The 72,089-nt window shown below is 40.0% G+C and overlaps 1 protein-coding gene and 1 pseudogene across 1 annotated transcript; both read right to left on the bottom strand.

Moving 5' to 3' along the window:
* Nucleotides 1-19,654: 19,654 nt before the first annotated feature.
* LOC136885817 (5S ribosomal RNA) lies at nt 19,655-19,773 on the bottom strand (annotated as a pseudogene).
* Nucleotides 19,774-23,956: 4,183 nt separating this feature from the next.
* On the bottom strand, nt 23,957-24,265 carry LOC136885418 (histone H2B-like). The gene has a single exon (XM_067157943.2). It carries the CDS (start codon nt 24,263-24,265, stop codon nt 23,957-23,959), a length of 309 nt encoding a protein of 102 aa, XP_067014044.2.
* Nucleotides 24,266-72,089: the final 47,824 nt, after the last annotated feature.

A 72,089-nucleotide genomic window follows, 5' to 3' on the forward strand; every position in this document is an offset into this window, starting at 1 on the left:
CTAATTAAATAGCAGGAGCATACATATAAATGGATGACACCACAAATCCAATGAAGTGGTGAAATAAGGTAAGAGCACTTCAAGTCAAGCAGAAGTAACTGCATAATTCAATAATTTGCCAATTAAACCGCAGGAGAATAAGACCGGATTACACATTAAATAATCCGATGAGGTGGTGGAATTAAAGAAAGACCAGTAATAATCACCGCTAAATTCGCAAGATCAAGCTCAATTCAAATCAATTCCCAACGTTCACCCGATCTCGTTTCAAACCAACTCAACCGTCACCTTCTCAAAAAAAACAAATTTGGTCCCAAAAATGTCACCAAGACGACGACCAAATTAAACAAATACAGTATCAGACAGTCAAGCGTGTGACAAAACACCGTTGAATGGATTGGCTTTGTTTTTCCTCAACTGCCTAATTAACAATTTACCACCACATGGTGAATTATGATTAAATGTTAACCTACAGGACGGTTAGGCATATTTAAGTTATCGCCCCGGGTTAAATGACAGAATTTAAGGAAATGGCCATAAACGTCGTATTTGAGATAATATACTGTGTTGTCATACACTTTAGGTAGAATAACGTACATCATAAAGAAATCAGACGTTGAAAATTTTCAATGGATACAGAATTACAGTTTGAATCGAGCAAGTTTGATAGTCTCTATAACAGAAGGTCTGGAATTAACATAACTGACAATCAAGAAATGTAAACCAGGAACCAGAAGAAAATAGGTTTAGGAAAAGAGGTCAGTAATGAACTAATGATAAAATCAGCTCCCAGTACTAACAAGAATATCAGGTCGGAGAGGAGAATCCCAGATCAGAGATAATAGAAATACAAGGTCAAATTACGATATATAACACCCCCAATAGGTAGAAGCAAACAAATTAAGCATGACTTACAAAGTTTCCCACCCAAAGAATGGAAACCAGGGTAAACCCCGGAAAAATATCGAAGCCTACATGGCACGTCTATCTGGTACAGAGACAGAAAGATGGCTCCTCCAACACAGGTCAAGGCCCCAGCCTTCCGGTTAGTAGTAGGAAGCGAGGGGAAGAGGGAGATACAAAATGAGCGCAGCATAACACAGATCTACACAGTCAAGGATCTGTATAGCTCTGCTAACATCTTAAGGAGGACGTGGTTTAAGGAAATTGTAACTTAAGTTATCCTTACAACTCTTCCCTCCACAAAACCCCCACTGGGGACTGATAAGAGAAACTACAATCATAATGTTAATAATAATAGTGTAACATGAGTAGTGAATCCCATATATTCAGGGCAGGTATTCGTTAATGAAAACTATAGTCCAATGGCTTTCAAAAACAGTACACAATGTGGCCCAATATTTCAATCTCGGATAGCCATACAGATGAAGAAGCGAGGAAGAAGTCTACTTCCACCAGAACTGAGGTATAGTGTACCGTGGTCAAAGTGTCTTAGTGTGGCTAATGTAGAGCTTCAGAGCAAACTCTGAAACAAAAGAGGGAAGGTCACAGCACCACCAGAACAACCATAATGCAACTACAGTACAGTTATCTTGAAGTACAATACGCCATTACAGGAGGTATCATGTTACAAAATATTTGCATGGGTTAAATTCAGAAAGAGCAAGAAATAGATTTTCATAAATTAGTACATTCCTACAAATGAAAGAAATTTTTTCACCTTTCAGAATTTAAAGCAAAGGTTACACGCTTGAGACATTAATTCTTTACATTCAATAAGAATCTCCTCCATGTTCCAAATGGTGAAAATAAATAATAACTAACGTGATACAATTTGATCATTACCATAAGACCTTTTAAATAACACAAGGAAACGTAAACCCACATGAAGTTCATCTCCTTGAACAGTGAGCCACACCCACCCCATCTATCACTACATAAATCAGTGATCCAAGCAACACCGTTGTTAAATATTCATGAGGAACAATATTTGAGGCTCGGATCGTGTCGACTGGGCAAGGCACATACATAACCCTGAGCAGATAACCCCCTTGTAATTAGGTAACAAGGGCAAGATTACATCTATTAGCAATAAAGGAAGAAGTGGTTTAAACCAGGGGATTTATTAAATAAATATGAGAAAAACACTCAAATCAAGAGAAGAAAAAATCACACCAAACAATCAGGGAAAATGGTCGTAATAAACATGGACATGCCTTATTCATGTTCACATAGTTCTAACATGGCGTGAGCTCAAGGCTAATTCTCATCAAATGTATCGATACGTAATTTAAAATGCTCATTGCCCCTCAACACATCACTATTACATTACCAGCAGCTTCATTTCCATCATTAACAATTCAACCAGGTCACCCGTTTTGCCAGGATTCACATATCCAAGACACTGCACCACATATTACACGGGCAACTAACAATAGGAAGCCTCAGCACAACAATAAGCCGTGCCGGAGAACAAAAGGCAGATAAGAATAACGACAGATGAGACTGAGCACAGCCTCCATGGACCAATCAAACCCAAGACAGATCCAAAGAACACAATAGTTACACCCATGTCCGAATATGAAACCAACATGGGGGCTACTCAAGCTGAGCGTCAGCCACGGATAAGAAATAAAATATATAGCTCTGCGCTGAGAAAAAAATAAGGCGCAGAATTAGAAAGACAAACGCAACAGGTCGATCGACATACCATACTTTTCTCCCCCACACATCCCAACTCACATGCATACCACATTCACACGCACACAATGAGGGTATCAGGAAAATAAAACACGAACGGCCGTTCAGATTACGTAGTCAAATACAAACCATAAATTATGACTCCACGGTCATTACCAGCGGGTCTCACGTACTCAAATGTTTGGATGAGGCGTGCAATTACACATAATGTCAGAATTGAACATTACTTTATTCACATCAATGGCATGTTGCGCCTCGTACAACTTGGATTGTACCTCCTGTGGTCGAGACGAGGGGCACATCGTGAGGATCACGCAGTATTAAGGCACGCAGTGCACCAAATCATAACCACAGAGTCCCTTGTTCAATTGCCACCACAAGACCACAAACACATTCATTCAGAGCACAACGTACGACGGAGCAGAAAGATGTATGTCATCGACTGTAACATTCGGGAATGACTCGCCATCACATTTAAATATAAACAAAACTACCACATACCTGTGAATATCAATGGTAAAATAGAATAGCAATTAGCGTGAAAGGTCCAGGCTTGAACACATTAAGTGAATATTTAAAGCACAAAAATGCCACACCAAACATAGCGGCAGCCATTGTTAGTATCCGCCACACATAGAACAGAAGAAGAACTTCACAGAGTAAAAATTATCGCTCTAGCAAAACGAACGACCTCACAGATAAAAACATAGCGTGTGCTGCTCCCTGCTGGACGTCATTAGACTGACATATGTAAACATGGAAAGACAAAGCTGAGGGAAGCCATTTGCATAAAGAAATGTCAAATAATGGAACATGCGACGAGCATGGTTCAAGAGAACAGTCTCAAAATAAAATGTATAATAATTTTCCCAGAGGTTTTCATATATAAAGGTCAGTCAATTAAACAGTACATTCCGCTTAGAAGGTGCATTCTATAATAAGATTAACCAAGCGTAAACCCTGGATGAAACAATTTAAATCAGTCCCACGACAGCATGGTTAAAACACAATTTCACAACAAAAGATGTGACTCGTAGGACACTGAAAATGGCATATCTAGCGTAATACATCAGGTTTCAAGGACAACATTTACAAGGAAATAATTTGATATTTACCAAAACGGAATAAGCAGAGATCATAGTGCTGAAACAAATGACATTGTAAATAAAATTAGTTAAGGCATCTCATCATAAATTCAGGCAGCTGCTAAAGAAACTTAATATGAGTTTAGGCCTAGATAATGAAAACACTATGATATACTTCAATAAGAGGCATATCTCCAAGATGTTCACCAGACTGCATAGATGGCATTACTCATCAAGCAGGTTAAATAGAGGTATAACATGTTTTATATCCACATAGTGCTTCAATAAGAAAAGCACGTAAAGGTGGCTGAAAGAACAATGGGTCAAAAGAAACACAAGTTACAATTTTCTAATACCGCTAATAAATTAAAATTAAAGACCACAGACTTACTTAGCAGGCCAGGAAGAATCACATTTAAATAGCAAACCCTTTAAAAATGGTGATGTCCACCAAACCAACTCCAGAAGATCAATCAAGATTGTTGCAAGAGATGAAAATCCAAACTCCATGCAAATATGTTAGTAGGTGGAGAAGCCAGAATACAACATAAAAATAAAACAAGTAGCTTTAATAGAATGCACCAATCAGGACAACAAATAAGACAAATACATAAACAGAGTAAAGAATTTAGAAATTATAATACACCCATAGGTGTTTTAATAAAATATTACAATCTTTTTAAAAGAACGAGATACTTTAATGATAACATTTACAATCATACAATTTGTTGTGGGTAAGGACATGATTGCAATTTTCTGCTACCACTGGGCAAGTTAACATAAATCACTGTAACGTGTAACATGTAGGTGGAAACAATTGAACACAATTGATACTCAAGACTCAATAACGAACTGGGTGACAGACTCAAGTCAAGAAGAAATAAGGATCACAGTGCACAGAGATCATCCCAGACCCAAATAACACACACTGTGGGAATACGCTGACACCCAGAAAAAAGCAATAAATTACCACAAAGTGTCACCACACCAGAGCAATACACCAAGGAAATGAAATCAATTAGGTAATACAAGTAAAAGGAAAGTCAACTTACCTCAAGGGAGTAAATGTGAAGAGAGTTCCCTTATAGTGGATCATTGCAATCATGACCGTATTTTATAAACTCAATATAGTAGACTTTAGATATTAGTACACAACCTCCATTATGAAAGTATAAGGCATAGATTTTTAGAAATAGTTGAATTTAATAACAACAGTATATGAGTGTTACACCACTCCTTCAGAGAATCAATAAATCAATTAATCATGAAGTGATTTAGAATTAATAGCCATTAATTAAATAATTTCACAAGCATAAATGGAGAGAAACGAAACCTATTCCTTTAGTATGGTGTTAACACAGAACAGGGTATATAAGTTATCAGGGACATAAAACCAAGCAAATACCCACCAATATAACAATTCATATGGGAACTCACCATACAAGGGACACAACTGTGTCAATTCCAAATCAATTAACAGAGAGAATTTAAAATCAGTAGAATGAAATCCAGAGGGCAACGTTAGATAAAATTTCCCACTAAGGTAAGTAGAAGAAATGCCCACAACTCTACGTGAAGCGAAGGTGGACTAAGGTCAAGTCACGGAGAAATCGCTCAAGAATCCAAAACCTTTGTAATTAAATACAGGGGAGCATAACAAATGGATGACACCACAAATCCAATGAAGAGGTGAGATAATGTCAGTAAATATCACCATCAACTCTTTAAGAGCACTTCAAGTCAAGTTGAAGTAATTGCTTAATTCAATAATTTACGAATAAAATTGTAGAAGAGTAAGTCGTGAATCACACCACAAATGCAACGAAGTGCTAAACATAACGTGAGATCAGTAAATGTCACAATCAACTCTTTAAGAGCACTTCAAATCAAGCAGAAATAACTGCTTAATTCAACAATTTATCAATTAAAGCGCAGGAGAATAAGAACGGATCACACATTAAATAATCTGATAAAGTGGTGAAATTATAGTAAGATCAGTAATGATCACCACCAAATTTGCAATCTCCAGTCAAATCAATCAAATCAATTCTCAACGTTCACCCGATCTCGTTTCAATCCAACTCAATAGTCATCTCCTAAAAAAACATAGTACCAAAAAGTCACCAAGACGACGACCAAGTAAAATTCATATCAGACAGTCAAACGTGTGACAAAACACCGTTAAATGGATTGATTTTGCTTTTTCTCTACTGCTTAATTAACAATTAATTAATAATTTACGACCACATGGTGGATTATGATTAAATGTTATCCTGCAGAACGGTTAGGCATATTTAAGTTATCGCCCCGGGTTAAATAACAGAATGTAAGGAAATGGCCATAAGCGACCTATTTAAGGTACAATAAGGTACATCATAAGGAAATCAGACGTTGAAAAATTTCAATGGATACAGAATTACAGTTTCAATCGAGGAAGTTTGATAACAGAAGATCTGAAATTACCGTAAATGACCATCAGAAAAATTAAACCAGGAACCAGAAGAAAATGGGTTTTAGGAAAAGGGGTCAGTAATCAACTAATGATAAAATCAGCTCCCAACACTTAGGAGAATGTCAGGTCGGGGAGGAGAATCCCAGATCAGAGATAAAAATTCAAGGTGAAGTTACGATATAAAACACCCGCAATGGGTAGAAGAAAACAAATTGAACATGACTGACAAGGTTTCTCATCCAAAAGATTGGAAACCAGGGTAAACCCTGGAAAAATATCGGAGCCCACATGGCACGTCTATCTGGTGCAGAGACAGAAGTAAAACTAACAAGATGGCTCCTCCAACACAGGTCAAGGCCCCAGCCTTCCGGTTAGTAGTAGGAAGCGAGGGGAAGAGGGAGATACAAAATGAGCGCAGCATAACACAGATCTACACAGTCAATGATCTGTATAGCTCTGCTAATATCTTAAGGAGGACGTGGTTTAAGGAAATTGTAACTTAAGTTATCCTTACAACTCTTCCCTCCACAAAACCCCCACTGGGGACTGATAAGAGAAACTACAATCATAATGTTAACAATAATAGTGTAACATGAGTAGTGAATCCCATATTATATTCAGGGCAGGTATTCGTTAATGAAAACTATAGTCCAATGACTTTCAAAAACAGTACACAATGTGGCCCAATATTTCAATCTCGGATAGCCACACAGATGAAGAAGCGAGGAAGAAGTCTACTTCCACCAGAACTGAGGTATAGTGTACCGTGGTCAAAGTGTCTTAGTATGGCTAATGTAGAGCTTCAGAGCAAACTCTGAAACAAAAGAGGGAAGGCCACAGCACCATCAGAACAACCATAATGCAACTACAGTACAGTTATCTTGAAGTACAATACGCCATTACAGGAGGTATCATGTTACAAAATATTTGCATGGGTTAATTCAGAAAGAGCTTGCTTACAGTATTTGAGAACTTGTAATTATGATTACTGAAACTCTCTTCCGCAATCTGATCAATTAACGTACTTTCAATATAGTCATGAATGTCGTCTACTGAATAACTGCCTGAGGGTAGCGTTAGCACATACTCATCGTAATATAACATACTCATCGGGCAATCACGCACATTATAGATTGTACTGTAGCTTTCAAACGATACTAGTTCAAGACTATGTAGCTTATATCCAAGTTCGATCGGTGGATTAAAATAGACAGTTGTTTCAGGTCCTTCTCCACGTACAGCAAAAGTTATTTCACTCTTAGTCATCACGTGCACCCTAATGCTCTTTCTCTACTGTCTGGGTTTGGTAAAAGAACATAAGACATAATCATCCGCACGTGCGTGTATTATTTTTTAGCACGGTTTTTATTGTAAACAATGTCTGCACTGCTTCCGAAATACCATACTTTAGATTTACGTTTTACACGGGCAATGTAATGAGTCTCAGGTCCGCGACTGCTGTCTAAGTTAATTATGGCACTCTCACGTTCACGTGGGCGCGCTGGTAGTTGATCGCGCACATACACACCTCGATAATAAGGAATTCCTAGTTATTTAGCAAATGTAGAAACTTCTTCATACGTCAGAGCTCGATGTGGCAGTGCATTCAGTAGACGTTTTTTGGAGAAATATAGATGCCAAGCCCTTTTTATATGGTGCTAGCTTCATGCGTACGCCTTTGCCTCGTAATGTAATTGCCTCCTTTCACTCTCTTTCAACTATTGTTTCGCATCTTCTAAGCCTTAACAGTTCTTGCTACTGCACTAGCACTACCCAGCAATGACCCTAAAGCTGCTAGGGTAGCAAATAACGTAGGAAGAAATCCTCCTCGTTTTGGTACAGAAATAATTCGTGAACGTGTACTAAACATTGCTCTGCACTTTGGAGAAATTCTCGCTCTTACTGCGCGTAATACCTTAGTAATAGCTACATGTGGATTGTATTTCCCTCGAATAGCTCTTTGCGCAGCCTTTATAACATCTTTCCATCCGACAGGTTTTGCTTTCTTCTTCTTCATGTCATTTGGATATCGTTGTTCCACCATTCTGTACACGACTTTACTCGTCAAGAGCAAATTACAATCTAACCGTTACCTCATGTTCCGTTTAATATATATATTACTATTACCTACTTTATGATTCAGTTATCATGAAGATTATAAAGAGCAAGACACACTACCTGTTAGTGACATTGTGCCACATCTCCTACCTAATTCTAGTACAACTACAAAAAACGTGATGGAACGTTGTTTCCTTTTACTGTTCGATGTATTACACTGACTGACAGAGCAAATGCAACACCAAGAAGGAGTGGTCAGAACTTTATGCCAATTGCAGGGTAGACTGACGTCCCTGAGGTATGCTCATGATGTGAAATGCGCCGCTGTGCTGCGCACGTAGCGAATGATAAATGGGACACAGCATTGGCGAATGGCCCACTTCGTACCGTGATTTCTCAGCCGACAGTCATTGTAGAACGTGTTGTCGTGTGCCACAGGACACGTGTATAGCTAAGAATGCCAGGCCGCCGTCAACGGAGGCATTTCCAGCAGACAGACGACTTTACGAGGGGTATGGTGATCGGGCTGAGAAGGGCAGGTTGGTCGCTTCGTCAAATCGCAGCCGATACCCATAGGGATGTGTCCACGATGCAGCGCCTGTGGCGAAGATGGTTGGCGGAGGGACATGTGGCACGTGCGAGGGGTCCAGGCGCAGCCCGAGTGACGTCAGCACGCGAGGATCGGCGCATCCGCCGCCAAGCGGTGGCAGCCCCGCACGCCACGTCAACCGCCATTCTTCAGTATGTGCAAGACACCCTGGCTGTTCCAATATCGACCAGAACAATTTCCCGTCGATTGGTTGAAGGAGGCCTGCACTCCCGGCGTCCGCTCAGAAGACTACCATTGACTCCACAGCATAGACGTGCACGCCTGGCATGGTGCCGGGCTTGAGCGACTTGGATGAGGGAATGGCGGAACGTCGTGTTCTCCGATGAGTCACGCTTCTGTTGTGTCAATGATAGTCACCGCAGACGAGTGTGGCGTCGGCGTGGAGAAAGGTCAAATCCGGCAGTAACTGTGGAGCGCCCTACCGCTAGACAACGCGGCATCATGGTTTGGGGCACTATTGCGTATGATTCCACGTCACCTCTAGTACGTATTCAAGGCACTTTAAATGCCCACCGCTACGTGCAGCATGTGCTGCGGCCGGTGGCACTCCCGTACCTGCAGGGGCTGCCCAATGCTCTGTTTCAGCAGGATAATGCCCGCCCACACACTGCTCGCATCTCCCAACAGGCTCTACGAGGTGTACAGATGCTTCCGTGGCCAGCGTACTCTCCGGATCTCTCACCAATCGAGCACGTGTGGGATCTCATTGGACGCCGTTTGCAAACTCTGCCCCAGCCTCGTACGGACGACCAACTGTGGCAAATGGTTGACAGAGAATGGAGAACCATCCCTCAGGACACCATCCGCCCTCTTATTGACTCTGTACCTCGACGTGTTTCTGTGTGCATCGCCGCTCGCGGTGGTCCTACATCCTACTGAGTCAATGCCGTGCGCATTGTGTAACCTGCATATCGGTTTGAAATAAACATCAATTATTCATCCGTGCCGTCTCTGTTTTTCCCCAACTTTCATCCCTTTCGAACCACTCCTCCTTGGTGTTGCATTGTCACTGTAAGTCAGTGTATATCAGGCCCATCGAGATGCGGAAAAACAAATCTTTTACTTACAAGAATTATTTCTTTAAATGGTATAAGCTAGGAGAATATTTATGTTTTCGCAAAGTCACTCTATCAACCGCTATTTACTATTCTACAAACAGTAATTCACGATCTGGTTAAAGATGGAATAAAGTATTTTGAATTTAATTTACATGAGCAAGTACCATCGCCAGACGATGTGCTTTCTAATTCTCTTATTATCTTTGACGATGTCGCAACCGAACAGCAAAACGGTATTCATGCATTCTGTTGTACGGGACGACATAAATATGTTGACTGCATCTATTTATGCCAAACCTATTCTCGAGTGCCTAAGCAGTTGATACGCGACAACGCAAATATTATTGTGCTTTTCGGCAAGATGAGCGCAACATGCGACACGTGAATGACGATCATGTTAACACTGATATGACATTCAATGTATTTAAACGTATGTGTGCTACATGTTGGTCATCACATCGTTACAGCTTTTTAGTTATTGATAAGAAAAGTAATGTTCGACATGGACGATACCGCATGGGGTTCGATCATTTTATATGCACTAACAGAATTACAGTGGCTACTTGATCGAAAACCATCATCATGTTAACATCTAGCAAGGAGATTACAAAACATATCATCCATGCACGAAACAATATTCGACGGAAATTTAAAGAGCTTAAACGTATTCAAGCAGACACGGATTTCTTTTTAAAAACACAACTAAGTACACCACTCAAATAAATGTTTAATTCTACTTCATTGCCGCAATCTACTTCAAGTTTTGCTTCTATGCAAACATCATATGATAAATCGAAGCAAGAAGAAGAACAGAAGCATAAACAAGAACATCATAAGGAAGAAGGAAAGCAAGATGAGGAAGAGAAGCAAGATATAGATCAAGAAGAGGATACCGAAGATCTTAACGATACTTCACCATCTAAGCGTGTTGAGTTTTTAACTACAGATGTTATTGCTGAAACACCTACTACATCGACACAAGATCTACCTTCTTTCTCTGAGGATATGATTACGCCAGATTGTTGTTATCAGTTCAGAACTTTTATTCAAGATACCTATGGATCTTTCTTTGCACCTTATGTAGAAAAACTCCTTACAGGACAAACAGACACTACCTACGGTATTCCCTATGAAGACGACTGTCTCTGAACAGGACATTCAACTGTTATATTTAATAGCAACAAATTTATTGTAAAAGGTGTTACTTATAAATCTACGAAAGGACTCTTAGAATTTATTTCGTCACGAATTCCTGACAAGGATATAATTTTACATGATGATAATAAAAAATATAGAGCGATACATTTTCTACTGACGCAACACGACGTAATTACAAGAGAACAGAATATGTAAATGCAAATAAGAGTTACAAGTATCGTGAGTTTATTTCTAAGCTGTTTCCGACTGCACGTGGTCTTGATGTTATTTACAAGCCTTTGTTGCCGTATGTACACGTAAGAAGCTGGAATGACCCAAACTTACTCGTTGAACGATTACAACTTCTAAGAGCATCGCAAGATGCTGGTCACACAGGTCACGAATCAGAAATTCTAGAAATAGGGAGAGAATTAAAACATGCCGGTATTATTTTGTAATGGCCCGTCATTAGAAGATCTCACCTGTAAAGGTAAACATCGCACATGAGTTACATAAACCAGTACGTCGCACCTACTGTCGCAGACGCGTTATTACACGAGGAAAAGATGATCTCTGGCAAGCAGACTTAGTAGAAATGATTCCATATGCCTCTAGGAATAAGGGGTATAATTATCTACTTACTGTTATCGATGTGTACTCGAAATTTGCTTTTGAATACAACCTGTGCGTCTTAAGACAAGTCCAAGAAGCATTTAAACATATTGTTGAAGAATCCAAACACTGCCCAAGACTTCTTCAAACCGATCAAGGTAAAGAGATTTTCAACAAGGATTTTTCTTCTTACCTCAAGTTACTTGGCATTCAACACTACTCTGCGTTCAACAATCTCAAGGCAAGTGTTGTAGAACGCTTTAATCGTACACTGAAAACAATTATGTGGCGGGAATTTATAGTATGAGGTTCTTATCGTTGGATTGATCTGCTACCTAGACTCGTATCTACCTACAACGATACACCTCATCGCACTATCGGTACAAAGCCACATCTTGTTAGAAGGAATACACCTCGCCTAGATGCTACTCATCTTGTAATTAAAACAGCTGGTCCGCGCCGCTATCGCTTTATCGTTTGCATCAGCAAACACAAGTCGATCTTTGGAAAAAATACACTCACAACTGGAGCACTGAATTTTTCAAATCAGGAGTGTTAAGCTTACAAATCCAGTTACGTATTTACTTCGCGATCTCAAAGGACAGCGTACTGAAGGAGGATTCTACATCGAAGAACTGCAAAAATCAAAATATCCTAATCACTCTTTAATTGAACGTATTATTCGACGTCACGGGAATAGATTGTACGTTAAATTATTGGTTTTAATAACAGCTTTAATTCATGGATTAATAAAGAGGATGTACTTTAAATCTTGTGTGTGTTTTTAAATCTCGATCCGTTACCTCCTTTCTTCTAAGTTAACATTATTACTAGGACATGCTGTAGGATTAATATTAAACAACGCCAGTATATTACACTGGTTTAGGGAGTGGACCGATGTACTGTACTTGTGTCCCTTAGTCATATAGCTAGGCTTACAAGATATGTTAATGATATACAATCTTAATACATTTACTGAACTCTCTGTTTGTTAAAACTATTTCTTAGGTGTAAGTAATAGAACAACAGTAATATGTTCTCATGTGTTTGGTAAAAGTAGAATGATCACATAGAAGTCATAAAGGTCAAGTGAAAATATATTAAAATTTTGAAGATCATTGTCAAAGCATGATGGATGAATGAGGGACCAGTGAGACTCTGGTTTTATACAACATGATGGTAGTCTTACATTTGTATATATACATTGAAGAAATCTCCTCCTTCAGTTACGAGTTACCACGATTGAAAAAGTATAGCTCATTACGAACTCTCCACTTCATAGCCGTATCGATGTTATAATCTAATGGTTTCGTAAGAAAATATTTTCCGCCTAATCCATACCTTTCCTTATTTTGCGTTTGGCATTTATAATATAATTAATAACAGGACATTCTATCGCTTTGCGACAATCATACACAGAACCTTACATAAAAAGCATAAACCAAGCACATAGTTGAATCTTCCTAAAGGACGTGTGGTTCGGTGTGTGGAGGGAGGGGTAGCGTGCGACGGGAGGTACGGTTGTTACAGGGAAGTTAAATTTAAAATAAATAAAACTACTACCTTAGAGCTAAAATGTCTTTGGTATCATTTTGAGTCTCGAAGGCTTAATAAATTGACTCATTGTTTAAATACTAATAACTGGTGTTGTTATCTTGAAGAAAACTAGAAGTCGAGTAAAGAAGAAGCACATTTCAGTAAAAAACATTTCTACAAGATTATATCTCCAGTTCCTAGTGTTTGAACAATAGTGATTTTATTTAGCCTTCGGGATTCAAAATGATTCCAAAGACATTTTAGCTCATAATGTATTAGTTTTTAATTTATTTTAAATTTAACTTCCCTGTAACAACCGTCCCTCCCGTCGCACACTAACCCTCCAGCCCATACGTCCTTTACTGACATTAGTTTTAAATTCACAAAAATTTAACTATGAGCTTGCTTTATGTTTTTTATTTAAGCTTTTGTGTATGCAGCTGTTGATGATCACAAAGCGATCGAAACATGTCGTGTTATTCTTAATGATATTGTAAATTGCCAAAGGTAAAATAAAGAAAGGTGTTGATTAGTTGGAAAATATTTTCTTACGAAACCACTGAAGTACAGCTTATCAGGAATATATTTCTTATAGGAATAAAACGGTGGAAAGTTTTTTAAACCATAGATGTCTATAAACATTTGAGATATCGAAAATGTTTGCAGATCCACGTATGGTGGTGGTAACAACTGTGCTGTATCTGCTGTCCATGGGCAGTCCGAACATTTTGAGGAATTCCATGAACAAAGTAGGTACGGTGCCACGAGCCCCAGCAGTCTGTTGCTTCTCCTTCCGTCTCTGATCTGTTATTGGGTTCATTATTTCAAGTACCGAGACATATTTTTCCATTAATCTGTAGTAAAATGAATTAAATGGAAGGAATAATTTTAAACTTTAATAATATAGAGTATTTTGACTATTATTTAAATTACAGCATCACTTTCAATCTTTTTTCAGTTATGTGTAGGCTGTTATGTACCGTAAATACAGTATTGCTGTTATTATCATTATTACTGCATTTGTTGCCAGAGTATTTCAATGCACTGGAACATACAGGGTGGCACATAAGTCACTAAACAATTGGTTAAGGGGGAGACCTAGCTTAACACGGGGAAAATAGGCCAATATTCATTCGATTGTTATATATGCTACAAACGTTTATGACAAATGCTGCACATATCCCAGTATTGGCATGCTTCAGAGCAATCAGAAGCAACTTCAATAATGTCAAAATTCTAATTAAAACATTTTCAAATAAAATGTTCAAAATTTACCGCCTTTTTAACAATATATCACGGTTTCCTTCATAACCCTCTTACTGATTCACGGAAAATTATTAATTTTTCAGAGTTTCCTCCCATAGTGTTGTACTACAATCTGTACCTCGTTCAGATCAATAAGATTTTAATTAGATTTTATATAACATTTGTTTTTAAAAAACTATAAATATTTTCTGGTGCTCGGAATAAAAACGCGACAAAAATCCAAATCACAGTCTATGTTAATGATTGAGGTTCATTTTGTAGCTGGAGTTTTGATACACACTTTAAAAAAGGGAAAAGTACGAAAATTCTTATAAATTTGGAATTTATAAGGGAAACAATGATATATTGTTAAAAAGGCGGGAAATTTTGAACATTTTATTTTAAAATATTAAAATTATTAAAATTCTGACATTATTAAAGTTGCTTCTGGTTGCCAGGAAGCATGCCAATACTGGGATATGTGCAGCAATTGTCAACAACAATTGTATAATATTTAACAATCGAATGAATATTAACCTTTTTTTCCTTTGTTAAGCTGGGTCTCCCCCTTAAAATAAAACGAAAGTAACAGCAAGACGTAGTACAGTAGGAAGTTTTAACCCGTTAAGTAGTTATTACCAAATGGCGATGGTTACACTTTGTAAAGTTGGAATACAATGCTGTGACAAACAAAGCAAATTCGATGATCAAACTAGTGCATTGTTGAAAGCGTGACCTCTGAGACGTGTTCACTGCTGTAGCTTTCTGAACTCTCACGATGTTAAAGAAAGAAGAAAGCTTTTTTGCTTTAAAACATGTTATAAGAGTGGTGCTACTGCAGTTGTTAATGAATGGGGACAACACTTTAGATCAAAACCACCGCCCATACAAACACTGCACGACATACAGAATAGATTTGAAGAACATGGATCTGTCATGGATGCACCAAGATCTGGCCGCCCAAGAACAGTCACAACTGAGGAAAACAAATTGAGCTGTGACCCAAAGTCCTCGAAAATCAACCAGACGATTAGCAACTGAGTCAGATTTATCACGAAGGTCAGTGCAAAGTATGTTGCACAAACAGAAGTTTAAAGTTTACGACACTTGAAGACAATCCAGATCGACGTCTTCAGTTTTGTGAATTGATGCTCGACCAAGAAACCTGATCCTAACTTATTCAATAAAGTTCTGTGGTCTGTCTCAGCCAAGCGGACAAGTTACCAGACATATGTGCACTTAATGGTATATTGAGAATTAACAACTTTTGTTAGAAGAAGAAATAAATCAATCTGGATATGTATTAAATATGATTCAGAATTACGTGGTAGCAGGACTTACAACGTGTGCTGAAAACTTTCAAGAGATTTACTTTCAACACGATGGGGCACAATCACATTATGCCACTGCCGTCAGCGATTATTTAAACGAAACTTTCCAAAGAAAAGTGATTGGTCGAAGGGCAGATGCCTCCACGTTCACCAGATATCACGCCCATGGATTTTTCCTATGGGATGTCGTCAAGGACTCTGCTTATTCCAGAAAGCCTCGGTCCAATTCTGAAATAAAATTCTATATCCACGGCGCATTTCATGATTTGGACAGTGATATCACGCTATGCCGTAGCGTATGTAAGTGCTCCAAAAAGACTTGAGACGTGTATTCATGCAGATGGAAGGCAGTTTGAACATAAAATATAATTGTCAGCTTTGTTTGTACTTGTAATTCAATCTTTTTTATCAGTGTCCAGAGAATTTTGCGCCACCCTCTATAGGGTATTTCTTTAAAACTCTTCAGAATCGAATGAGGAATAGTACTTTGTGTGAATCTCAAAAATATACCTATTTTAGTAATGGTGTTTAATTAGCATTTACAATTTCTTTTTAGTAGGGATAAACTTACCAAAGGTTAGTCACAATGGAGGTCAGGATTTAAATTCTGAGCTATGTATGTTACTTTTTAAAATAAAAAATATTTTCTCAAGAAAGAAGAATTTTCACAGCTTATGGAACAAGATGTGTTATGCTTTCTGCAATCAACTTCTAAGGTCTTGGTTGTTTTGTGATATAGAAATCATCTAAGTTTGTGCTAATCTTAGTTCATTTTGTATTTTAGTGATGTCATGAATATAATTTTTCTTAGGCCTATACTTATTGTATATTTTTCAATTTAATGGTAATAAAGATGAACTGAGTGAGAGTTATTGACTAAATCACAAAGGGTATGAGCCATTTTCCCTTCTCAGTCCTGGCCAAACCCTCTTTGCTTTTCAGATCAACGTCTGTGATTTTGCATTCTTCTGCACGGATATCGCTGGTGATCAACATATTCATGTTAGTTGAGAGGACTGTGTTCAAATGGATTTAATATTTCTACTTTGTTCTGGGAATACCACAAATATCTACTTTCTCGTCAAACAGCTCTTACTCTTGGAGGTTCACCTTTCCAATGTGAACTAAAACCCTTGATGTTCCATATGCTGGTTGCAGTCAACAGTGGCACATGTCAGGCCTGTACTTCCATATCCAGACCTCGTCAACACCAAGTGAAACCTCTATCAAATCCAAAATTTTGATAACTCACCTGCCCTTATGGCCCTTATCATCCAAGACCAATATCTTTCTAATCTGTACAGGGGAGTGTCCCGTCACAAGCCAATTAAAGTGAAGATTACCCAATGGTGTAAAACGTTGAATGCAGGTCAGTGCTCACCCAGTTCTCAAGGGAGACGTTTCCCTTAAGCCGGTATTGAATAGCTCTCGTTCCATGCTCTGTCACTGCGCACAAAGGATGGGAAATAAGAGGGCATCGCTCAAGAATCGCGAGAATTTCTCAATGCATTTCTCACGAAAGCATGCCTCATGAGACTCTCGAGAGCATAAGCACGCTCCTTACATCACAGTTACGTGGCTCACTGAGAAAAACAGGCTTTGACATCTTGCCCAAAGGGACAATAGGTTGTGTAATGAACGGAAATATTTGGCCTTCTATTCGCAGAGAATGATAAATGGGGGATCTACACTAGCTCCACCACCACCACTGCTCAAGCTATATTCGAGCATCGGGCTGGGTGATGTGGTCTGCTTAGAAGTTTGTGCTAGACAATACCCCTAGGAAAGCAGGTGGTTTAAGACAGGCAATAAAATATTAAGTTTTACTCCTCTTCCCTCAAATATGAAGAGAAGTACACAATACTGAGGGGTACTCAGCCATTTAAATTCATGACAGACACCTGATGATCCTTAGCCTAGCTGGTTTAGGATGACACTTCACATAACAAGGCCAGACCCAGTTCCTGAAGATTTTTAGGTTATCCAAGCCAACACTGGGTTATATATTACCCGAAATATCTAGCATCAACCCTGTAATGAGCAGATCCAGCTGTGATTTCAAGACTGGTGATGACAAAACCGTGCACAATTTAGCATGTTAAGTATTAGTAGATCCACGATCAGCCCTAACCGTGTTTGACGCAGAAATGACCTGTGAAGTACGGTAACTTCTTTCTTTCATTCTTTCTTTCTTTCTTTCTTTGAACGCTAGCCAGTAGTGGTAAGGCAAGAGGCAGTGTTCATGTGCTCAGCAAATGGACCTATTATTGCTTTAGTTGGAAGTTGTCTACTGGCATTAGTAGTAGTCGTATTAATAGTAGTAATAGTGGTGGAGGTAGTAGTAGTGAGGTGACGTTATTTAGTTCACGTCCCTGTAACTACCATCATATACCTTTCGGAGATACCGAGGTGCCGGAAGTTTGTCCAGAGGAGTTGTTTTTACGTACCCGTATCTACAGACATGGGACTGACGTAAACGTCCATCGAAATATCACGGGAGTGAGCCGGGTTCGAACCTGTCAAGTTGGGCTCAGAATGGACTAATTTTAATTCTAGGACGGTAGCCGTAACTACAGAGAGTTCTGATTCGTTCTATTGAATTTATCACTTGCCGAAATGTCAGTCAGCTGACATAGAAGCAACAAAATCGAGTGCTTTCCTCACAACACCTAACCTAGAACGTCACGACTCTTTGAACTAACCCTTGTCGTCAAAAGTTTACTTTCTCCCCCTTATTTGGAAGCCGTCTCACCTTTGGAAGAAATGAAAGGGCTTTACAAGTTCCTAGGCTTCAAAATTACGTTACATCGGAACACACACACTTCGAAACTAACGGGCTGTGTGTAGGCACAGTACTGAAATTTTGCCCTACCGTTCGTAAGGAAGCCTAGGAGAGACAACAGCGTACAACAAACTTGTAACTTATTAACGAACCTTGTCGTAATTTGAATAGCGACTTACCGGAAAGCACATAAAACGAAATTGTTCGACTCCTTGAGGGGCTGCTAAATGCGGCGTTCGGTTGCTAGGACATGGCTTTCATTGTAATCACGACAGTGTCGATGACGTTGCGTAGAAACCACCTTCCTCGCGATTTTCATGGTGGACGGGAAGTTTAGAAACCTCGTTCCGCCCTTTTAACGTTAATCATAGGAGAAATAGGACGTAGAATGATGTTATATGCCATAAGAGGCCGGCAGGAAAGGCTACACTAAATTAAAAGAATAAGAATAGCAAGTTTAGACGTAGGGACGTACGATAGGAGGGATGAAAGTTAACATCCCGACATGAGTAATTAGAAGTGGTGCTCGGCTCAGCAAGGGTCCCCAAGATCGCCACACACACACACACAGTCCGGCTCCATGGCTAAATGGTTAGCGTTCTGGCCTTTGGTCACAGAGGTCCCGGGTTCGATTTTCCGTAGGGTCGGGAATTTAACTTAAATTGGTTAATTTCGCCGGCACGGGGGATGGATGTAGGTGTGGTCTTCATCATCATTTCATCCTCATCACGACGCCCAGGTCACCTACGGGTGTCAAATCAAGAGACCTGCACCTGGCGAGCCAAACTTGTCCTCGGACACTCCCGGCACTAAAAGCCATACGCCATTTCACACACACACACACACACACACACACAGCGAGAGAGAGAGACGTCGACGAATGCCAGGTTAGGCTGGTCATCTTAGAGGAAATAAAATACTACGGTAAGCTTCGTTCCTGAATAGCTACGGGGTTGGAGAGCTGAAAAGTTCTAGTTAGTTTCAGATGTAACAAAAAACGTGATTTAAGAAATTTCTGCTGGCCTGAGGCAAAAGTTGATTGCAAGTTGTCATACTGAGACTAGGAATCTTGGTATAAAGGAAACTGAGCCAACGGCACGTGGTGTTCCCAAGCGGTCACCCATCCCAGTATTGACCACTCCCAGTGTTAATTAACTGCGGTGATAGGACGAGAACCGGTGTATTCAACATGGTATGGTCGCTGGCGTCGTGGAGGTCTTTGTGGCACGGGGGCGTCGGCAATCGTGCATAGGAGTTCTCGGAGGTCACCTTCGCTTAGAGGGCGCAAGTGTTTGTCGCGTTCCGCGGCGAAACCTAACCTAACTCGACTTAACCCCACTTCTCTTAACCTAACCTCAAATGGACGCACGCACACACCCGGGGACGTGTCGAGAGTTGCTGTAATAATTTATATATTTATTTATATCGTGTCAGAAGCGTACATAAGTTTAAAATTAAAGATAAGGAAAACACATAAAACATAATATAAATACTTCTTTGGCGAAGATCCACATTAAACTATGTGCAACATCAAGTGCATTTGGCTTCGCTTTAACCAGGTCTTCTGTTGTGCAGCTGAATGGGCACGAACTACATTGCAGCAAATGGGCTGGGGTCTGCTCTTCTCCACATACACACAAGGTACACGCGAGCACAAAAATGGTGTCCCGGTATAAAAAAGCATGGTATACCCCCACCTCCACGCTTAACGCATTGTTGCAGATAGACAGCCTGCTACAAGACTGTTGTGATTGAAATGGGCTCAGTGGTGGATAAATAGCAATACACACACTGTGCCTTTAGCACAACCCGTTCACTCCCTCCCTCCTTTTTGGTACTGGAGTGGCCTTCGACACTACCCCTTCACTCTCTCTCCTCCTTTTCTGTACTGGAGTGGGGCAGTGTTGATTGTTTACGTCGGGACACCATATCTGTGCTTGCATGTACTGTCCACTTCGAAACCCCATTTCTTCTGGTTTATCCCGCACCGCGTAACACCAGAGCGCAGTCTATTCAGTGCTCTCCAATTCACCCAATCTGTGACATGCCCAGGAGGGAGTTCCTCTTTTGGGGTCATCCATTGACTGATCCTCGTATGTTGACTCATGACGCGCCATTCTTGAATTCTTGCTTGCTGCGCTGTTCCTGCAAGTGTTTCGGTTACTCTCAAGAAGCTTTTCCTAGACTTAAGCCGCTGGCGTGGTGACTCATATCCAAACAAAGGGTGGGCTTCCGATGTCAACACCGTTCTCTATCGCTTTCTTGGCTGCCACTTCACGGCGAATATCGGGAAGTGCTATCCCTGCAAGGCAATACACTTTCTCCAAAGGTGTAGGTCTAAAATATCCAGTAATAATGCGGCAGGTTTCGTTGAGTGCTACATCAACTACTTTGGCATGGCAAGATTTGTACCACACCGGGCATGCGTATTCAGCTGCGGAATAGCAGAGCGAAAGGGCAGATGTCCTCACTGTGTCTGGTTGTGCTCTCCAAGATGTTCCAGTTAGTTCCGCACAATATTGTTTCTAGCAGCCACTTTCTGCTTGATGTTCAAACAATGTTTTCTGTAGGTTAAGGCACCATCCAGAGTGACTCCGAGGTACTTCGGGGTAGGATTGTGTTGTAATAGTATGCCCTGCCAAGTGACCTTCAGAGTTCGGGAAGCTTCTCTGTTGTTTAGATGGAAAACACAGGTTTGCGTCTTAGTTGGGTTTGGTGTTAGTTGATTCTTCTTGTAATAGCCAGCAAGAGTGTCTAGAGCTTTGGACAATGTTTGTTCAATCGCCTCGAAGTTATCCCCCTGAGACGTCATGACACAATCATCAGCGTAGATGAAACTATTCGTCCCGGCAGGAAGAGGCTGATCATTTGTGTAAATATTGAAAAGCATTGGTCCCAACACACTTCCCTGAGGTAGTCCGTTCTTCTGTATCCTCCACATGCTTCTTTTTCCCTGGAACTCAACGCAGAAACTTCGATTTTGAAGAAGGTTTATATTGACACAAGTCAGATGGAAGTCCTTTGTCATGCTGTATACCTTTCCTGGGAGAATTCGGTGATTAACAGTATCATATGCTGCTGCAAGATCTATAAATGCAGCTCCTGTGATTTTCCGGCTTTGAAAACCATCTTCTATGTGTTGACTTAATTTCAACACCTGCGATGTGCAGCTTTTCTCTCTCCTGAAACCAGCTTGCTGTGAAATCAGAAGTGGCTGGATTTTATCAGTCAAACTATTGAGGATTAGTCTCTCCAGAATCTTAAAAAGATGGCATAATAAGGAGATTAGTCTGTAGCTCCTAGGGTCATTTTTATCTTTGCCTGGTTTTAGATTGGCTATGACCCTAGCCTTCCTCCATATTTTAAGTATCATGGAAGACTGAACGCAGTTATTTATGAGTTCTACCAACCAGCACTTCGCAGTAGGACCAAAGTTCTTAATTTGTTCCATTCGAAGGTCATCGAGTCCTACTGACTTTCCTATCTTACACTTACTGAGAGCTAATTCCAGTTCAGTTAGTGTGAAATGCTTAGATAACTCATTGCTCTCGTCTGGTTGTCTGACTATAGGATTCTTCCCTACTTTCATGGAAAGTTTTGGTTTTCCGTTAAGCAAAAGTTGGTGTTCTATTTGATCTGCACTCACATTGGCATGTGTGCTAGCTTGCGTAGGATCATTGCTCAAGCGTTTTAAAAGTCTCCAAGCTTCTTGACTGCTCCTACCCATATCGACTTCAGACATCAACTTCATCCATGTCTCCTTTGCCTGGGAGATAGAGGAAAGAACACTTTGTGCTGCTTGAATCGTTTGCTCACTAAATGGGTCTCCTTCATGAAGCCTGTAGTAATCGTGCAGCAGAGCAGTTGTTTCACGAGTTATACCTTGAAGGTAGCGTGTCCTGCAGCCTCTGGCAATTGATGCCCGTGAACAGAATTTCACGATATCAATGAATTTGTCATAATCTTGGGGTATAGGAGAGACAGTTTTCATCCTCTCATTCAACATACTGGAAAACCTTTTCCAGTCAGCCTTTCGAAAGTTATATTTCCGTCTGAACCGAACTTCTTGTGGTCTTATGGATGAAGAGAGGTGACATATTAGTGGCCGGTGTTGTGTTCTTGGGATTGGGGAACCCATTTCTTTAGAACATTGCTGCACAAAGCAGTTGCTCACAAAGAGAAGATGTGGGTTATACCTTCGGTGCCATCTTCCACTGTTTCAGGAGGGAAGCTTACTGTCGTGAATAAGGGAAAGGTCCTGAGTTTCAGCCCATGAAATGAAGATCTCTCCATTCTCATCTTCTTGAGCATATCCCCAGACGTGACTACGGCTGTTAAAGTCACCGATTACTATTGACTTTGTTTGATTACCAAAATTTGCAGGTGGTGAGAAAGAGATCTCTTCATTTGGGGGCTTGTACATAGATGTAATGGTCATGTTGCTTAGTTCCACGGTGATTATTTCGATGTCGTTATCTTCAGTATGATGAGTATTGCTGATCTGGAGATCTGGCTTTACGAATACAGCACTACCATATTTCGCATGTGGCCTTTCTGCAACTAAAATCATTCCTGAAACCTTTGGACGTTTCTGATGTTCATACCTATGCGTTTCCTGAATGCACAAGACGTCACATTTCTGGTCTTGGCATCGTTTTTGCAATAGTTCCTCTTTGGCAGCTGACAAGCCTTCAATATTTATGGATATTATTGTCATGGATGGCTCTGAAAAGAGGAATTTCTTAAAATACATTTTAAGATTGACTGGTTCTGCTTCTGGTGTGAATGAATCAGCCGTCTGTGAAGAATCCTAGTCCGTTGCCCAGGAGACACCCGGATGTATAACAACATCACATGAAAATACACCCTACTGGGAGGTTTCTCTCGTGTCCCCCGCTGTAATAATAATAATAATTACTGAAGGTAGTTATGAAGGGGCCGGCCCTGTATTGTAGGGGCAGCGTGCCTGTCTCGTAGCCGGATGCCCCGGGTTCGATTCTTGGCCAGGCAAAGGAATTTTACCTCGATCTAAAGGCCGGTTCGAGGTCCACTCAGCCTACTTGATTACAGTCGAGGAGCTTAGGGGCTCTAGTGCCATGGGGCTTGGCCTGGTTTTAATTGTAAGGGGCAACGCAGGAGGATTTTTGGCATAATGATAATTTGGTAGTAGTAGTTGTTGTTGTTCTTCCCTCCTTAGCTTATGATTTTAATGTTTTACATTATATTTTCATTTATTTGAAGTTTGACTGTTAGAGAAATTTATAGTGGAGTTGATAGCAGAGCTAAAGGTGTAGTGGCCCTGAAAACGGACGGTTGTTAAGAATGCAGCAAGGCAGAAAACCTGGTTCCTTACTTGGAGCTGGTGTATTTAGTAACTGCCTTGGTGCCCTCACTCACCGGGCAACAGGAGGCGGACGGCTGTCTGGATCTCCCGATTGGTGACGGTGGAGCGCTTACTGTAGTGGGCGAGACGGGAAGCCTCGGCGGCGATGCGCTCGAGGATGTCGTTGACAAAGCTGTTCATGATGCTCATCACCTTGCTGGAGATGCCAGTATCAGGATGTACCTGTTTAAACACCTTGTAGATGTAGATGGTGTAGCTTCCCTTCCTCTTGCGCTTCTTCTCCTTGTCTCCCTTGGAGATGTTCTGGGCCTTGCCGGCTTTCTTGGCTGACTTTCCGCTTGTCTTGTGTGGCATGGTTGTTTCGGATGTCTCCTTGAAAGTAAATGAAGCCACAATTCTCGTTGGTGTCGGGAGGTCCGGTACCAGTGGAAATATATAGCCCATCGACCTAATAAGGCCTTCAGTGCTATTTTTAATATTTTCTACTTATGACTGCATTGCTGTGTAAGATTGTGGACATTTTTGATTGGGATCGAAGAGGCCAGAATATGCCCTGCAACCCTTAAGGGGGAGCTTTAATTTACTATGGTTTAGTTAGGATATCCTTGGGCCTACGGTAGCGCAGGCCTTCGGTATCGTAATTCCCCAGTCTGGAGATGAGGGAATTGATGCTCGGATAGAGCTTGCTGTAGAGCTGGGTGCCTGTATGACTGATCCTGCTCTGAACGGTAGCGAGCTGGTACCGTTCTTACAGGTCAGTATTTCGCTCATACCACTCAGCACCTGGCAGGTGGCGCAGCGCTCGGTACTGTACGTGCTGCACCGCTAACAGGTGTGACATCTCTTCGACCCCCCCCCCCCCCCGCAAATAGGGCTGATATACTTTGAGATGGGCCTGACCATCGACTTACACAACAGGAGCCGGTTTTCGATTGTTAGCCTTTTGTCGGCTTTTATCACAGTCATAATTTTGACAAGGCGCACATTTGCTTGCGCAGTAATACATTTAAAGTGATCGGCAAACGCTAGTCCTCTGTCTAGGGTGACACCTGGGCACATAGTTTTATCGGTCCACTTCGCCAAAGAACATCAGGGGCTCGGGGGTTCGGGACGACGTTTATTGAAAAGTGTAGCACTGGTCTTGTCTACATTAATTTTGATTCTCCACTTCTCTAGCCAGGGCTCGACAGTGGAGAGCGCGTCTTGGAGGTAGTATAAAACTTTAGGAGCCTGCCACGAGACAGAGGGTATCGCTGTGTCGTCCGCGTACAAAAATAATATCCCGTGCGTTGGTTTAGGCAAGTCTGTCATAAATACTTTGAAAATTGCCGGTGAGATCACGCTGCCATGAGGAACTCACGCCTCAATAGGGCGCGGGTTCGACAGTGCAGCGCGACCTGGACCAGAAATATTCGGTCAGCTAGGTAGCTCGTCAGTAGGCGTAGAACATAGGGGGGGAAAGCCTAATGTCCTTAATTTGTATATAAGTCCATCGTACCAAACCTTGTCGAACGCACGCGAAATATTGAGAAAACAAACTCCTGTGTGTCGACGGTAGGTGAAAATCTTAGTAATCTCCTCCGTTAAGTGTGTTAACTGGTGGGTAGCGGAATGGCCCCACCGGAAGCGGAACAGTTCCTCGTTAATAAGTTTCTTTTCTTCTATAATAATATTCAGTCAGGTAAGCAAGAGAGTTCCGAAAAGTTTTTAAATTATGCTGAGAAGGGAGATCGGTCGGTAGTTCTGTGGGAACGTCTTGGGTCCCGGGGCTTGGGTAACCTAATTACTTTCGCAATTTTCCAAGCAAGTAGGAAAGTGGCCGTACCGGAAAATTGCGTTGAAAATTTAGGCAGACATGTCAACGCCTTTCTTGGAAGGTTCTTGGGAAAGGACGCTGACACGTTGTCAAGGCCAGGAGATTTCCTGTTCTTGAGGCGTTTTATGACAGCGAACAGTTCGGACGATGTTACAAAATTTAAGCTCGGGGGGGGGAGGTTTTTCTTGTCAGTTTTTTGAAGTTCGTTTTCGTTTTCGACGAATTCTACGAAACATTCATCGCAAGGCTCGTCGTTAGGCGTGCACGTGCTCTCGAACGTGTTCGCCAGGGCGTCGGCATTTTCTTTGTCGGTGTAGGACATTCCATTCCTACCGTGGAGGGCGGGTATGCTAGACCTATTGCTTGTGAATTTTCGTGGCGACCTGTGGATGGATATATCAACTACGCTCAGACCCGAGAGCATAGACCGCCACGCTTCCCTCCTGTGGTTCTGTATCATAATCTGGAGTATACCGGCTCCATTTACTCTTGAGATACGGGTCCATGGTTTTTCGCCACAGCGTCCGTACTTTATCCTTAATTTCGATCTGCACCAGGATCTCTGGGGGGACCGTCTTCTCCCGTTGGACGACGCTGGGACCCTCAGCGGCGGACTGTGCAGCATTAATAATGACAGTGGGAATCCTGTGGGGTTAGTTATCAATATCGCCCGGTCTTTTAACGCTGGACTGCCATTTAAGTCGGCGGATATTTCGGTGTGGAAGGTGGTCCAGTTAATTTTTCGGTTATACATACGGATGTGGGTGGGGGTAAATTCAGGATTGGAATCTATGGTCATTAACTACTGGTTTATGGTCTGAATCGAAAAGGCCTTGGGTCGTGAGTTCGAGGAACTGGTGTACTCTTTGGGAAATGGCAATATCCAGCGTGTCAGGCCGGACGTTGGCGTTGTGGGAGTAGAAGGTGTGTTGATCAGGGCCGTGAGTCATGAGGTGGTTCCGGGCGCAATGGCGGGCGAGTTGTTTACTCCTAATGGCAGTTGTCCGGCTGTTCCAGCGGGGGCTTTTAGCGTTAAAATCCCCAGCTAGAACAGTCGGAAATCCCAAGTCCATGACACGATCTATGTCTAGCGGGTCGAACATGGCGTCTGGTGAGATGGTGCAACCCGTTAAGTTGAGAGGTCCCTTATGGGTAAAAACCTGGATTGTCGAGACTTCGAGGCTGGTAAGATTGTTATGGGTGGGGATTCAGAGATGGGTGAGGTTGTGCCTCACGTATGCAGGTGCCGCCGCGGCGACGGTAGGGTCTATCATATCTATAGTTGATAAAGTTATCAATGTGGGCCGACAAGCCGGGCTTTAGCCATGTTTTACAGACGAGAACAATGTCAACACACACTCGTCTGCGAGGTATTCTGAAAGCTCGAGAGGGTCCCTCTGTATACCCTCGGCATTCCAGAAGAGAACTCTCAACTGTTTTGGACGTGCTTGCCTATGGGTGGGAGCCATTATTCGAAGAAATAGAGAGCAGCAGACATAATTATTTCTAATTTATCAGCGGGGGTGAGGGCGTGTTTAAGCTTCTGTAACGTCTCTTTAATGCCTCGAAACGAGGGGTCATTAAGGTGTTTGTAACGCCGTCAGAACTGTTCGCCGCCATAAAACGTCTCAAGAACAGGAAATCTCCTGCCCGTGACAACTTGTCGGCGTCCTTTCTTAAGAACCTTCACAGAAAGGCGCTGACATGTCTGACTAAATTTTTCAACGCAATTTTCCAGTACGGCCACTTCCCGGGCTGCTGGAAAATTGCGAAATTAATTATGTTCCCCATGCCCCAAGACGTTCCTACAGAACTACCGACCTATCTCCCTTCTCAGCACCATTTCCAAACTTTTTGATACCCTCTTCCTAACCCGACTGAATATTATTATAGAAGGCAAGAAACTTATTAACGAGGAACTGTTCCGATTCCGGCGAGGCCATTCCACTACCCACCAGTTAACTCGCTTAACGGAGGAAATTTCTACGAATTTCACCTACCGTCGACACACAGGAGTCTGTTTTCTCGATATTTCGCGTTCGTTTGATAAGGTTTGGCACAATGGACTTATATACAAATTAAGGACATTAGGCTTTCCCCCCCCCCCTATGTTCTACGCCTACTGACGAGCTACCTAACTGACAGAATGTTTCAGGTCCACGTCGGCGCTGCACTGTCGAACTTGCGCCCTCTTGAGGCGGGAGTGCCTCATGGCAGCGTGATCTCACCGGTAATTTTCAAAGTATTTATGACAGACTTGCCTAAACCAACGCAAGCGGAATTATATTTGTACGCGGACGATACAACGATACCCTCTGTCTCGTGGCAGGCTCCTAAAGTTAAAGACCACCTCCAAGACGCGCTCTCCACTGTCGAGCCCTGGCTAGAGAAGTGGAGAATCAAAATTAATGTAGACAAAAGCAGTGCTACTCTTTTCAGTAAACGTCGTCCCGATGCCCCCGAGCCCCTGATGTTCTTTGGCGAAGTCATCAGGTGGACTGTTAAAACTAAGTACCTAGGTGTCACCCTAGACAGAGGACTAACGCAAATCTGCGCCTTTTCAAGATCATGCCGATGATAAAAGCCGTCAATGGGCTAAGAATAGAAAACCGGCTCCTGTTGTATAAGTCGATGGTCAGGCCCATCCCAAAGTATGCCAGCCCTATTTGGGGGGCGCAGCGATGTCACACCTGTTAGCGGTGAGCGCGTGCAGATCCGCGCGCTGCGCCACCTGTCAGGGACTCAGTGGTATGAGGGAAATACTGACCTGCATGAACGGTACCAGCCCGCTACCATTCAGACCAGGATCAGTCATACAGCCACCCAGCTCTACACCAAGCTCCATCTGAGCATCAACAGCCTGTGGAATTACGATACCGAAGGCCTGCGCTACCCTAGGCGCGAGGATATCCTAACTAAACCATCCTAAATTAAAGCACCCCGTTAAGAGGTGCAGGTCAAATTCTGGCCAGTTCGATCCCAATAAACAAGTCCACAAACTTACCACAGCAATGGAGTCATAGGTAGAAAATATCAAAAAATAACACTCAAGGCCTTAGTAGGTCGATGGGCTATAAACCCTCACTGGTACCGGGACTTCCCGGCTCCAACGAGAATTGTGGCTTCAGTTCATCCACAAATAGATGCATGACTGTGCGGCTGGTCCTCGAATTTCTGGCGATTGGTTTGGTAGTCGGCTTTGTTGAGTGGGTTTTCTACGAGCGGTCACGTATTGTTATTTCTTGTCGCTGTTGGCAAGTTGCTGTTTGGCGTGTCAGGATCTTTTTAAGTACTGATTGCTTATCATGATGGAGAGCACGCCGCCTCCGAGAAGTGGAGATAGTGTTTCCTATTGCGCTTCGACCACCTCCTCGAAGCTCTCTAGTGTAACAAAGTCGAAAATTACTGTCTTACCTGACTAGGACTCTCCGGAGTTTACTGCGGGAACTTTAGCCTTGCTGCTTTCAAAGGGCATGTCCCCGCTAAGTTGGTGGCTAAATACCCACCGTAGCACCTGCTAAATAAAGGAAAGAGGAGAGTAGTCTCGAAAATGATTCATAAAAGATGTGAGGATAAAACTACGAAAAAACCCGCACCCACTAAAAATTAATACGAGATACATTCCACCTTACCTGTTAGCGGGTCCATGAACTCTACTGTGTTCGTTCCGACCCGGTCGGAAGTCAGTACAGAGACCGAGGTTCGCTCCTCCGTGAGCGCCGCTCCTTAACTCAGGCTTCTCAGCCTTTACCATCTTCCTCTGAGGCAGCTCAGAATGTACCTGCGAGTGACGCCGCCCCTGGGGGCGAGGCCATGAAGAGGGACACGCCTCCGGTTCCGAGTTCGAGTCCCCTTAAGAAGGTAGTCGTCGCTGATAAATCGGGGTATCAGCGACACTACAAGCACCTGATATCAAAGTGCACTGAGGATATTATGGTCATCAACACCAGGGATTCCCTTAATTATTGTTGTGTACTGTGCAGTAGTATACGAGTAATATTTTATTAGGAACTAGCGTGCTTATTATATTATTGTAAAATATTTGTGTAGTATAGTAGAGGTGTGCGTAGAAATTCTCTCACTATAATTCTGTAGTTGTAATTGCGATAGGCTTAACTGCAGTTTCGATTTATATAATTCTTGTGTATTCCTTTCCGTATTCAGTAAATAATGGCAGTTTTTATCTTGTGTTGTAGGATAAAATAGAGCACGTCTAAGTAGTATTGTAGTGTAGTAGTACATTAATTACCTTATTCTCGTGTGATTTTTGTGTACTCTCCTATATTTCTTTCCTTTTATTTTTCTGCACATAATAAGTTACGTTATTTTACTTTCATTTTTCATTTTTCCGTAAAGATTGTCTAAGGAGTGCAAGTGTAGGAACTGTGGGTGTGGCGAGGCACTGGAGAGTATGAGGGAGGAGTGGGAGAGTTTGAGGGAGATAATTAGGATTCTCTCAGAAGACGAAGAAAGGTAGGCTTCCCTCATACAATATACAGTAGGTGTAAAAGAGGGATGGGAAGGAAAGGGGGAATTTTAGAGGAAATGTGGTCTAATGTTCTAAGGGGAAGGAGATTGCAGACTAAGGGCTCTCTTCAGGATCAGAATTCAGGACAGGTGTCTGTGGGAAGTCGGTACGAGTCACAGCAGGTAGAACAACGGAGGGAAGGTGAGGAACAGGGAACTGTTGCTAAGATATGTGGAAGCAGGGGGAAGGGAAAAGGTAGGAAAGGAAGATGTAGAGTAGATAATAGGAAAATACAGATAGAACAGGGTCATAGGAGGGAGAAAAGGGAGGAGGATGTATCTTCTACAACTGTCTGGAAAGATAGGGCGGACGGGAGGGGTAGTGTTGAGGCTTTGGTCATGGGGGATTCCATGTTTAGACATGGGGGAAAGTGTGTGGAGGAAAGGGTACCAGGGTAGACTGTTATCCAGTAATTAGGTTTAGGCAGATGTTGAGGAAAGTAGAAGAGAAGTGGGAGGTAAAGGTGAAGGTGGTTGTGTTTCATGTTGTACTAACAACGTAAGACAAGCAGGTATACGTATCAACATAGCTGGGGATGTGTGGGATCTGGTAAATGCAGCATGGGTGAAGTTTAAGGAAGCGGAGGTTTTTATCAGTGGAATATTGTGTAGGACGGATACTGACTGGAGGGTGATTAGGGATTTAAATGAAACTATAGAGTGGATGTGTGGGAAAATGAGAGAGATTTCTAGATCCTAATGGGTGGGCGGGAGATGGAGATCTGTGCTCAGATGGCCTTCGCTTAAACCGCAGTGGTAAGTATAAGTTAGGAATTTTATTTCGAAGTGTAATAGGAAGGTACATTAAGGGAAACGGGTAGTCTAGGGAGGGGTGATAAGGTTACAGGAATCTGGAAGTCAAGTAGGGTGGATAAAAAGAATGTTAGTGTAGAACTGTAGAAGTATCGTAAAGAAAGGAATAGAATTAAGCAATTTAATAGATATATACTTATCAGATATTGTAACAGGAGTTGAGTCATGGCTGAGAAATGATATAATGGATGCAGAAATTTTCTCAAGGAACTGGAGTGTGTATCGTAGGGATAGGGTAGGAATCGCGGGAGGGGGAGTATTCATTCTGGTGAAAGAAGAATTTGTACGCTACGAAAAAGTTAAAGATCGCAACCATGAAATTCTGGGTGTAAGGCTCATTTCTGAACATAATAGGCAACTTTATGTCTTTGGAGTGTACATACTGGGAAAGGGTAGCGCTGACGCTGATTCAGAATTATTTGATAAGCCAATCAGGAATGTGGGAAACGACATGGAAAGGAATGTGATTGTGGCGGGAGATCTGAATTTACCAAATGTCAATTGGGAAGGTAATGCGAAGGTGGTTGCCCACACTTGGCCAACGCCGATTATAAGCACCGACATGATCAGGTAGCAAAAATCATTCACCTGAAACTTTCTGTAAAATGTGGATTTCTTCAGTCATCAACTGCATATTGGAAATATATACCTCCACCCATTCTCGAAAACTCTTCATATGAACTACTATGGGACCGAGAAGTCATAACCGATGTCACGCTCAGCAACAATAGGCCAGATATTATTCTAATCGATAAATCAAAAAGATCCGCATCCCTTATAGAAATTGCTTGTCCAAACACCTCCAATCTGCAAACAACAATAGCCACAAAGGTATCAAATACACAGAACTTGCAATAGAAATACAACGCTTGTGGAAACTAGAATCAGTCACCACAGTTTCAATAGTAATATCATGTACCGGTGTTATTCCAAAATGCTTGCACAGCTCTCTGGTCGCATTAAACCTGCATCATCACACATACGTAGAACTACGGAAAGCCACCCTCCTGAGCACTTGCCATATTGTGAGAAAGTTCCTAGGAACGACTCTTCCTCTGACTCACGCCAAACAGCATGAAGTTCCAGGCCGCAGTTCCAGTAATACTGAAGAACAGATTCCCAAAACGGGGACATAAGAAGTCTGAAGTTGTTTGTATTTATTGTATAAATGTACATGTTCTAATTATTTCTGTTGTGAATATAATACAGTAAAGATTAATACGCGACACTGAGCGAGATATCGAGGGATAGCTACTGGAGCTCACTCTAGCGGATAGACCTGAACAGTACTGATTCTCTTATAAGAGCACGTGTATTTTTGTGTGAAGTTTTTGGTGTTATTTATGCGTTTTTAGTGAGTTGGCATAAATAAATAGTAGTGTCTGTCATTCCTTGATATCTCCTCTCAACACGAGGGGAAAGGTATGTGCTGTGTTTGGCTGCAGTAATTACGTAGTAGAGAAAAATGCGCGGTCGTTCTTCAGGTTCTCTCGTGACATGAACATGTAAGTAACATTGTGTCTGCATATATATTCTTCCAGAGACAGAGATTTTTATAGTACTTCATAATCTTCTGACCTGCTCGACCCATATTTTAACTGGCATAAAATGTAATACGCATAGTTTATTCTATAGTGCAGCAGTTAACCTTCAATACCGATGTGTTGTTGTAGGTGTGATCTGTGGGTTTTGAAATGTCACAGAAGTGATTTGGATAAGGTGTATAAGAGAGAAGGGACGTTACGCTTGTATAAGAATTATAAGATCTGTTCAGATCATTTCCAGGCCAGTGACTTTAAAAATCCTCGACTATACAGCCGGTATGTTACATTTTAACTCAAATTGTACGTAAATATTCCTCAAAGCATCACTATCGACAACATTTTCATACTTTTGTTTCTTTTAACCCTCTTCTCAGATTAAAGCCGGGATTTTATAGATTTTCTTTCTGTTAGTAGGCTTCATGTTAAGAGGAAAATTATCCAGCTATTAAATGTTAATTCATTGCATCATATGTGTAAGGAATGTGCCGATATTTTTATTGACAAATGTTTTAATGTGATGATACAATGTTTTTAAATGAGGAAAAAAGACAAATCCAACCGTAAGAGTTCAGGCAGGAATGCTAAAGCTAAAAAAGTATTGCATAAATGAAAGAAGCCATTTCACACCTTGTTTATATGTCTAATTTCAGTCTTTGAATAATAACCTTTTAAATAATTCTTCATTCATTTATCCAGAATCGCTTTAGCAACTTTGAAGTTAATACCTCAATAACACCTTCTTTCTAGACGTAATTTATTTATCCATTTCCGCATATACATTTCCATTGATATTTGAATTTAGCGCGATTTGTTCAGGTCAAGTCACTAGGAGCGCCACCGTCGAATTGTCTCCCATTTTAGCAAGGCTAAATCCGTCAGTGCCGCGTATTATCTCTACTGTATTTGGTATTAGCCAGTTGTACAGCTTGTTCTGTTAATTATGTTACAGATTTTCTTTATTGAGGAATTGTGATTTCTATCATTTTACATTGTGTTCAGAACCTCTAACATATTGTCGGTAAGGTTAAAGTTTCGGTGATTTACTTTTCCCGAACTTACAGATCTCAGTTGAGAACCGTAGTAAGTTAATACTAATCCCTTTGTGTCAGCATTTTTTCCTACATATATTTATATTTAATACTTTTAATTTTTCTTAAATTTTACGTTTACATAAGCACTAAAAGTGTATACTTGTATAACTAGCTTTCTTCTTGAAAACTCCTAGCCTTTGCCTTACAAGTGCCGGCAAGTCGTGTGTAGTAACACTGTACTGTGCAATTAAATTTAGAGGAATGAGGAATTTTTCTGAAGAGCTGCGCAGGTGAAGAAATGCGGATGGTAGTTTCAGAAATAAATTACAAGATGTAGTGTATAATTTTAATTATTGTGTTAATGTGTTATTTACCTCTGGGTGCGATTTAAAAGTGAAGCTGTGAATGTTCAGCTTTTCTTTACACTGTCGGCTCCGAAATATGGTAGTAGGGTTCGAAATCATGAGAGTTGTTCCGTTTAGGATATCGGGAATATTATCTGAATATGTAGAATTCTTGGTATATAAGTGTTGTTATGGAGATTCTTCTGTATCACATCATTACCCCACAACGCAGCTATATCCAGTAGTTGGTTCTCATGTTTTATTTATCAGTAGGCTGCCTCTCTTTCATAACATATTTCCTCATAATTATTGGTGTGCAAAATATCTTCTTCAGGGGTGAGTTGCGGCGAGATTGCATGGGTTCGAATTCCGCGATGGGCAGCCCAGAAATAGTTTCTATGGTTTCCCCATTTTCTTATTAATTAACTTTAATTAACTCTCATATCTTCCTAACCTAAGCCTTTCCCTTCAATATGTTAGTGCAACATTAAACCACTTCCAAGAATGAAAGAAAAAGCTCTGGAAACTGTACAAGGCAGTTACTTGCAAGTAAAACCAGTAATATATTCATAAAATAACCAGTGATGGCCAGAGCAAGTAAACGTGGCACTGATTAATTGTGTCCCCTACGTTTAAATATACAAAGTACAATTGATCATGGTTTCCTCAATAGATGTGAAGTCTGTTTCCTGGCAATGAGAAAGAATTTACGCATTTGGCCACAGGAACGAAGCTCGTATTACATGTGTGAAATATTGTAGTATTCATTGTTAGGGCAGTGTGTTTACTTTTACAGTAAAATATCATTGACTAACAAACATTACTATTGGGTGAAATGAATTTTGTGAGATGTCACTCGAGTTATTCAACACAGACAAGTTCCTGGGGAACAAAAACCTACTAAACTTTTAAACCAACTGTTTGGCACGGAACTCCTTTCAAGGGGTGCTGTGGTAAGCTCCCCTCGGTTGTGTCGTAAGACATGACATGCACAGACAAATAATGAAAGGACACTTAAGTAAAGGTTGGTGGCATTGTTCAATGAAATGAGCTAATAGCAGTGTTGTATAAATTTCTGTCTTCAGTTCAACAGATTCTTTTCCTTCATTTTCCATTTCCAGTCTTCGGGGTAGAGTTGTGAATGAAGGACATCCTCAGTTGTGTATCTCTCCTTCACCGTATCCATCCATCTCCTTCTGGGCATTCCCTAATCCCTTTGTCCTATTATTTCCTGTGTAAATACTCACTTTGGAATACTAGCCTCTTCTATTCTCACCATGTGTCCATACCATTTCAGCTTACTGGTCTCTATCTTGTCTTGCAGTTTAGGGATTCCAATTCTCTCCCTGATTTCTATGTTTCTGAAATTATCCCTTCATGTCTCCCCTATTATTCATCCAAGGAATTTCATCTTGACCTGTTGGAATCTGCCTTCATCATGATATTTTCTTGTCCATGTGCCTGCAGCATATATCAAAATTGGTGTGTAATACGTAGAGTGCAAAATTTTCTTGCATTCCTGTGGGATGCCACAGTTCCAGACTATACATCTCACACATTGGTAAATCACATTGGCTTGTTCAGTTCTTTTTCCAATTTTGTAATTTATCTCTCCGTCATCTGCTATTTTTCTCCACAAATACTTGAAACTTTCCACAGCAGTTAATGGTCTTTCTTTTACTTCAATATTTCCAGTTTCCTCCCTATTACCCCTCTTCATCACTATTACCGTGAACTTCTCCCCACTTATTTTAACACCATATTCCTCTATCTCCTGATTGCATACAGTAACTTGTTCTTGTACTTCCATTTCATCTTCTCCCCATATTACAATCTCATCTGTAAAGAGTGAGGATTTTGCCTCCTTGGTTCTCACTTGTGGATTTCATCCATGACTGTAATGAAGTGTAGAGGGGATAATACACTTCCCTGTTGAAGTCCTGTTTCTACTTTGAACCGTTTTGTTTGTCGTATAGTTGTCTTCATATTAATTTCACACTTTTCATTTTTGGCTTTTATAATTAGTTCTCCTCTCCCTGTCTTCTTTTCTTAATAGTGCATCGAAGACAACTTGCTGTGATACACAGCCATATGCCTCCTCAATATCTGTAAATGTCATCACTAAATCCTGCCTAAACTCGCATCTTTTCTCCCATCACGTTCTTTAGATTCAACGGACTAAAAACCTTAATAATTATGTTTGCACTGAGGTGAAGGTGAAACATGGATAATAACTGGTGCCGAGAAAAACAGAGTGGAAGCCGTTGAAATGCCGTGTCATCGGAAGTTCATATGAATAGAACACGTCTCAAATAAAGAGTTAGTGAATCAGCTTGATGAGAGGAGATTGGTTTGAGAGAATTTGATCCTAAAAAGGAAAATTTTGATAGAACAAATCTCAAGGCACTAGAGCGCAGTGCAGAGGATAAAAATGGTAGGATGATTCCAAGATATGGACCCTGGAGATCAGAGTGATATGCAAATGAATTAGTCACTGATTTTTCAAGAAATGTTGTGAATTTCAATCACAATCAATGCACGTTGGATTTTTAGAAAGAAAAGTCATCTTGCTGTCTTTTCAGTTCCATATGAAACTGTATGTTATATAGCTATTAATAAGAAAATTTTAATGTAAAACTAGGGGACTATGATCTCGATATTGACAGATATGTTAAATTAGATATCCTATGGAAGTGATCATTGTCTTAGAAGTCCTGTAAAACTGGAGGTTTTTAACTATGATCATAACATCCGTCATAGAAAACTAGAAGTCCTATAGGTACGATAAAGATGTCAACAATCATTTTAAATTTTGAGTCTTTCTTGATGTGATCATATTATTGAGAGTCATATAGAATTACAAGTTTGTTGATTAGTCTGTTAACAAATAATGTAAGTAGCAATGACAGCAATAAGGTAATATACTTTTCTGGCCTGGGTTTCAGTATAAGTTCATTGAAAGTAATCAACAACTCCAGTACCTTCTAACCACTTCAGTGGCAGCGTAAAATGGACCTGGAAGTAAACATCAAACAGGAACCAGCCTGGCTTGAAGGAACAAGAAATGCATCACTTTTAAGTCTCATTCCTGATAACTTTATAAGATCAGAATTTAACCCTTAGTAGCTGAATAAATTTGGCTGGGACAAAATTTACTGTGTGCTTACCCAACGTTATCACCAGCAGTCTTCATTTACTGCATGGGTGTCTAGGCGTGGTATTCCTCTGTTTTGTTTCTTTGCTTGGGAATATGTTATAGCGTGCTACAAAGAGCTGCCAACTCTTAGGAACTACAAATAACGGTAGTTGTGGCATAAGCTCGCCTCTAGCATTTACTAGTGGACGGCAGTGCATTCTTTGATTGATAGTGGCAAAAGGCATTATCATTGTTGTGGGCTTGATAGTGAAGAAGCCTTGGTTAGATCCAGCTAGTGACAAATATGCGATAGGCATTGTCTCAAGATCAAGTCTTCAGGGCATTTCATGTGTTAAGTACCCATTGATTGACTGTGAGTTGTTTAATTGTTTACCTCTGTTGGTTATCGAAGTTGATTTCTGGAGGGTGTATGGTTATGAATTTATTCTGCATGGTTTGGTAAAGAAATCTTTGTGGGATTGATATAATTTCCTATCATATGTCAGCCAATTGCAGTGCTAGTAGTTGCTGAAGTGATAGAAAATGGTGGGTGTTAGATTGAATAAGGTTATGGCCAGTAGGTTCCTGGCTCTCAAGGTGAACATAATTATCCCGCACAAACACCCATCCCACAGTGTCCGCACAGGTAGCAACAAGACAAAGAAAATAGGGGAAAAACCAAACAAGGTGGAAGCAAAATCACTCAATAAGAAACAACCACAAAGGTATTATCCGCACACTTTATGTTGGTGCATTTACACCCTAGTGCTGAATCGGTCGACCTCGGCGATCTTCGAGATTCGTACTGGCAACCTTTGAAACACAAACTATGAACGCTTAAGCATCGTTGTGCGACATCTGGCGTACACTTTACGTACTAGTACTGTTGTTGTTTACACAACAAAGCCAAAGTATAGAATTCATGCTAGGAACAAGATTCGCATCGAGAAATGTTTTATAATGTTATATAATGTGTATGTGACATAGTTGTTGGCTTAAGATGATAACGGTTTAGAAACTTCGTATCGATCGATCATATTCTCGATTTAATTTTCCTTCGGTTGGTAGCACTATCGATACCGGGACACCTCCCTCCTTACTCCTCACCCCCGTACACAAATGCACCAACATAAAGTGTGCGGACTATACTTACTACGAATATGACAGGTGACCAGAGTCCGCGGAAAGAATGAAAATAACTATCACTGTATGGTTTCAAATTACTACAATAATAACACGTCCAGGTAGTTTTGAAATAAATATATTTAATAAGAGAAAGATGTAATATTAGGATAACTCTGCACTCAGAACATCAACAGGAATAAGAAAAATATAAAATAGAGAAATAATACCAAAACACAACTAACCTACGGTTCGAACCGGCCTAACTTATTGGGACCCAATATTAATTACAGTACTACCCTAACCTACCTTCTTATTTAAAAATTACAAATAAATCATGATACCGTTTAAAGACTTTTGGTTTAAATTAATTCTTTATGCACAATTAACTTAGTTAATTTGCATGAAATAAATTTTGTTAAGTTAACTTTTCTTCTCTTAGAAAATACAGTAAGCGAATAAAGAAATTCTTTGAGGTACTAAGCGAGGAGGTCATACAAGGTTCATTACACCCACACGCAAATAGAGGAAAACAAGAAAAAACCCGAAATTGAATTGGGGAAAAATCAGGGAAATCATATCACGCGGGTAAACAGAAATACCAAGAAATAAATCAATCACCAAAGTAATCGAGCCAAAAATTAAGGACAAAACTTAATTTTCAACATTACAGCATCCCACCGGAGCATACAAACCTTTTTTAGTCTACAATCCTCAAATCCGTCCCCATAGCAACAACAACAATTAATGTTCTCTTCAGAGGGAGAGAACCAATCCTAATCAGAAACGCAACAATGCCAAAAACAGACCGCATAAAAGTCGAAAAACAATTTCCCAGAGGGAAAAGAAAAGCCCGAGAAGAAAGGCAGAAATAAACAGAAAAAGGAGAAAATCCGCACAGAAAAACCTTATACAACTGCCTCGCTTAGTATCTTTCATTACGCTACTGCAGGCCCTCTAACAAGGGTTTAAGACATCACCTTTTTTTTAAAAAAAAGAAAATAACCGAAAGGTGACCAGAATAAATATTACAATATTAGTAACACATTTTTAAGGTTTCCAATTTTGAACAATTCCTAGTTTTAAAGACGATACAAAAGCATGGGAACTGATTTCTAATCACAGCACACCACCGAAAAAGTTATCATGATTATTATTTTTAAATTCAAGATCGGGTAAATATCGGTTTGTAATTCCAGTAAAGGCATTCCATGTATCACGACCCAACTAGCACAATCACTTCGATGAAATCGTAGCAGATGAAGTTAGAGGAGGTTGAAAAAGGACGCCGTACTTACATTAGGCCGAAGTTCAAACAAATAAAACTAGTAGTAAATACAACATCTGCGATGCTCCAAAAGTTTGTCCAGAGTACAGGAACACATAAATCGGGGAATGTGACCCCGAATATCTACTGGATCAACTAGGCACCATCTTGAAGTTGAACATCATAGCGGAGCTATGCATGCACGTCTGTTCGGCTTCCATGTTCTCGGCAGACAACCTCTCTCTTGCTCTTACGACGGTAAGTGGAAGTTGGCTTAGTTACTCCAGGATCGCACTGCGCCGGAGGTTGTGCAGTAGGTTACAGTCCACGGAAGTTAAACGACTCCCGGTAGGGTATATTAACCAACAAAGTTTACAGTCCCGACGTAACTTCGAGTAGTTGCGTATAATAAAGTTTCAACTAAATAGTAACTCACCCACAGTCGTAGGAGAAGGAACCAGTTCATGAATTTAAGTTACTATGCGGATTAAGTCCATATCTCGCAGGGAGATAAAACGAAATAATTTCAACAGAGATAAACTCCAACTCGAAAATGTCAAACAAGGGGACAATTTATTAGTTCCGTCATAATAATATTCCACCAAAAGAAATTCCAGGTAAGATTTGCATCATTTAAACTTCTGTACAATGTCACTGATGTTGGGTGATCATGTAGTAAATTCTGCCTTGGCAGTTTGCTGTGAGTATAGCTCATCTAAAGCAAACACCCTGATGAAGGCGGAGATGCAGTGGAATATTTTTCAGAAGAAGCGAGATATTTTCATCATCATTTCTTGCTTTGTCTGTTGCTACTCTAATCACAGTCCATTACTATCCTCTGAGTGTGGATTTCAGTTCAGTGGCTCTTCATCTGATAGCTCAGATGGTAAACTGATGACATGCTAATTTCGTGTTGGCGAGTGTGATTTGGGTTCGGTCTAGAGGTATGTGAAGAAGCTGTATTATCCCAGCACATGCCTGTAGTTGTACTAGCATGAAATTGAATTCCTGTGTATCATTCTGGCACCTCAGAGTCTTCGAAAGCCTTGAAAGTTGGAAGAGAGATGTTCATTGAATAACTGTGACTTGGCAGTAATAATTAAAGTCAAAATTCTGCAGTTAATGAACACTATTCACAGAATAAATATGTGTTTGTTGAGTTCTAATTTACAGGCACCACAGAGGTGTGCAAATTATTAGGCTCACCGTTGTATTTTCACATTTTTTCTGTTTATCACAATTTATGTCTTAATAAATACGGGAGGAATGACTGATTTCATTTTATTGAGCTTTATTTATGTGTTTCTCATAATATTGGGCCATGGTATTAAGTATATGTGGTAAGTAAGTTTCTTTTACTGGAGGTGGCAGCAATGGTTGTTTTACTTCTCTACACAAGCGCTTCTTTTCAGCCTCTTGATATGTAATTTGCTATATCATTCTTGCTTTGTTGAGGAGTGTGTGATAATGTGTGGTCAGTAGGATGGTTTCTAGTGATTTACAAGGCTTCATTGTTTCAAAAGAGGTGGCAGGTGGTATTATTGTTGTATTTGATACTTCAGTAGTGATTCTTCCGTGAAGTTTCTTTTCTTTTAAAAAGTGTTTATGGGGAAGACAGCAGACGTATCACCAAGGAAAAAAGACTTGGCTGCAAGGCTCTTGAAAGAAAAGGTATATTTTCAACGCGATATTTCAAGAAAACTGGATGTTTCACAGAAACCAGTGAGCCGAATCACTGTGGCAATCAAGGCTGGTGATGAAGTTGTTATAAAACGAAAATGTAACTGTGATCGAAAGCCTAAAAGAATTCTTCAAATGACTAGAAAACTTATACAGATAGCTAAAGTGAACAGAAGGGCATCCAGTAAGGACATTTCAGACAATATGAAGTTGTATGCTGTGGAGATATCACCGTGTATTGTTTGGAGACGACTTTGTGCCGCCGGTCTGTTACCACACAGACCCCGTAAGAAGGCAAGAATCATGCCTGAAAAGGCCACAGAAAGGCTTATTTTGGCCAAGGAAGTTCATGAGAAATTTGATAGTTACTGGAGTAGGCTAAGTAATATTATTTTTAAAAAGCAGTAGCAGGAAAGGAATTGCAGTTCATCAAGTGAATATATAACTCACAACAGGATACATATTTGTCTTGTTTTCGAAAGTTATTGTAGCATGATGTTTATTGTTCCCTTTAATTCCTTTTTAGGTCGTCTTCTCTGAAGAATCAATATTCTCTATAAACCAAGAAAGCGCTCAGTACGTTTGCCGAGCAAAGGATGAGGATTTCCATCCCCAGTGCATCGCAGAGGCACTAAAGCATCCGACCTCTGTGATGGTGTGGAGCTTCATGTCATCCAAGGAAACTAGCAGGATGTATCTGGTAGAAGGTACTATGAGACAAGAACAGTACAAGAAAGTGCTAGAAACTTGACTATTTCCACAATTGAAGGAATGGTTTCCGGATGGAGATTTCATCTTCATGAAGGATGGAGCATCCTGTCATAAGGCCAAATCAGTGCTCAAATTCCTAGAAGGAAAACAGTAAATGTCCTTCCCTGGCCAGATAACAGCCCGGATGCAAATCCTATCGAGAACCTGTGGGCAGTAGTTTAAAAAAAGCTGAGGAAGAAGACGATTACGAACAAGATTCAGCTTTTGGAGGAGCTTGTGAAGATATGGCACAGGGACCAAGATATCAAGGAAAATCGTAAAACACTTATGAACAGCATGTCAAACCGTCTAAAAATGACTATAAAAAGCAAGGGATAGCATACCAAGTATTAAACATTATGTAGAGTGTTTTAATAAACTTGTTTTGCAAAAGAAACTGGGTTGTATGTGGATTTTTTTGTTTGTGTCTAATAATTTGCACACCTCTGTACAGAAGGTAAAGGTGTCTGTACAAATCAAAGATGTGAGCGTTTTGCTGTTCAAGATCTCTACCTTCGATATTTCTTGTTATGTTCCGTGTCAAACTTGAACCTGAAATATGTGCGCACTCTTGATCAAGAACTCTAGGTTTGATATTTCTTATAATGCTACTGCTTCTAAGTTGTACAGATCTCAAAATTATGTTAAATAAATGTATGCTATTATTGGAAACTGTTAGTGAGTGTGTTAAGGCTTGGGTTGGATTAGTCTGTCCTTTTTTTCTGTCCGTATAAAATTTACTTTGGTTTAGAGGTCACACCTATTTTTCCGCTGTGATTAAAATAGAGGATGGTTGGCCCATTGTCCTTTTATAAACCAGTAATATCTTCCATACTAGTACACCACCATTAACACCACATGTTAAAAATTATTACTCCTGTCTTAGTGTATAAGATGAATCACGTCTCATTTGTCAGTGTTTTGGAGACTGGATACACTAGTCTGCTAAACAGAATGCCAACACAGGTATGATTACTCTGGGTTACCTCACATCGACAAACTGCTGGAAGATCTTTGTGTTAAGAAAAAAGCAGATTTGTCTACGGCATATGAGAGTTAAAATCTGAATTGGTATCTCTCAAAATTGAATTCATTTAGAAACTCAGAATAGAGATACTGTTCTCTTTCTTCTATATTGAATAGGTTAAGTCAGTATATTCCACAATTTTATACTTACATACATATATTTTCGTTATAGACTCTTATGCCTTTCAGCATTCAGTCTTCAAGCCTCTGTGATTTTACTAAACGCCGCCACAATCCTCGATTTGCAACTAGTGTTGTGGCCTTATTTAGTTCTATACCTCTTATCTTTACATCGTTAGAAACCGAGTCTAACCATCGTCGTCTTGGTCTACCCCTACTTCTCTAACCCTCCATAGCAGAGTCCATTATTCTCCTAGGTAACCTACACTCCTCCATTCGCCTCACATGACCCCACTACCGATGCCGGTTTATGCGTACAGTTTCATCCATCGAGTTCATTCCTAAATTAGCCTTTATCTCCTCATTCCGAGTACAATCCTACCATTGTTCCCACCTGTTTGTACCAGCAATCATTCTTGCTACTTTCATGTCTGTTACTTCTAACTTATGAATAAGATATCCTGAGTCCACCCAGCTTTCGCTCCCGTAAAGCAAAGTTGGTCTGAAAACAGACCGATGTAAAGATAGTTTCGTCTGGGAGCTGAATTCCTTCTTACAGAATACTGCTAATCGCAACTGCGAGCTCACTGCATTAGCTTTACTACACCTTGATTCAATCTCACTATATTACCATCCTGGGAGAACACACAACATAAATACTTGAAATTATCGACCTGTTCTAGCTTTGTATCACCAATCTGACATTCAATTCTGTTGAATTTCTTACCTACTGACATCAATTTAGTCTTCGAGAGGCTAATTTTCATACCATACTCATTGCACCTATTTTCATTTCCAAGGCTTTCGGCACAACCTGCCCTTAAGACCAAGTCGTCAGCATAGGCCAGACTGCTTATTACATCTCCACTTAGCTGAATCCCTCCCTGCCATTTTGTACCTTTCAGCAGATGATCCATGTAAACTACGAACAGCAAAGGTGAGAAATTACAGCATTGTCTAACCCTTATAAGTACCCTGAACCAAGAACTCATTCTACCATCAATTCTCACCGAAACCCAATTTTCAACATAAATACCTTTGATTGATTTTAATAATCTACCTTTAATTCCACAGTCCTCCAGTATGTCGAACATCGTTTCCCTCGGTATCCGGTCATATGCTTTCTCTAGATCTACGAAACATAGACACAACTGCCTATTCATCTCGTAGCATTTTTCAATTACCTGGCGCATAGTGAAAATCTGATCCTGACAGCCTCTCTGTGGTCTGAAACCACACTGGGTTTCATCCAACTTCCTCTCAACGACTGATTGCACCCTCCCTTCCAAGATGCCAGTGAATACTTTACCTGGTATACTAATCAATGAGATACCTCGATAGTTGTTGCAATCCTTCCTTTTCCCTTGCTTATAGACAGGTGCAATTACTGCTTTTGTCCAATCTGAAGGTACCTTACCAACACTCCATGCTAATTTTACTACTCTATAAAGCTATTTCATCCCTGCCTTCCCACTATACTTCACCATTTCAGGTCTAATTTCATCTATTCCTGCTGCTTTATGACAATGGAGTTTATTTACCATCCTTTCCACTTCCTCAAGCATAATTTCACCACCATCATTTTCCTCCTCCCCATGAGCTTGGCTGTTCGCAACACCACCATGATGATTTCTTTTTACGTTGAGAAGATGTTCAAAATATTCCCTCCACCTCTCCAGTGATTCCCTGGGATCTATTATGAGTTCACCTGAATTACTCAAAACACTGTTCATTTCCTTTTCCCTCCCTTCCTAAGATTCTTTATTACTGTCCAGAAAGGTTTCCCTGCTGCATGACCTAGCCTTTCCAGGTCGTTACCAAAATCTTCCCATGACTTCTTTTTGGAGTCAACAACTATTTGTTTCGCTCCGTTTCTTTCATCTACGTACAAATCCCTGTCTGCCTCGGCCCTTGTTTGGAGCCATTCCTGATAAGCCTTCCTTTTACGTTTACAAGCTGCTCTCACTTCATCATTCCACCAAGATGTTCGCCTTTTCCCATCTTTACACACAGTTGTTCCTAGGCATTCCCTTGCTCATTCTACTACAGCATCCCTGTATGCCACCTATTCACTTTCTATATCCTGAACCTGCTTACTGTCTACTGTTTGAAACTTCTCACTAATCATATCCATGTACTTCTGTCTGATTTCTTCGTCCTGGAGATTTTCTACCCTTATTCTTTTGCAGACAGATTTCACTTTCTCTACCATAGGCCTAGAGATATTTAGTTCACTACAGGTCAGATAGTGGCCTGTATCATCGAAAAATCCGCGGAAAACTCGGACATTCCTAACAGATTTCCTGAGTTCGAAGTCTGTTAAGATATAGTCTATTATGGATCTGGTACCCCTAACCTACCATGTGTAGCGGTGAATAGCCTTATGCTTGAAGAACGTATTCGTAACAGCTAAGCCCATACTAGCACAGAAGTCCAGCAAACGCTTCCCATTCCCATTAGCTTGCATATCTTCCCCACATTTACCAATCACCCTTTCGTATCCTTCAGTTCTTCCCAACTCTCGCATTGAAATCGCCCATGAGCACTATTCTATCCTTGCTGTTGACCCTGACCACGATGTCACTCAATGCTTCATAAAACTTGTCAACTTCACCCTCATCTGTGCCCTCACATGCTGAATACACGGACACAATTCTAGTCCTAATTCCTCCCACTTACAAATCTACCCACATCATTCGCTCATTTACGTGCCTAACAGAAACTATGTTGCGTGCAATGGTATTCCTGATAAAGAGCCCTACCCCTTCCCTTCCTAATATCCGTCAAGTACACTTTATGATCTCCTGTCTCTTCCTTGTTATCTCCCTTTACCCGAATATCACTTTCTCCTAGCACATCCAAGTGCATCCTCTTTGCTGACTCAGCCAGTTCTACTTTCTTTCTTCCACAAGCCCCATTGATATTGATAGCTCCTCATAAAATTCCATTTCGTTCGCCAAGTTGTTTCCAAGGAGTCCCTCGCCTGTCAAATGGGAGTGGGACTCCGTTACTCCCATATGTCCGAGGCTTGCTTAAAATGTTCTGAGTTCGGAAAAATTTTTTTTGCTAGGGGCTTTACGTCGCACCGACACAGATAGGTCTTATGGCGACGATGGGATAGGAAAGGCCTAGGAGTTGGAAGGAAGCGGCCGTGGCCTTAATCAAGGTACAGCCCCAGCATTTGCCTGGTGTGAAAATGGGAAACCACGGAAAACCATCTTCAGGGCTGCCGATAGTGGGATTCGAACCTACTATCTCCCGGATGCAAGCTCACAGCCGTGCGCCTCTACGCGCACGGCCAACTCGCCCGGTGTGTTCGGTAAATTCATGAAGCAGGATGCTACCCTACTTGCACATAGTCCAAGTGAGGATCTCTCCTCTGACCGGTTATGGACCACTGGTGAATTGTATAGTCCTAGCCGCCTGAGCACAAGGAGGGCTATGACTCAGAATATGTCCGAGAGGCCCACTCCCATTTCATAGCAACTGGTATCCCGTCTCTTAGGACCACTTACTAGGCCGCTCAGCCGTTGCCCATGGTTCACGAACTAAAACGTGACTACAGTAACGCACAAACATGAATACATTTATTAAAAGTTAACTTATATGAGAATGTAAGTTTTTGATCACACTCCCTCCCCCACCTCCTTTTGTACAGACGAGGTTTTAAGAATCCATGTGAGAAATTAAAGGGTCTCGTGAAAGTTCATGAAAGACCTTCTGAAACTGCAGATGTACACTACAACACTGCTGATGGTGTTCTCAGAACACTGCATAACATACTTGTAGTAGTAAAATGTTTCATTTGTAGTTGCGTTGAGTTTGGACTACGTCACATCTTTCCCTACTATCTGACTGTGATAAGTCTTCTTCTTCCATGTTCGTTTTTTATTTTCACACTTGCAAGCATTGAAATATGCTGTTTGAAACAGAACTGTGTCAGTGCAGTGTGTAGGTCCTGTGATCTCAGCAAAACCGCAGTAGAGAATGTTATTCAGATATTCTAAACCAAAGTCTATGCTGAGAACAAAGAAATCTTTAGAACAGTTTTAACACTTGAAAGTAGTTCAAACAATCTCCAATATTTGATTGATATGATTGGACATATGAAAACAGTACTGTACCAGGAACCATTAACGGCCTGGAACATTATTTAGTACTGTCAGTTAGCTGCAACGATACGGCCCGACGTACAAGGAACTGCAACTGCACGGCTCAGGCAGGCAAACAGCGAGCTATGTACATCAGAACTTCCACGATTGCGACTGACGTCATGATCACGTGAACAACACATGATAGCTTTAGAACATACGAGAACTACTTTTACTTACTTCTTATCCCATGGAGATATCAAATAATGACTTAAGCCGCCTTGTAGCCCATGATTTAAATGGCAACGTATTTAAATTTTATAAAAATGGGCCCACGGAGTGAAAAGTCATTCCACAGTAAAGAAATGCAATTTTATCAGAAGGGGAGGAATGCTAACACAGCTGCACGATATAAAAGAGCAGGCATTTGCCCTGGTCAGGCAGTTCTCAGCTCACAGCAATCACGTAAGCATGCTGTTGAACGTGGATATATACGTCGAAAGTCGAACTTGGTTATCGCGTAGCGGTACTCTGCTTCAATTATCTTTGGACTTGTAGTCCAGTGAAGTGTCGGACTTAGACATTTTTCAATTATTACTACGATGACTTGGTAATCTCACCATTTTTAAAGTGTTTAACAGTGCTGGTGATAGTAACTTACTTTACATTTTGGACTTTAACTCAAGTGAACTTGACTATTTAAAACTTATAATTTTCTTCTAGACAGAATAATTTTAAAATTTACAACTGATAAACGTGTGCAAGTTAAGGACATTTTTTTGTAAGATAATATCTCGTTTACTAAAGCAGGCTATCTCATAATAGTGATTTAAAATACACGTCTAATGACAATTTTGAACTATCAACGTATTGAATCTTTCGACGCGAGTGTGTGATGTTTTACCGCTTTCTACTCTACCACAATCAGGACTTGTAAACATTCGCGAGATATAACATTTCGTCATTTTGAATAGACTGTGATCTCAGTGTGACAGTACTTGTAAGTATTCACGAGATAATAAGATTCCGTCATTTGAATAGACTGCGATCTGCGTGTGAAAACACTTATCCTCTAACTGCTATTTTAAACGACGATTTCCAGAACAATAGTTATCAACAATTTACTGTTAGTGTGCACTTAAGACGATACTGTGTTCGTAGTCTGATTGATAAATCTGAAGCAGGTCAGATAGGACACTCGATAATTATTATTAGTCAGTTGAACTGTTTCGTGTTTTTATATCCAGCCAAAAACGCGTTAAAACCTGACGAGTGTATATTATAATCATGTCTATCTGTCAACGTGGCATTGAAGACGTGGTTCCAGCGCGGGATTGGAGACCTGGTTTCAGCAAGGGACATGGGACTGTGTCTCAACGAGGAGGTTTAGCGTTGTACCATGGGTGATGACATCACGACACGCCTGTCAAACATGCTATTCGCTGAACCACATATCTTCACAATCCATTTTGAATTCTAGATTACTGGTGTTATGAGTGTTTTACGAACTCTTTTTTGAATTACACAAGACTAACTTTTCATTGGTGGAATATTAGATAGAATATTAGAATTCTAGATAGCAGTTCAACAAACATTTTATTCACTCTTACTGCGAATGGTAATATCCCAACAGTATTATCAGAATATTTAAACTTGTATTCGTAAAGAAATTATAAGATCGAACTTTGTACGACGAATCATTTTGCGATATTTTGTGAAGTGTTAAATGTTTAAAGAGACTCTAGAGGAGACTTTCACAATTTCAAGTGTTAAACATTTAGAAAAGACTCTATGGCAATCTTCTATATTTTCAAGTGAAGGAAACTTAATTTAAACTAAATAATTTTCTCTGTTCCCATAATTCAAACGAGTTCAAGAAAGAATTTTAAGAACTTTTAAAGGAAGAGGTTGTAGTTTCAAATGAAATCCATTTTGGAAAGACAGGCATTCGTCACAATTAATTTTATATTAAAACTTCAGGACGAAATTGAGTTCATTTATTAAAGTATTTTTTGATCAAGCAAATAATAGGGAAAATGCAAGTCCTACTCAACAAAATGAATAAAGTTTGTCTTAAAAAATCAGCTATTAATTCGATCAGCGGATACCTCTCTGTACCTGTTCCATGGGTCCGTTCACCCCTTTGTTGAATCTCATGCCCTTATTCCATATATTTTCCTGGTACAGTACATACAATTTAGTGTTTATACCTATGGCAGCTTCCTTCCAAATTCTGTGTGAGATGGCCCCAATTCCATCTCTTCTAGGGTATCTTCTGATATGGATAGAAAATGTATCTCATTTTATATTTGGTTTTCAGTCCCATCCTTTCTCTGATATAAGGATCCAGGAAGGATAGTAAGCCCATTCTCAGTACAGCCTTTGGTATTAACAATCCTCTGCTGGTAGAAATCTTTCTTAAACATTGATGAAATTTTGAAAGTAAGTATAATACTGGCAGGTAATGAATTATCATGTTCATTTGTTGGTAACTGTATTTGTAGATATATGTTATATACATACTTAATATGTCTTATTTTCCAAAGGAAAATATTGAATATCTATCAGATATGGCAGTTCTGAAAAAGAAAGTTAATCCATCTGCAGGTAATCAAAATAGTTTTAAAATGGCTCAACAGATATCAGTGGTTGACCCTTCATTTCAATGCATACGATTGATAGTCCTATGGAAAATATACTTTTTTATGAGATTGACTGTTTACTTACCTAATTTTCACTGGTCCTTCAAGTTGTTCCACGATCTGGCATTATATATTGTGTAGCAGTTAGGATTACCTGAAAGACCTGTACCGTATTATCATTTGTGACCTGGTATTATTCTTACTAATACTTTTGACTGCGTAAGTATTTTCGATCACAGAGTTGCTATAAGATACATTTTTTTTACTGTTACAGGATACTTTACTAGTTGCATCCAAATGAAACACCTTTGTAATATTGATTATATTATTGATTTCTAGGTAATACAATTATTTGTAGGTATATGCTTGCTTATTGTGAGCTATCACTTTTATACTACACATTTTGTACCTCTTTTGTGGCAAGTAAAAGTATTCTTATTCTTCCTAATATGGTCTGTGGTGTTACTAGTGTATTTTAACTTATAGTATTATTTAAACATACAATGAATAAATAAACGCTTCAAGAATGAGAGCCTTTCTGTTTCATACTTCATAACGGATACTGTTTGTGAATAGTCCTTGTATGTTGACCGTTACTCACCTGAACATTCGTTATATGAATGAATCCGTCACTACCAGGATACACATTTCACTGCCATCGTTCACTGCATAGCTTTTTGTGTCGTCTTCTTTCGGTATGACTATGTTGTTATGGGATATTTCAGTACCCATTTTGCAATGGGCCAAGGACTCAAAAACGAATACAGTAAAACAACAAAAAACAACATCAAAGCACAAAATTACCTACTTGGGGCAGAAGCATACGAACATAAAACATGGAAGGGGCCCAGGAAAATAGACAGGTAAGGGGGCAAGATCTCAAATTACCACTTAACTAGTTGACAGGTCAAAGTATCCAACACCACCAAATGAAGAGATGGAATTAGGATTGGAGTTAAATATTTACTTAATGAACAAGGAGTTAAATTTCATAATATTCACAATTGAATTACCACTTCAAATGAATAAAATTACAAGAAATTTGATGGTTAATAACTCTGAATAAATTACTAAATAATATCAAATTTAACCAGTTCTCTAAAACAATATGGATACTGAAAGGTCAACACCTTTCTAGATTATTACTATGAACCTGAGACCCTTTTACAAAATAAATATTTAATATTAAGGTATACCTTTCTAAAAAATTAGAATACTGGCCAGTATCTAAATATTATTCTGATTAAATTGAACTTTGTTTCAATTCACTCTTACATGAATGTTGAAACAATTACGGAAACACGGACACACGCAAACTCAAAATGTGACTTGAACAGCAAATAAAATCACACAAATAAATAAATGAATTTAAATGACATTAATACACGGTAGAAAAATTCCTCAAACCTATTACAATATTACAAGGAAACACAATATTAATGGTCCACAATTAACGGAACAATGATACACGAATTGAAGCATACAGCTACTCTACCGCCCACACACCCGCACTCCGGCGCACACACACTCACTCATACCTTACACACACTCTGCTACCGTAGACACGCACACGCACATACGCACACACATACATACGCACACACGCACGCATACACACACCAACAGGTCCGTGAATACTTACCAACTTACCTCACGAGACGAGGCCGTGGACGGGCTGGAACAGACTTAAACAGTCTGGAGCTGGACTCGAACCAAAATAAAACTAAAGGGAGGAGCGGGAGACGGAAAGAACCCAGAACCCTTCCCGATAAATGAAAGAACGGGGTGAAAATACATGGGGGTTTATTAATGAAAATAAAGTGAAAGAGATCAAACAAACAAAATAATAAAATCAAGCTTGAAATATTACTCACGGAGATATGCGTAGAAACTTATCATATAGGTTATTCATCCAATCATATCAAGGGGCAGATTGAAAAGATATCAAACATGGCCACACAAGCTTCTTTCAATCACAAACTTGTAACATACGATTTACTTCCTCCACATAATTTCATGCACGCGACGTATGACACATTCGTCCTCGCAATGAATTAATATCAGTGGACATACATCGGAAGAACTTACACGCACATCAAAATAAAACATACACGTTACATCTCACACATCTCCAAGTATATGGACCAGCATCCCAGAGAAGAGATCCATCACGCAACAATCCCCCGTTTGAAAAAACACAGCATCCCAGAAAAAAAAAAATCAAAGAATAAATATGGCTGCCATAGTTACGAGGCGAGTAAACAATGCTAACAATGAAAGAAGACTCATTCAAATGAAAGCAACAAACGTAAATATATATTTAGGCCAGCAAATAGCCTGAGGAATGAAAATAAGAAAATACAAATAATACTTAAAAAAAATAACACTGTAAGAAAAGGAGAATGCTGTTAATCAGGCAAGCATACAGCACAACCACACGTACACACTCACCATAGAGACCCAAAAGAAATGTATACGGGTAGAATAATCAGTTTTGTCCAGACACATAACGAACACAGAAAGGTCCGCATAGCAAGACAAGTGCTTTCATGGACTCATGAGCTCAATACAAGACGCGTAATATAACAAAGGATTGCCGCATCAAGGGCAAGGCATATCCCCACATAATTCACAGTAGCTTCATCGTAACCATCACGCTTGCAACGTATTCATATCGCCTCACCACGGACGAACATGAATACCAGTCATAGCGTCAAACACAACGTCACGCATCAAGAGCTCGGCCATGAGAAAATCGACGAATAAAAATAAATGGCAATAGGTCTCGAACTTCAGATCACATACACGCCAAACAAACACACCACTGACTAAAACCATCCTCCATCCTTACGGGTTTAAGTCACACAAAAAACAGAACACACAAGATCAGAGAAAACTATCAATAAGACAAAATGCAGCATTAACGGTTAAATGTACATAACTAATAAGCCCACGCAACCATAGCAAGCCAAAAAAAAGGGTTACCTTAATAGTCGGGCGTTGCTGAGAGCATTAGGTAGTCACCAAATAGCGACCGAGATAAAGAGCCGGGCATTCAAGCAGATAAATATACAGAAGGAAAAAAAAGTAAACGGCACAGGTCAAAGATCTCGTATCTCAAAAAGTACATTGTTGTCTCGACCGCCATGTCGGCTACAACCGTCCTGCGAACTTAATTCAAAGAAGGCGGACACGAGACTGACTAAGAGGGCACTTCGGCTGATGGCCGGAAGCGCACTCTGTCAAGGAGAAAACGAGTCATACGTCACGTCCAGGGAATAAATCGACCGAAAGGTCGATAGCGGTCAAAGAATGTATTACATACAGAGAAGTGCGCCACCAAGGGAAACTTGGTGCGGCACATCTTCCCCACACCCCTTCGAAAATGAGTCCTTACTTGGTGATCAGGCAAGAAGGGCTCATTTTACCACGGGCGAAACTTAACACTAAGTGTGTACACACCCTATAACTAAGCGTATCAATTTAACAATAACTTCAGGCATTAAAAATAGACAACAGAATATGAAAACATCTATGCACACGTCATAATTACACCTTATTTTGAAGATATACAATATAATAAACGTCCTTTCGTTATCAAACACAGATTCATTAAGAATTATGCAGGCGTCAGTGTCCTTTCACCGAGCGATAATTGACTCCAAGGAGAGTTATGGCAAGTCAGGCAAACATATGTATCTGTCGATTAATAATCCAGTGAATTAAACAAGTTCAGACCACAGTATCCCATTACACTCCGACCTCTTCTCAGTCACTGAGGGTGGATTTCGAAGGAATTTGGTCGAGCTATCAATACGTTTCTTTTCCTCACGATACAAGTGTTTCTCACAGGGCAATCATTACCTGAAACACAAAACAATATAAGCATACGTGCTTGCAACAAGTCAAAGTTAACTCCATATTATCAAGTCCAATACATCTTAAGGGTGCTAAATAAATCAATGCTACGAACTTCTGGAGTAATACTTTTTTAACATGGAAACGTGCGCCTTTGATTGCACACGGCCGGAGAGATCCTCCACTTTTACCGTAACAGGTCCCAGAAACTCAGTGATCCTTCTGGGCTCAGACCACTTTCGACACAGCTTTTTACTAATGTGATCCATGGTAGAACTGACAGGGAACCTCTTTACCAGGACCAGATCTCCGACGCGGAAAGGCACAGGCATTCTTCCCTTGTTATACCTCTGGGCCACCCTGTCTCTGGCTTTAATCAGTTGCTCGGAGGCTATCTTCCATTTCTCCAGGACATCCAGACGTCGGGAGGGTTCGGAGAGATACTCCACATTCCATTTCAAAGAGAGTGGATCGTTGGGGACCCTGCCCAAAAATAATTCGGCAGGAGTGAACCGGCTGGACTCGTGCATGGCAGTGTTGAAACCTAGGCTGAAAAAAGAGAGATAGCAATCCCAAAGGGATTGGGTGTTATAATGGAAGGCAGACAAACAGATTTTTAGATTTCGATGAAATCTTTCAACAAGGTTCGGTTGAGGGTGATGAGGGCTTAGACGGATATGTTTTATACCCCAGGAAAAGCATAAATTACGGAACTTAGCGCCGGTAAAGATCGAAGAATTGTCAGAGACAAGCGTCCTAGGTGGACCAAAAACTCCGAAGATGTGTTTAGTTAACAAATTCACCGTGACGTTAGAATTAATTTTACGAACTGGGAACAGCCAAATGAATTTAGAAAAACCGTCGATAACAGATAAGATACCCACGTTGCCAGATTGAGATCGAGTTAGGGGTCCAAAGAAATCAATGAATAGTTTCTCACCAGGAGAATTGGAAACGTCGGCGGAATGAAAACCGATCTGAGTATACTGAGCAGGCTTACATTTTTGGCAAACATCACAGGTTTTGACATACTCGAAGACTTCCCTTTTTAGGTTCGGCCAGTAATAATTCCGGGAAATTTTGTGAAAGGTTTTTAACTGACCGAGATGGGCGCCTAAATGAGAATCGTGATAATAATTTAAGATCATGGGTCTCAGATTCTGGGGGACGAAAATTTTAGAAGTACGGTTGTGAAGACTTTTGTAACACAAAAGGCCCCTTTTTATTTCAAAGGATTCCCAACCTTGTTCCTTCTTCGAAAGTCTATCGGCTAGACGGATACATTCATCGTCTTTCTTCTGGAATTCAGACAATTCGGTAAAACTAAAGGGGTAGTTTCGAAGGATGCAGACAGGAAGATGATTATCGGGGCTGCACCCGATCTCGTAATCAGTTGTCTCGCCACCTTCAAACATGCGCGACAAACAATCGGCAACAATATTATCTTTACCTCTTACATGAACAACAGTGAAATTATAAGACGACAGTCGGAGAATCCAACGAGCAGTCCTCCCTAACCTTTTGACATTGGCAGCCATCCAAGATAGTGCTTGGTTATCAGTATGAATCCAGAAATGTCGGTGTTCGAGGTACGAGTGAAATTTCTCGACACCAAGGACAACAGCCAGACATTCTTTTTCGTACGTGGAGTACCTGGTTTCAGAGTCGAGCAATTTCTTACTGAAATAAGCAATGGGGGCGAGATGATCGTTCTCCAGTCTTTGGTTCAATACAGCAGAGACAGCAATATCACTAGCGTCACACTGAAGGACAAATTCCCCGTTAAAGTCAGGGTTGTGCAATACGGGAGCTTGACAGAGGGCGTCTTTAAGTTGGCAAAAAGCTTGCTCTTGAGCATCGCTCCAGAAGAAACGAACATTTTTCTTTTTCAACGAGTTCAGGGGCGCTGAAATTTCAGAAATGTTGGGGATGAATCTAGAATAAAATCCAATCATGCCAAGAAATCTACGGACAGCTCGTAGGTTCTTTGGTCTGGGAAATTCACGAATGCATTTCACTCTCTCAGGATTAACAGATATGCCGGAGCCGGAAACGATATGTCCTAAAAACTTTATCCTTCTAGAACACAAAGATGCCTTCTCAGGATTGACAGTGAATCCGTGCCTCTTCAGCCTAGTGAAAAATTCGCGAAGATGAGCGACATGTTCCTCAAATGTGTCAGAAAAGATCACGACGTCGTCTAAATACGAGAATAAACAAGAGAACTTTAAATCACCGAAGACGGAGTCAAGAATGCGACTCAGCGCTTGGCCGCCTACTGAAATACCCATGGGAACTTTATTAAATTGATATAAGCCAAAGGGGGTGGCAAAAGCCGTAAATTCTCGGCAACTAGGGTCGAGAGGAATCTGGAAATAGGCAGAATTGAAGTCGAAAACAGAGTAGAACTGGGCCTTCCCGAAGGATTGCAGGGCAGATTCGATGGTTGGGAGAGGGAAACTGTCGAATATAACATTGCGATTCAAAGATCGATAGTCAATCACAAGACGAGGTTGGCCATCCTTTTTGGGAATCAGAAAGGCGGGGCTACTAAAAGAAGACTTTGATGGGCTAATGACGCCTTTCTCCAGCAGTTCATTGATACACTTTCTCATAGCGGCGAGCTTGGGAGGGGAGCAACTGAAAGGTGGGTGTCTGACGGGAGTACGATCTTTCAGTTCGATGCAGTACGAAAATTCTTTGGCACACCCTAATTTGGCAGTAAGTACCTCAGGGAAATCTTTTAGAAGATCATTGAGCACGGAGACTTGGTCATTGGAAAGATCAGATGGATCGATAAGGGGAACGCCGTTCGATACAAGGCATAACGGATTATTACCAGAAGGAACCTCGAAATGAAAGTTTTCATTGGATCGAAAGCGAAAGGCAAATGAACAGCTGATAAAATCGATAGATAACCCGGTGGCTAACATGAAATCAGATCCAAGGATGAGGGGAACAGTCAAATCGGGAACAACGTTAAAATTCCAGTCCCAGGAAAAATTGTGAATTTTGAAATGGATACGAACACGTCCGGTGGGACACATACGATGGCCATTGGCAGACACGTAAGTTGCGGAACATTCACTATCTCGAAGATGTTTCAAAGCCATGCCTTCTACCAGAGACTGATTTACGAAAGAACTCGAGGATCCGGTATCCAAAAGGGCATATAGCGAGCGCGAGCCGGAAATAATTTTGGCCCAAGGAGACGCAAAGGGAAGACCACAAACTTTGCGGTTTGAAGAGGTTTGGGGCACCAACGACGGGCCAACTCGTGGGTGCGGGATCAGTTTCCCTGGTTTCCATTGCATCGAGGACAGATATCACGAAATACGCCAACTAGGCCACACTGACAGCATTTTACTGGGGGCTTCGAGTTACACTGCATGAAGACGTGCCCATCTTTTCCACAATTCCAGCATTTAATGGAGTTGGCCGCCCTCCTACAGGGTACGTTTTGATTTTGAAGACTGCCTGCCATCTTATATAAAGAGTGAGGAGGTTTTGACCGGTAATCAGAACGATCAGTGCATGACGCTGAAGAGAGCGGTTGGGCAAAGGAGACCGATTTAGACACAGAGCGACAGGCGGTATCAGGGAAAGAACAGGCATCGGGTGGAGGAGGGGGTTGATATAAGTGATTCAGTTGAAGAGTAGACTCGTATTCGCGCCCTAGATTGATTATATCATCCACACAATTTACCTCACATCTCTTTATGAAGAGTTTGTAGTTAGGAGCCAAATTACGGTAAAATGTATCAAATATTTCAGTCTCATGAATGTCAACATCAAGACGGTTAAACAAGGTAAGGATACCAGTCGCATACTCATCAATAGGTTCGTTAGGACCTTGGGTTCTCCGTAGGATCTCTTGTTTAAGAACAAAATTCATGTCTGATAGACCAAACCTAATTTTAAGTTCTTTTGAGAAATCGGACCAACATTTGACTTTAAATTTATTTAATCGGAACCATTTACTTGCACGCCCCTCTAACATACCGGGGATGACAGGGACAAATAGGTCTAGGGACATAGAAGCACACGCAGCGACGTCTTCGACTCTCTCTAAGAATTCGATCACGGAGAAACCTTTTTCTTCGCCGGAAAATTTCAAATTCCATTTGCGAATAACATCGAGCGCAGGATTAAATTGAGATGGCCCACTCACAATAGGCTGAGGAATGCGATTTACAGTATGAACATCGATGCTAGAGATAAACTCATTAGGGCGATTGTTTACAGTAATACCCGCATTGTTGTGATCAGAGTTTGAATGAATGGAATTACCTTCCATAGACGTGCCTGAATTATTTTGCATATCAACACTGGGAGGATTTTCACACGCATTATCTTGTATGTTCTCCATTGTTTACAGATAAGATAAATAATGCAAGAGCAACAGTCAACAATGACAAAATCACAACCAAAGTTATACACAAGATTTAACGAAAGTATGCTGTGAAATAGCATCAATTAATATATATTTTATTCATGGCACAGTATAAACACAAAAAGGAGGACTTAATTTTAAAAGAATCCAGCTCTGCTCCACCGAGAATCAGCCCCTCGGTGAAACTTTCCAGCCACGAACCACGGTCTGCATAGCATCTGCACCCACACACCCGCACTCCGGCGCACACACACTCACTCATACCTTACACACACTCTGCTACCGTAGACACGCACACGCACATACGCACACACATACATACGCACACACGCACGCATACACACACCAACAGGTCCGTGAATACTTACCAACTTACCTCACGAGACGAGGCCGTGGACGGGCTGGAACAGACTTAAACAGTCTGGAGCTGGACTCGAACCAAAATAAAACTAAAGGGAGGAGCGGGAGACGGAAAGAACCCAGAACCCTTCCCGATAAATGAAAGAACGGGGTGAAAATACATGGGGGTTTATTAATGAAAATAAAGTGAAAGAGATCAAACAAACAAAATAATAAAATCAAGCTTGAAATATTACTCACGGAGATATGCGTAGAAACTTATCATATAGGTTATTCATCCAATCATATCAAGGGGCAGATTGAAAAGATATCAAACATGGCCACACAAGCTTCTTTCAATCACAAACTTGTAACATACGATTTACTTCCTCCACATAATTTCATGCACGCGACGTATGACACATTCGTCCTCGCAATGAATTAATATCAGTGGACATACATCGGAAGAACTTACACGCACATCAAAATAAAACATACACGTTACATCTCACACATCTCCAAGTATATGGACCAGCATCCCAGAGAAGAGATCCATCACGCAACAATCCCCCGTTTGAAAAAACACAGCATCCCAGAAAAAAAAAAATCAAAGAATAAATATGGCTGCCATAGTTACGAGGCGAGTAAACAATGCTAACAATGAAAGAAGACTCATTCAAATGAAAGCAACAAACGTAAATATATATTTAGGCCAGCAAATAGCCTGAGGAATGAAAATAAGAAAATACAAATAATACTTAAAAAAATAACACTGTAAGAAAAGGAGAATGCTGTTAATCAGGCAAGCATACAGCACAACCACACGTACACACTCACCATAGAGACCCAAAAGAAATGTATACGGGTAGAATAATCAGTTTTGTCCAGACACATAACGAACACAGAAAGGTCCGCATAGCAAGACAAGTGCTTTCATGGACTCATGAGCTCAATACAAGACGCGTAATATAACAAAGGATTGCCGCATCAAGGGCAAGGCATATCCCCACATAATTCACAGTAGCTTCATCGTAACCATCACGCTTGCAACGTATTCATATCGCCTCACCACGGACGAACATGAATACCAGTCATAGCGTCAAACACAACGTCACGCATCAAGAGCTCGGCCATGAGAAAATCGACGAATAAAAATAAATGGCAATAGGTCTCGAACTTCAGATCACATACACGCCAAACAAACACACCACTGACTAAAACCATCCTCCATCCTTACGGGTTTAAGTCACACAAAAAACAGAACACACAAGATCAGAGAAAACTATCAATAAGACAAAATGCAGCATTAACGGTTAAATGTACATAACTAATAAGCCCACGCAACCATAGCAAGCCAAAAAAAAAGGGTTACCTTAATAGTCGGGCGTTGCTGAGAGCATTAGGTAGTCACCAAATAGCGACCGAGATAAAGAGCCGGGCATTCAAGCAGATAAATATACAGAAGGAAAAAAAAGTAAACGGCACAGGTCAAAGATCTCGTATCTCAAAAAGTACATTGTTGTCTCGACCGCCATGTCGGCTACAACCGTCCTGCGAACTTAATTCAAAGAAGGCGGACACGAGACTGACTAAGAGGGCACTTCGGCTGATGGCCGGAAGCGCACTCTGTCAAGGAGAAAACGAGTCATACGTCACGTCCAGGGAATAAATCGACCGAAAGGTCGATAGCGGTCAAAGAATGTATTACATACAGAGAAGTGCGCCACCAAGGGAAACTTGGTGCGGCACACTACCCAAGCCAAGCTATCATTAATCATTAACAGGCAAGGCCTGCCATAATTAAAGCATCCACAAGATAATGGATAAGAACTTAGCAACACAACAAATAAATAATGGAAGAAAAAACAAAACACGGATATGAATAAGACATGTGAGCGTGAACCAAACTAGAATTAAGAACAGGAGAAATAAATTTCAAGTCCCTAGAACGGCCTAGTTATGGAAGATAAATAACAATTTTATTGTTCCGGGGAATGTGTGGAACATAAAGATGGTGAAAGAAGGTGCGGGCTTGAATGGGTGTAAGTACAATATCAAGAATTGAATTAAAATTTTAACAAATGTTATATTTCTTTCAATATCAAAAAACAAAGAAATTTCCACTAAGTGGAGGGTACAATGCCAATCTTGAAACCAGATTTGGAAAAATCCAAGATTCAGAACTTTAACCATTTTGGGCTTCAAGCCCCTAGTTTTACAATTTCAGAAATACCGGATCCAGTTTACAAAACTTCAATTCAAAATAAGGAACAATTTATTCAAGGGCAGAAATCCCCTAATTCAGGAGCACTTGCTCCCTAAATACAATATCTAGCCTTCCAGAGGCACTCTTTACTATTACAAAACTTTGAGAAGAGCTAACAGGCTCTCATTTCCTTACAGTCCGCTCAAGGCAACATTACATCAAAAATGTTACACTCTCTGGCCTCACAAGGCACGAATTACAAATAGAAATAGTTTTATACCGGGGCATCTAGTACCCAACCTACCGGGCCTTTGCGAAAAAAGAACAGGTTAAATAAACGGCCCGATTACAACCAGAACGGAGGCATACTCTGCGCTCCCAGATAATGAAATATTAAAACCTACATGGCTCTTGGCCGATGAAACTGGGGCTAGTCCCAAACTACTGAGGTGGCGTGCATGGAGAAAACTGTAATACATTACAGGAAAGAAACGTTGCAAAATCGTAGTCACCTCAAACCAAGATGAAGGGGAGCTCGAGAGGGTAACTCACTCTCTATCCCCGATTTACAGTTAAAGATTTTATGAAGATTTACAGTAGCCGAACGAAAATTTACATTTTAGGAAAGAACGTTATATAGATAAGATGCGGAGCTTCCCCTCAGATAAAGTTGCGGAGACAGAAAGAAAGATAGGATTTACGTGGCCATTACCACACACACTTAGAAAGACGGCGATCAGTTGACAAGGAAACTCGAAAAGCAGCAACTTATATACCCTCAGGGAAGGTTCGAGAGAATTCAGGACTATTCAGGGGCCGATGACCTTCGCTGTTAGGCCCCTCGAAACAACAAGCAAGCATCAGGACTATTCAGGCCACACCCTCTAAATTTTTATTAGTTAACACAAAGTGAACAAGAAATGCGGGATTGGTTGAAAATTAATTACAAAAATTTCTGATTGGCCAGATTCAAAACTGGTGGAAAGAAAAGAAGTGTAGCCAACCCAAATCTAAATGAACATAGATTCATTTATGAAAACCTCGAAATACGAAACTTCTTTTATGTTCTTTCACCTTGCACCAGAGTGTATGATCAGAGTTTTGGTAGTGATATCTGTGGAAAAATGTTTAAACTTCTTGATGTATAGCCAGACAAAACAAGGAGAAATTTAATCAGTTTAGGAAGCTTAATATTTCAGTAGTGACATCTTCTGATTAAAGTTCCAAATTCATGCAGTATCAGTTTCAACTTTTGGTCGATAGAGGAGTTCATTAAGGTGCTTATTTGAATGAGCGGAGGTGAGGTGTACCTCCCGGTACAATTATTAATACGTTGAATTATGGTTGGATTGAGTTAAGATTTCACTTTACAGGTGACCGAAATTGTTATGACATTTAAAGTGAGGGGATTTGGAAACAGCATAATGTCTGTATGAGGCATAATTGAAATTAGACCCCAGAACACCGAGAAGAATGATCCCATAATGATAAATGAACCAACACAGGGCAAAACACAGAATTACAGCACAATTAGAGATCACATAACATGAGCAAGGAAAAATAGAATGAAATACACTGTCCAAAATTTAATAATAATAATAATAATAATAATAATAATAATAATAATAATAATAATAATAATAATAATAATAATAATAATAATAATCAAAACCAAGGAAAATATGGAGGCAAAAATTGAACATGAACGATAATCGCAATGAAACAATTAGAACGACATTAACACTCATAGGCACAAATTACCTCTCGGTTTGGTTTTAATAAAAATCTAGACATGTTAATATGATATTTTTAACATTATTACAAGTGTTTGTTGAGAAGATTATTCATTAGGTGGATGTAAAAGTTGTTGCTGAAATTTCCTACGATCCGTAGAACTAATATCAGTAATGTCGCATGATGAGCAATGGCTTGTTACTTCAATTTACGGTAATATCTTCAACTAATCCACGGCAGCAGATATTCACCAAAAGTTTTAGGAAGTCAAATTACTTTCATTTTTACTGAACACCGTCCAAATTAATGCTATCCAAAATTAACGTATTCTGGTCTCTTTCAAAGGCACACACACACATAGCAATAATTTAGTGCTCACATGGCTTTAAATTAAATAAAAATTGAAAGGTAATAACTGGAAATATAATTTTCAAAATTGAGGCTTAGACTTAATCTTCAAGCACAATAACCTGCAGTATTTAACTCCATTCCCCAGATACTCCAGTATGTCTTCCAACAAACACACTGTCCATCATGGAGCAGTGGCAGTGGCTAGCCGGAAGCTCATAGTTCAGAAACGAGCTATGTGCATGCGCGCCAGTACCGAACGAATGGGATGACCCCAGCTCAGTGTAATATTGGCAAATTGAAGATTTAAATATATTGACATTGTAGATCACACCTATTAACAGCCGTTCCAAACAATGGATGACAAGCCAATTAAGTTCATATAAATACTTTTTGCCATATTCATGTCACACATTTATTGAGATATTCATTTGACCACCTCCTCGAGGATTTCTGAGTTAGCTGCTGAATATATAGCCATCTGGGCCAGGTTGTGATGAGAGAGGAAGTATAATCATTGTCAGGGAGTGTAGTAATTGGCTCTCCTATATGGAAATGGGATGTAGTTAGGTAAAAAGTGTCAAAAGGTCATCATTTAACTTTGGTGAGGAGATGTGAGTCTTTATTATAAGAGTGGTCCATTATTTATTGGTGAAGCAATAAGAATTCATCACTCTTCTGTGGTGATAGATCAGACTCTTGACAGCTGATTCCCAGATTCCACCAAAGTGTGGTGCTGCAGGAGGGATGAAATGCCATGTCAGCCCCATGACTGCAGTTGCTGTGAAGTGTTGGTTTTTCTGAGGATTGTTTTGCAGGAAGGCCTTGATTTCTTTGGCTACTCAGAAGAAATTTGGGCCATTATCGCTGTAAATGTTAAGGGGTTGACCGCTGTCTCAACTAAGTCAACACAGAGAGAGGCAAGAAATGTAGTTGTGGTGAGATCAAGTATCTTCTATGAAGAGAACCTTGGTAGCTAGGCAATCTGGTCTTGTTCAACCTCACGCAAATTTTTGTGAGAATTGGGCCAAGATAATCTGTTCTAGTGTTAAGGAATGGGTATGTTGGGGTTGCATGCACCCTTTGTGTATTTTGCATTAATTGTTCAGAAGTATCTGCATTCAACTTAGAACACTTGAGCCATGCATGTACACAGAAGTCTTGATTTATGATCTTTCCTGCATGAGGGGAGCTTGTACCTTCATTGAATTTATTTGTGCATCGTGTTTCAAGGAATGCTATTCTGTAGGTTCCCATTGTGACTCCACATGTTTTAATTGCCTGTTGTGTCCTATCTTGCCAGAGTACACATCATGAATTGTAAATGTTTTTTCAATATTCACCTGAAGATACATTTTCCTGTCTGCTGTAAATACTATTTGTTGAGCCTGCAATCAGATGATTATAGAGAAGACATGTCCTTGAATAGATGGCTCTATATGGTGGATGTAGTTGAGACTTATGCCATTGTCAGTATTGACAGAAAACAACAAGTGTTTTTGTTGCTTAACTTGACAGAATTATGACATCTTGATATGGAATTTAATAGTGATTTCCTTCCCACGAGCATTTCACATTTATTTCTCTCATGTGGACCAGTGACTTGAATTCTCACATGAATTCAGTATATTCCTGGCAGAACTTCCATTTTGTTTCATTCTTTTTTCTTCCAAGGACAGGACATGCTGAAATGAAGAGCGTTTTTTCAAAACTCGACATTTTGCAGCAAACATCATTTTTCAGGAAATGTGTTTTTTTTATTTCCACTTAGAAGCATATGCATGAAATATTTCAAATTTTCGTCGATGTTAGTTCCAATAGAGACAAGCACAATACCCTAATATAACTTGTTGAAACTTAAGGTGGATGAGGTAGGATTAGAATATAATTTTCTTAAGTTTTTCAAAAGTCGATATATGCAAATATTCTAGTAAAATGGAACTTCACATTAACACCCTAACTGAATGATATACTTTTGTTTGTGGGATTATTTACTTCTTTTTATTTTTGTTATTTTGTGAATAATATTTTTTGAAAATTCATTTAATTTTGAGCTCCATTGTCATACATTTTGAATATAGGCTACTTGGTATTGAAAGAATACATAATATTATTAGATTCTAATATACTTAGCATCAAGCAGTGTAACATAAATCAAAATAAGGTAATAACCTATAATATTAATCCCATTGTAATGAATGAACACATTAATATCACACAAGTTAAATTAAAGTTAAGTCGAACAAAATAAAGTCTACTCAATTAATATTTCAGAACTCATCAAAATACATAGCCATCAGAAGGCTGTTACTTGTCTTCTAACACGACCCTGTAGAAATCCGCAGCATCATCCGGTATTTCAAAAAGCTTCAACAGAGCTTGAACATCCTTCTTCTTTTCATTTTTCTTTGGTAAAAGAGAGGATTTTAGCAATACTTCATGGCTGGATTTCATTTTCAGAACTTCAACTTCCACTGGGTATGCGAAGTAGGTATCCTGTACTGATACGGAGACTCTTTTATGTCTCTTATTATATGTGATAACTCGTTGACTATTCATTTTAAATGGCAACCTAGCTCGTAGTACATTCTGTGAACTCTCTTTTAGATCTTTCATTTCCCAGTCCCTGCTCAGAATTTTAAGGGTGCCATGCTTCTCTAAGATATCATAGTATTGTTTGGGAGACAGTATGTTTTCCCGTCTTCTGTAAGATTTCTCAATTCTACCGAACACTCTGTCTGGAGCCATGCAGCTGTGTCCCGAATAAGAAGAAATGTAGAATATTACTGAATAATGTGCTTTTTTTCCAAGAGAACAGTAAGTGTGGCCAGCATGACACTGTTTTTGTTTTGGCTGCTACAAGAGTCTGAGAATAAATGTATCATGGTAGGGCCATCTTTGTGCAGTTTCTTTCCCAGGTTAAAAGGAAAGTCCAATAAAACCGAAGCAACTTGGTTGCAACCTCTTGAAGGTTCTGTTTCTAGCCAAGTATAGAAAAATATGTCTTCCTCTCTCTGCTCCTTTGAGTGAATCATGATGCAGAGATTGTATAACCACACTTGTCTAGCATAGAGAACCTCACTCACTGATGACTTCGGAATTGGTTGATTCTGTTGATTGTCAAAACATATCTTGATGGCACCTGGGTTTTCTTCTTTCATTATTTGATAAAACTGCTTTGCACAAAGTTTATGCAATCTATAACTTGTCCTCAGTTCATTCTTCTTCTCTAGGCATGTTTCTGTCTTTATTTTCATCAGAGTAATTTTACAAGTGGAACAGGTATCACTGTGAGGAGTTTTGAATGACAGAATAGAATATATACTTGTATTTTGACAGCAAGCACAGTTTCAATCCAGAACTTTTCCTTTCTTCACAGAATGTCTTCCACATCTTATTAACTGAGAGATATGACGGTAAATATCCTCTCTTAGACTTTCCTCTGCCATGCAGGCTCTCTCTGCATTTATACCTTTTGATGTGATTCTTAATGGCAACCGTTATGTCCTTGTGTTCCTTGCCTGTTCTGTCACCACCTCGATTTTCCTTAGGTAACTTCCTAGTATGATGAAACCTACTAGTCAGATAAGACAATCTGTCCTTTGACATGCCAGAAATTCCTTAAAGAGTTGCAGCACAGACAGGAAGTATTTCACCAATTTTCTTTCTAATGCTGTACTTCACATAAACAGTTTTCTTCTTCCTAGCACTTTCAATGTTCACTACCGTGCGCTGAGGTATGGAAATGTGCATATACTTCAATAGAAACTTGTCTTGATCGACCTTGTTTATAAAAGTCACATGTTGATGGAATTCTATGATATCTTCATAGCAGAGTTCAGCAGCTTTGCATTATTTCATCGTTTTAGTTTCTGTACTTGTGGGCAAGTCTTTGAGTCCATGAATGCATTTAATATTAGGTTCGTTTTTAGTTCTAGCCAGCTTTCCAGGTATTCTCTTCTTGTATCTAGACTTTCTTCCACCGACACATTCCTGAACAGGCACGCCAGCTTTAGAATCTTCAGATTCATTATTCATACTGTTGTAGAGTGAAATAGTTCCTCACACAGTAACTTGCTTAAAACTTCTGTCGACGAAAATGAGGGCTTATCGCGGGAACATGTGGCATGCAGTTCCATTGTTCCACAGAATAACACTTCCAATTATCCATGAGAATGCCACATGATTAATAGTTAACTGCATTTATCGACTTTTTGCAAAAACTTAGTGATTTCAACCACTTCTATACACGGCAAATATCGACTTATGCAAAAGATGATCGCACTGGATGGTGAGCAAGGTCAAACTGATAACATTAAGATACATAACTCAATTTCGAAATGTTTTGCACTTATCGAGTTTTGAAAAATGCTCCTCAATTTCCATTTGTTTTAATCTACCAAGTTTTATAGTATTTCTTAAAAGGGAATTCTACAGTGTATCTACTTGACATGTCTGTCATCATATGTTGCTGGAAGTCTGCTTCAAACCCTTTTTCCATTGGTGTAGTCCTCTTGTATTATCCAAAATAGTTGAGTTTTTTTGTAGGTTGCATAGGAATAGAGATTGATGAGACGTAGCTTTTATCTTCCTTTCTTGTTAGTAGATAGCGACAACAGAGTACTTTTTAACATTGTCAATTCACTCTGCTGCATTCATCGTTTACTGGTGCCTTCTTCCTGGCATTTGACATGTGCACACTGCCACAGTTACGGGGCTACAGTCGGTCGATTACCTGCATCAAACATGGATGACATTATCGGTTTTAGATTTTACACTCTACACTCTTCATGGATGTTCTCAGCGTTTCTAGTGCCATGTGTCATCACTTTTCCTGTACCTAACCTCTTCAACTGGTCTATATAAGTTGTTCTCTTTGTCTGCTACCTTGAGTCATTCTTTAGACCATTTAGGTAATAAAAACTGCGCTTGATACTCTAGTGACTTTATTCTGTTTTGTATCCGTAAAGAAGCAGCTGTATATCTATTCCTTTATTTGGATCGATTTTGGAATTTATTTGGAAATGAACTTTCTGTGTGTCAATTCTCTCCAAAACTTCTGGAATTCAATATGCGTTTACATTCCTCAACTGCATAATAGTCTTATCTTAAACTTGTTTATGTTTATACTCTCCAGTCCGGTCAGATCTTATGGTATGCCCGCACTTTGTAATTGAAAATGCCCATTTTTAATTCATTCTCCTATTCTTTTTTTCCTATATCCTCCCTAATGTTTGTTCTTTCTCATTGTACAGTTGGTGAGGAAACATCTGTTCTTTTTAATGAATCTAATTGTAAACGTTAGTGTCACTCTCACTGATCTTTGTAATATTTCCTTTGTGATTTGTTATGATATATCTTCCTATATTTTTGTGCTGTACTATTTATAACTTGTGGCTTGTGTTTAAATTTATCCGAAGTGGCCTAATCTTGTTCATCCACTAGTGTCCTTGTATTTTCCTGACTGCTTGTACATTACCTATACCTTCCCCCCGTGTAGCATCCATGGTATTAACCCTTGTTTGCCAGCACTTATATATGTATCTTCAACGATCACCTTTTATCTTTTGTACGTAATTATACTAACCTATCTATCACAGATTCATCTCAATTTTGTGTTTTGGAGAACAGGTTCGGGTTCGTGAATTTCCTGATCCATTATTAAATGCTGCATGAAAACTTGAGTTCCTGTATATGTGTCTGTTTGAGGAGTATGGAGAATGGGATGAGAAAGTGTTAGGTCTCTAGGTGTGCTCCAGTTATTTTAGGAAGAAAAATGCAGTCATTGTTGAAATGGTTTTTTATTCAGAAGCTCGCTATTCAGGGTGAAGTCGGTGAAGAAATTATCTCTAGTGACGTTTCTCCCTGTTCCCTCAATATCCTTGACAATTCTCAATACCACATTCCTTCCATTGTTCACTTCTCTCTGTCCGTTTACTGGTTTACCATTGTAAACTTCGATGGCGCACACATAAGCCTTGTCCAAATCCGAGAGGAGCCATAGTTTCATTTCATGTTTTCCTCTAGGTTTGGAAGGTAAATACCACTTAAAGGAACTTTTCCTCTTAAGGGAACCTTCTGTTCATCCAGAGTAGTATTTTCATATGGAATACATATCTTATGTTAGTTGTGAAACGAACATGGCAAAGACGTCCCTTATTGCTGCTAACTTGTCATTATGCCTAAGGGCAGGTTTGTTTTCCTTATTATTGAACTTCAAAACTGGGTTATCATTTGGAACCATTGAAGGGACATTGCAACTCGAATGATAGGGCGACCATCTGCTTCATTCGATAATTCTTGAAGTGATTCGCCCGCTGATCAATACCAAGCCTGTAAATATAGGTAAATGCATGTCATAGTTGGTTGTAATTATTAGTAGTCAACAATAAAGGCAGGAACTGCTATTGTTACTAAATAATGTAAATCGTACATACCTAATTATGCTTCAAGCTCTATCAAAGGAATGGGCTTATAGGTTTTCCCTTGATCTACAAAAACCCCCTCCATTTCACAATTTTTTCCCACTCATGTGTTTTCCAGCATTTTATGAAGGACGAGTAACTTCACTGCCAACATCTGGAAATCACCTGTCCTCTGAAGAGTATATCTCGTGGGTCCAGGTGCAGTTCTCATTATGTTACCAAATCTGCAATATGCATAACTGAAATGTACGTTCCTCTGAAGTGTTATAAATATAACCTACTGAAATCTTGATGACCTTATAGGCCAATAGGTATAGGTTGTACATAATGTAAACGAAGCAATAACATAGTCCATATTACTGTAGAACGCCGATTTTGCGTGACCTAAATTTAGCATAAACCCGCATTTAACAGAAGAAATTTTCAGTACTGAAATTTAGTCCATAACAGCAATACACTTTTATATTCGATTTCACGTCATTCAAAATGGGCAAAACTCGCTTTTAACGTTCAGGAAATGCCAAAAATCTCAAATATTTATTTCTATTCATTTTAGTTATGGGAAATTAAGAACCTGTGCAAAATACGTTATAAGCTTGCTAAGCATGGTTTAAGGCAGAAGAGGAATTTAGTGAACAGCCACTTAGGGCTGAAGTGGGATGTCGGACTCCAATACCCATCAAACCGCGGCCGGTGTAGTGCAAGAGAACCCCCATTTTAATAACAATGTTTTTATAACCTTCAAAAATTCCTTTATTATTCTGTGCATTATCCGTCAGTTACAATGAGAACCCTTTTACTGATTCATCCATTATCACGGGCAAATTCGGGCATGTTAGTTTTATCCGTTATCAATATTCATACACTTTACTCCAGCGTTTATATTGGATGCGTTCGATCATCTCCCGTATCGATTCCTCGCTACGTGCGCGCGACTCGATCTTGAGGGAGTCTGAGATCTACTAACAACTCCGACTGGTGTACTATACATCGGGATAACATGTTCTTGCAATAAGTGCAATGGCAGCAGTTGTTAACTCCTTAGAAATAAAAGCGTAATAAAATCATTTCTTAATTTTAATACTATGTACTGAAATAAAATAAGAATGTGATACTTCTTCTTCTTAAGATACATTGTTGTGTATAACTAATTTCATAGGTTAGGTTATGTACTTATGCGTCTTGTGAAATTTCAGAAAGGCTGTTTCCATGTAAATTAGTAGTAAAATTTTTATCATTATTCTACAGGGAGCTTGAAATATCTTTTCATAATATGTGTGCGGTAAACCTATGTTAGGTGACGCCGTTTGGAATAAGAGAATGGAAATATTTTCCACAATCCTCTGGATTGGTGCTTCTACAGTTCCTAAGAATGAAACGAAATATGTGTGTTCAGACTACTGTAATTTGAAAATACGTGCCAGTGAGTAAGCTGCTACCAGGAGGACATCCGCGAATATGTCTGAGAAAACCCATTGCTGTTTCATATCAATGTTAATGTGTTTTTTGCGAGTTTGGTATATTTCTCTTCTTTTATTTAAACTCATGTATAACGCTATAAGGAAAACGTTAAACTGAACCGATTTGCATTTCTTGACAAAATTTATGAAATGAAGCACAGACTGTAGCTACAATACAGTGTGTAGAATATATAATTATCTCCTTCTTTTATTGTTCTCATTGTGTAAATATTGTATGATGGTATAACTTATGTTAATACGCGCAGAGGTCTCTGGAAACGGTGTGCTTCCTACTGAAACCTCGAATTAATGTAAACCCCATTTAAGGTTAAAAGAATCAGGTCCCTGTAGAAACATTACATAGGGGTTCTACTGTATATGTTGAATGTACCTTACACGTGATTGTCAATAGGGTTATTTTCTCCATTCTGTCCTATTTCGAGATATGTACATATCATGTTGTACAGTCAACCTCATCTTGTATTCCATTATCAGATACTTTGAGCTCATCATTTTCTTCTCCCTCGAGTGAAACGTGATCTTCATCATGAGTTTTTTTTGGGAAACGAAATATCAGGATCAGCCAATGCATCATCAGCTTCCTATTCATATTCACTCTTACTAATTTCATACAATATTTTTCGTATAGATTTCTCACATATCCGCTGCTGACCAGCCGTATTTGAACACTGAAACAATGAACAGATTATTACTTTCCTTACTGAAGTCCTTCATAGTCATGGAGGTAGTTTCTATGGTGACCAGCATGCAGGGAAGCATTGAAATGAATGGATGGGTCCATCGACCCATTCATCATATATGTAATTTATTGAACAAGTAGAGAAGTCATCAACTGAAAAATGTTTTTAAATCATATCATAACTACTAAACGTAATGAAGAAATACACAAAGTTTTGGACATATACCGCCCATATTTTATCAGTTACAAGCAATTGAATATTAAATCTGGTTCGATTCGACCCACTCAGAGTAGAAGTGTTAAACAGCGTAAAGACGAACCTTAATGAACATGACCAGATGATGATAATATTATCCAAGCACAGCTTATTTGTGGATTCAAGGATGTGCTTCACATACTCTGATGCAATCAGCTTATGTTGCACAGTATGGTGACATTGGATTCGTTCATGGCGATGTGTTTTTATGGTTTTCTTTGTCTAAACTTTCAGGGATGGGGTGATATATTGAATTTTTTATTCCAATGAGGCCTTAATTTTTAGTGATCGTATTTTCAAGAATGCCCTCGAAATATAGTCTCGTCGAAACTTGGTCATTTTATTTTTGGAAGCCAGACCTTTGCCATATTTACCAATTCTGTTGATTTAAACACAGGTGAAACCTCGTTAAGACGTTTCTGCAGGCAACAAGGAAAATGAATGTGTTAAGCGAGGAAACGTACTACTGAACAAACGTATAAAAACTATGCAACAGGGATACTGAAACAGTACATACGATTTTCCGACATATTGGGATTTAACGTCGTAT

This window comes from Anabrus simplex, chromosome 14 (genome assembly GCF_040414725.1).
Source record: "Anabrus simplex isolate iqAnaSimp1 chromosome 14, ASM4041472v1, whole genome shotgun sequence".
Taxonomy (NCBI): Eukaryota; Metazoa; Arthropoda; class Insecta; order Orthoptera; family Tettigoniidae; genus Anabrus; species Anabrus simplex.

Bases quoted from the DNA above. Each gene is read 5' to 3' on its own strand.
- LOC136885418 (XM_067157943.2), bottom strand. From the start codon at position 24,265: ATGCCACACAAGACAAGCGGAAAGTCAGCCAAGAAAGCCGGCAAGGCC.